Source organism: Rhinatrema bivittatum, chromosome 3 (genome assembly GCF_901001135.1).
Source record: "Rhinatrema bivittatum chromosome 3, aRhiBiv1.1, whole genome shotgun sequence".
Classification (NCBI taxonomy): Eukaryota; Metazoa; Chordata; class Amphibia; order Gymnophiona; family Rhinatrematidae; genus Rhinatrema; species Rhinatrema bivittatum.
In genome coordinates this window covers 249,327,771-249,399,859 of record NC_042617.1, presented here as the reverse complement: position 1 = coordinate 249,399,859, position 72,089 = coordinate 249,327,771, and the positions used below count along the sequence as shown (strand labels likewise).

Here is a 72,089-nt window from a genome sequence, read left to right as displayed (position 1 = left end):
TCTCCATTGGTTGGAGAGCTAGAGGCAGTTGAATGGAGGCCACCTCTGAGTACCATGCTCAACGTAACCTAAAATGGTCATTTTGTCCAGGTGCTGCAGCACAACAGCACCTCTCAGGGGCCTGACATTTTGTGGATTAATACAACCCCTGGTGGAAAGTTCCAGTGCAAAGTTTGGAACAAATTGTGAACTTGCTTCCCATATTATGGGACAGCAAATCATGTGAAAAATGTTACAAAAGAAATATAAGGCCTACTCTGACTCTTCATTGCTCCTGACCTATACATTGATTCAGGCCTTGACTGGACCAGTAGTCATGACCCATGGCATATACATTTAAGATTTGCAATGAGAGACTTTACAAGTAACTGGAAGCAAAGATATAATTACATAAAGACACGGTGTCACTTTTTTATGTACATTTTTGCCAATTTTCAGGTGCAAATAGCTCTACTGTGTAGTTTTTAAAACTTTTCTTTTTATGTCATTTGAAAGAGCATCTGTTTTTCTACAAAAGTAGCCATTTGGGACCCAATCTTGCTTTAGTCAGAATTAAGACCCCCAACAATATGCATCATTTGCATGCGTGGGCGTGCTATGTTAAAAAGAGGCATCTTTGGCGCCCTGCTGTATAACACGCAAATGAGCTAGAGATGTGAAATTCTATAGTTCGGTGAAGCTTGTTGTGCTTACCATGCTTGTAGCTTATGACATATCTTGCTTTGGACATACTTTTAGAAATGACCCCTCAAAATGGACATTTTATTTACCTCATGCAAGCCTGAACATGCAAAAGTATCACCTTCACAAGGAGCTAAGATAATGTCATGTTAGCAATGTGTTGTGGCAGAGAATTTGGAAACATGCCCTGGCCTGTGACATCTTGGTGCACTTTGGGGTAGATTTTTAAAAAAAGCGCGTTCGCGTACTTTTGTTTGCGCAGCAGGCGCAAACAAAAGTACGCTGGATTTTATAAGATACGCGCGTAGCCACGCGTATCTTCTAAAATCCTGGATCGGCGCACGCAAGGCTGCCGATTTTGGGCAGCCGGCACGCGCCAAGCCGCGCAGCCTGTCTCCGTTCCCTCTGAGGCCGCTCCGAAATCGGAGCGGCCTCGGAGGGAACTTTCTTTCGCCCTCCCCTCACCTTCCCCTCCCTTCCCCTACCTAACCCACCCCCCCCGGCCCTATCTAAACCCCCCCCTTACCTTTATCCACAGATTTACGCCTCCCGGAGGAAGATGTAAATCCACGCGTGCCAGCGGGCTGCTGGTGCGCCGAGACCCGACCCGGGGACGGTTCCGGAGGGCGCGGCCACGCCCCCGGAACGCCCCGGGCCGGCGCCACGCCCCCGGTCCCGCCCCCGAAAAGCCTCGCCCCGCCCCAAAACGTTGCGTCGTTCAACCCTGCCCCCGACATGCCCCCTTCCAAAAACCCCGGGACCTACGCGCATCCCGGGGTTCTGCGCACGCCGGCGGCCTATGGAAAATAGGCGCGCCGGTGCGCAAGGCCCTGCTTGCGTAAATCCGGGCAGATTTACGCGAGCAGGGCTTTTAAAATCCGCCCGTTTGTGGTATAATGACTGCCTTGACAGACAATTCCTGGCCCATCCTGCTGTTTTATGTATCTTGATGGCACTATTGAAATTTATTCCTTTATTGTTCATGATGCAGGCAAGGATTTCATTGGGAAAATAGACAATACGCCACCCTTTTGTTGTTTAATATTGCAACCCTGATGCCCAATGTTTCTGTATATGCATGATCAGTGACTTCTTGTGCCATAGCACAATAGCTGTGCACACATTTTTGAGAATACTCATTGAGCATTTGAAGAGCGTTTTACCTGTTTTGGAGCATATTCACTACTTTAGCGATGGCTCTGCTGCTCGACACACAAACTTTAAAAATTTCATTAATCTTTGCAATCATAGTAACGACTTTCATGTTACAGCTGAATGGAACTATTTTGGCACCAATCACGGAAAATTACCCTCTGATAGGATTGGAGGAACCACAAAATGTTTAACTGCCAGTTCCCTAAATAACCAGATTTTGACACCAAAGGATCTATTTGACTTTTGTTATAAAAGTGTCACTGGTTTCAAATTTTTCTTTGTCCCAAAGGAGAACATTGAAGCAATAGGACCTGTTCAGGATGAGAGGTTTAGCAAAGGTCATACAGTTGCTGGCACAAGGGAAAATCATCAATTCGAGCCCATTGATGCAACTAAAATTTGCATTAGGAAAATTTCAAATGACATCACCTCATTCGTTGCAAGTGTTCTAGAACATGAATGTGAATATTTTCCTGCCCTTCAAGTATCCAGCTTCCAGCCTGGTCAGTATTCAGCTTGCATCTATAATAATTCCTGGTAGATTGGCGATACATGCAAAGTCTTAATTGAGGAATGTGATGTCTTGGTCAATTTCTTGCACCCCCAAGGTCCTGCCAGGTCAATTTACTGGCCACCCGTAGAGACAGGGTTAGGTTCCATAAGAGCACATTGGGCTGGATTTTAAACGCCCTGCGCGCCGGTGCGCCTATTTTGCATAGGCCGCCGGCACGCGCAGAGCCCCGGGACGCGCGTAAGTCCCGGGGCTTCGTTAAAGGGGCATGTCGGGGGCTTGTCGGGGCGTGCCGTAAATGATGCGGCATTTTGGGGGCGTGACGCAGCGTTTCGGGGGCGGGCCCAGGGGCGTGGTGCCGGCCCAGGGACGTGGTCGAGGCCTCCGGACCAGCCCCTGGGTCGGGTGATGGCACGCCAGCAGCCCGCTGGCGCGCACAGATTTATGTCTGCTTTCAGCAGGCGTAAATCTGCCAACAAAGGAAAGGGGGGGTTTAGATAGGCCAGGGGGGGTGGGTTAGGTAGGGGAAGGGAGGGGAAGGTGGGGGGATGGCGAAGGAAAGTTCCCTCCAAGGCCGCTCCGAAATCGGAGCGGCCTCTGAGGGAACAGGCAGCGCACGCTGGGCTCGGCGCGTGCAGGTTGCACAAATGTGCACCCCCTTGCGCACGCCGACCCCGGATTTTATAAGATACGCGCGGCTACGCGCGAACAAAAGTACGCGCTCGCGCAAAATTATAAAATCTACCCCTAAGTGAATTTTTGTGAAATCTGCAGTTTAAGCAATTCTCATTCGTAGTTATAAATTTGTTTTTAGCTCGGATATTATTATTATATGTATGTGCTGTTGTAACCCACCCCGAACTTTGGAGGGCGCAGGATATAAATACTTTTAAATAAATAAATAAATATATGTAGTGTCACTGTCTTTCCTTTTCTTGTTTTGTGCTTAAATAAAAGCTTGGAAACCTGTGGCTGGTACCTTGTCTGGCAGTCTGGAGTGGTCTCTAGGCGATGTGGCTGAATTGCTAATAAACCTGGGGGAATGCTGCACGAAAAAATTTAAAATTCTGTGCACAAAAACTGAAAATTCTGCAAAATACTGCAAACTTTATATTGGTCAAACTAACACAATTTACATGACAGTCTTTAAGTAAAAAGTTATTACTTAAAGTTGCAGAATTTTAAATATTTTGAGCAGAATTTCCCTAGAAATTCACTGTAAAAGTGTCCCTTCCACATACACACACCCTCGTACAGGCTCCCTCACTCTCTCGTGCACAGACATCCTTGCATACAGGGCCCTCTCTCTTGCATACACACCCACACAAGCTCCCTTTCTCTTCCACACATACATCCTCACACAGGCTTCCTATGTCTCTCTCTCACGCAGCCATCACACAGGCTCTGTCTCACACATACACAATCCCTGCACACAGGCTAGCACCCTCACATACCCACGATCCCTTTTTCATACACACGAGCTCCCAAACTCTCACACACATACACACTCCTTCACAATCTCCTCATATAGGCTCCCTCTCTCTGAAACCCACACTCAAGCATCCCCCCCACACCCTTTCTTACCTCCCATGCTCTCTCTCACATCCTCCTGCTCTCTGTCACCCTCCCCTCATATAGGCTCCCTCTCTGAAACCCATACTCAAGCATCCCCCCACTCCCCCTCTTACCAACCAAGCTGTCTCTCACCCTCCCCCACACCCCCTCTCTTCATATAGGCTCCCTCTCTCTGAAATCCACACTCAAGCAGCCCCCTTCCCACCCTCTTACCTTCCATGCTTTCTCACACCCTCCTGCTCTCTCTCACCCTCCCCACCCCCACTCTTACCAACCATGCTCTCTGTCACCCTCCCCTCTCTCACACACACATTCTCTCTCACCGGCATCCCCCCCCCCCATGCTCTCTCTCACACCCTCCTGCTCTCTCTCACCCTCCCCTCCCCGACACACATTCTCTCTCACTGGTATGCTGCGGGACGCTCTCTGTTCGCAGCGAAGATGAAGGCCCGGCATGCCGTTCACAGCGAAAAGGGAAGGCCCCCGTGTGCTGTGAACGGTGCTCCGGGCCGTCATCTTCGCTGCGAACAGAGCGCGTCCTGCGGCACACGGGGCCTTCCCTTTTCGCCCCGAACTGCACGCCGGGTCTTCATCTTTGCCGTGAATGGAGCGTCATCCGCTCGCGCCAAAGATGAAGGCCTGGTGCGCCATTTGCAGTGAAAAAGGAAGGCCCCCGTGTGCCACGAACAGCGCGCCGGGCCTTCATCTTTGCCGCAAATGGAGTGCGGCACACGGGGGCCTTCCATTTTCACCGCGAATGGTGCGCCGGGCTCCATTCACGGCATGCCAGGGTCTCCTCTGCTATTTTCTGCGCAGAATTTGGCAATTCTGCACAGGGGAGGAATTCTGTGCAAATTCTCTGATATTGTTTCCACCATGCCTTCCTTTTCCTCCCATTCCCTGTGGCATGATGGAAATTTTACACACTAGCAGGTCAATGCAATATGGATGTGCTAAAACTGTGCGTCCAAACTGGGCACCCACTTCCCTAATGCGCACCCACCCACCTCTCCTGGGCGCATGATGCAGTAGGCAAATGAGCCACTGTGTTAAAAAAGAGGCACTAGGGGAAATTGTGTGTCCCTAGCACCTCCCTGGCATTGGGTGCCCAGGAGAGGTAGATGTACGCTGGTTAGGAAAAACGACTCTCAATTTTACGAGCATCCGTTTTACTACCTGACCGCCAGCAAGACTTTTTTTTAATTATTATTATTTTCTACCTTTCTCCCTTTTTCAGTTCCTCTGACTTAATATCGCCACAATATTAAGTCAAAGGAACTAGAGAAAAGCAGTATTTTTATTTTCTGCTTTTCTGTTAAGTCTTGAGGAGCCCTTAAAGTTAACGCCTGCTTCAGGGCAGGTGTTAATTTTTGAGAGTAAAAATGTTTGCATCAGGTGCACATTTAGGGCCAGATTTTAAAATGCCTACGCGCGTAAATCCAAAGGATTTACGAGCCTAGAAGGCTTTATGCATGCCGGGCCTATTTTAGAAAAGCCCGGCCACACGTGTCTGTCCCGGGGCTTCGAAAATGGGGCGGTCTGGGGGTGGGGCAGCCATTTGCCGCTGTGCCGGGGGATTGCGTGCCGGCAGACTGCTGGTGCGCGCAACCTGTGCCTGCCCAGAGGCAGGTGCAGAAGGTAGGACAAAAGTCCAGGGGGGGTCTAGATTAGGGCTAGGGATAGAAGGGTTAGGGGAAGGGGAAGGGAGGTTAGGTTAGGGGGTTGGGAACGGGGAAAAGCCGTGGGCGTCAGCGCACGCAAGTTGCACTAATGTGTACCCGCTTGCGTGCGCTGACTCCCCGATTTTATAACATGTGCGCGCTCATTTTATAACTAAGTGGGTAACAGCTAATAGCTCATCAACATGAATTTACATTTGATGAGCGCTATTAGCTCCGCACTAGTTTGGACGGGAGTTTTGGATGTGATAATCACCTTATTGCGCAAGGGGTTATTGGCGTGCATCCAAGCGCTAGTTATCCTGTGCACCAGGCTCAGCGCACAATATTGCATTGGCCTGTAGGAGTGCCCACTGCCCATTGCCTATGGAAAGGGGTTTGTCTTTACTGTATGTGCTTCTCTCTTCACTCCTGTCAAACACACGTCCTGTACCTGGTAGTAGTGGTACTGCTTTATTCCACAGATGAAGACACAGTTTATGGAAAAAGAGCTCACAACCACGTGCACAAAGTTTATGCTTTCCCACTACATGACACTCAGAGAAGGAAAAATTCCAGCCTGCTCCTTTCCTCTCTTTCCTAGTCAGAAATGTACACTGCAGTGCAGTTCTGTAGTTTAAACATCTCTAGTTACTGTCTACAGAGAGCTTTCACAAAGTTTTCCATCATATTTGTTACAGTTAGTTACGCTGGGTGTGCACACAGTTGTGCAAATTTACAAAGAAGACAAAAGAGTTTTGACGCACAGTAACAAAATGTGTGTCTGTGTCTGACAAAAGGAAAGCACAGCTAGAGCTCACCTTAATTTTCACTTTTTGCACTACCCTCTTTTCTTAATTTCTCTTCAGCTCTCACAAAGAGGGAAGGCAGCAGGGACCCTAGATCCAGCGGGAAGACACAGGGGTCTGCGTGAGCCGGTTGGGGAGACACTATAGAGTGCTGCAGTAGGGCAATATCGTCATCAGCAGCTGGGGTTCTTGGAGTCAGCGGTTAGCTACACACAGAGGAAGAAAGAGTGCTGGCCTCAGAGGCTTACAGATTGTTAAATGTTTATTGATACATAGAAACATGCCTTCTCAAAAGCAGTCAATGATTTGGTACTGAGTTTATCTGAGCACAATGATGTCATCAGTGCAAAACTGACCGAGCTATCTATCTTGAGAATAAAGCAATACATTATTTTTAGCAATTTTAATTTTAACTTTCTTTCACTTATCTTCAAAGGGAAAGCTTAGTTCACTTATGTTGCATGTGCCGCCCGCGGCAGACCCTCTTACCCTCTGCTGCCTAATCCAGCGTCTGGCTCCACGTCCCTCGCGGCGGTAGGCCGCCGGCTCTGTCCTCGAGCCACCCCCGGTGCTCCTGATGCTATGACGAGCTCCTGTGTTCCACGGCGGGCATGTCCACGTGGCCCGCAGAGAGATGCCGCTGTCCAGCGCTGTGTCTCTCCCTAGGTGCGTGCGCGCGCATCACTGTCTCTTTTAAAGGGCCCGTGGTGGAAACTGGCCATGGCCCCGGATGATGACATTGCTGAAGCTCCGGTATTAAAGGCCAGGCTCAACTCCTGTTAGTCGCCTTTGCAACAGGTCTCCATGCTGGTCATGTACTTCGTTGCCTCCAGGTGATTCCTTCGTGTTCCTGGTTCCTGTTCCCTTTGAGTTCCTGTTCCTGGTTTCGTCATCTCTGTTCCTGTGTTTCCTGATCCAGCTTATCCTATGGACTGATCTCCTGGACCCAACCTCTACTTTGCCTGACCACACTACTGACCTTCTCCTGGACCCGATCTCTCCTTTGCCTGACCACGCTACTGATCTTCTCCTGGACCCGACCTCTGCTTTGCCCGACCACGCTACGGATCATCTCCTAGTCCAGACCTCTGTTTTGTCCGACCACGCTACTGATTATCTCCTAGTCCAGACCTCTGCTTTGCCCCAACTATGCTACGGGTTATCTCCTAGTCCAGACCTTGGCTTCATCCTACTACGCTTCTTCTTCTCTCCTGGATTTGACCTCAGCCTTGCCTTGCCACCACTCCTTGATTGCCGCCAGCCCTGACTCCAGCTTGTTCTACGACACCTCTACTGTCTACGTCCTGGACTTGGCCTTTCAGGCTTCGGCCTTTTCTTGCTCGGGCGCCCCCTTTCAGACTTTGGTTCCTATTGGCAACCTGGTCTCCGGGACTCCACCTCATCCAGTATAGACTCTTCAGCTCTACTATTGCTGCCTCTGGGCAGAGCTCTCCATCTTCACCTCGATGACTACATATGGAGGCCCACCTAACTCCAGCCAATCCTGGTACCCAAAGGTTCAACCTGCGGGGAATGAGGGCTGGTATTGGCAAAGCTCCAGCTGGCCTCCGTCAGTCAGCCCACTCCGCCTGCCAACGGTGGGGACCCGGAAGATCCCTCCTATGGGTAGCGTCAACCCGACCTTGGCCCAAGGGTCCACCTCCTGCGCAGCAGGTTGCAAAGGCCATGGACTCGGCGGAGCCGTGTGCCCTCCATGCTATTCCTGGGCTGGCTTCAAAGGTACAAGAACATGAATGATTTCTTGAGGCATTGGTCTCCTCCATCGAGTGTCTGCGCGCCTGGTTTGATGCCCAATCTGGTAATCCAGTTTCAGCACCGGGTTCCTCCCACCAACAGCCATCTCCCTCTACCTCCAGGGCTTTGCGGGCTCTACCAACTCCGCCTCACTTCAATGGTGACTCCAAGCTCTGCAGAGTGTTTATCAACCAATGCTACATGCAGTTTGCTCTGCAGCCCTCCATCTTCCAAGTTGAACTTACGAAGATCACTTTTATCCTGTCTCGTTGGAGGGGAAGGCATTGGTCTGGGCCTTGCCCTTATGGGAGCGCTCAGATTCACTCCTGCAAGAATTATCTCGATTTGTAGCCATGTTTCATAGGACCTTCGACGACCCCGGGCAGCATGCTGTGGCAAGTGCTAATTTGCTTCACCTTCGACAAGGCTAAAGGAGCCTGTTTGACTACATGATTGAATTTTGGACCTTAGCTACCGAGCTCTCTTGGCAGGAAGACTGCCTACGAGCTATCTACCTGGATGGACTATCTCTGCAGCTGAAGGACGAATTGGCAGCTTGGGAGCTCCCTTCCTCGCTTGAGGATCTCATCGATCTGACTAGCTGAATTGACCATCGTCTCTATGAGTGCCATCGGGAGAATCGGATGCCCAGAAGTTCCACTTGGGTCCACTCCCACTCACCACCAACCACCAGTCCTGCCACCGGTAGGGTCCCTCTTGTGGCCAAAGTGGAAGAACGCATGCAGTTGGGCCTTGGGTGGCTGTCCCTGGAAGAGCACCTCCGGCGGAGACAATCAGGCCTATGTCTGTATTGTGGAGCACCTGGCCACTATCTACAGACTTGCCCAGTCCATCCGGGAAATTACCCGGCCTAAGTTCAGTAGGGGTCCTGAATTTGGGCGCTACCTCACTGGACCCTCAACTGTCCTTACCTGTTACACTGACCTGGGATTCCCGTTCCTTCCCAGTCCTTGCTCTGGGTGGATTCCGGAGCAGGAGGAAATTTTATTCTCAAGGATCTAGTTTAGTTACTGGGTATTAATACCCATCCCTTGCAAACTTCCTTGTGCATTGCATTGATTTATGGTGAGCTATTACCTGGCCGAATCTCTCTGATTACAGAGCCAGTTCGTCTCCTCACTGGCGCCCTCCATGTTGAAGAAATTGAACTTTTTGTACTGGAAAAATCGATTCACCCGTCAGTCCTGGGACTACCTTGGCTGCAATGTCATTCCCCCCAGTTTGACTGGGGGTCACTCCAGCTGGTGGAATGGAGTCCAACCAGCCACCAGACCTTCTTAAAAAAGGTGGTACCTCCTCCTACAGTTCCTCTGGCTACCACCTCTTCTGGCATCCCAGCTCCTTATGCAGACTTCGAAGATGTTTTTTGAAGCAGAAGGCAGACATCCTTCCACCTTTTCGAAGGTTTGATTGTCCCATTGAACTCTTGCCTGGAACTACACCTCCTTGAGAGCGGACTTATCCACTATCACTACCAGAGACTAAAGTTATGATGAAGTATATCCAAGAGAACCTTGCTAAGGGGTTCATTCGTCCATCCACGTCTCCTGCCGGAGCAGGATTTTTCTTCATCACGAAGAAAGATGGATCCCTAAGGCTGTGTATCGATTACCGCGGCTTGAATGCCATCACTCATAAAGACAAGTATCCATTGTCCTTGATCTCAGAACTGTTCGACCGTTTACAAGAAGCCTCTATCTTTACCAAATTCGATCTAATCGGGGCTTACAATTTGGTGCGTATCTGCCCCAAAGATATCTGGAAAACGGCCTTTAATACCAGAGACGGGCATTATGAATATCTGGTGATGCCCTTCGGCCTTTGTAGTGCTCCAGCAGTATTTCAACAGATGATTAATGAGATCTTCAGAGACCTCTTGTATGTCAAGGTTGTAGCATAGCTTGATGATATCCTTGGCTTTTCTAAGGATCTTGCTACGCACCATGCAGATGTGCGCACAGTCCTTCAACGTCTCTGTGAAAACCACCTCTTCACAAAACTGGACAAGTGCCTTTTTGAAAAGTCTAGTTTGCCCTTCCTGGGGTATATAATCTCACAGCAAGGATTCTCCATGGATCCTGACAAACTTAAAGGAATCCAAGACTGGCCTCGGCCCTTAGGCCTCAAAGCATTGCAATGATTCCTTGGATTTACAAACTATTACCACCATTTCATTTCCCTTTATTCAACCCTGGCGGCACCTCTGGCTGCATTGACTCATCAGGGCCAAGATACCTGGAACGGGACCCCGGAAGCCGTTACAGTTTTTCAGCGCCTCAAAGAGGCCTTCCTTGCTGGACCCTGCCTTCACCATCCTGACCCAAACCGCCCCTTTCTGGTCGAAGTGGACGCCTCTGCTATTGGGGCCAGGGCGGTTCTGAGCCAACATTCAACATCTGGATCTTTGGTTCCATGTTATTTCTACTCTCGCAAGTTCTCCCCTGTGGAACAAAACTAAAGTATTGGAGACCGAGAACTACTTGCTATTAAGTTAGCCCTGGAGGAATGGCGCCCTTGGTTAGAGGGCGCCCAGCATAAATTTACGATATTTACTGACCATAAGAACCTTGAACACTTGAATCATGCCCTGCATCTTAACGCCTGTCAAGCCCAATGGGCTTTGTTCTTCTCTAGGTTCAACTTTGAACTTCGCTACCGTCCTGCTTGAAAGAATCTTCGAGCAGATGCTTTGTGACGTTCCTTCGAATCCGAAGACATTCCCGAAGAACCCGATCATATCATTGACCCAGCTTGTATCTGCTTGTCTGCGACTCACCCAGTCCCAGCTGGGAAAACTGTTGTGTCCTGTCGCCTCCGTGAAAGAGTTCTCCGGTGGGCCCACGATTCCAAGTTCGCTGGCCACCCAGGGCGAGCAGGAACTCTAGCTTTACTCCAGCGATTCTTCTGGTGGCCCACTATGGTCTCTGACGCAAGAGCGTATGTCGATTCCTGCAATACCTGCGCTCAACAGAAACCCCGGTCGGTTGACCATGGGGTTTGCTCCAACCACTTCCAGCTCCTGAAGAACCGTGGACGCATCTCTCTATGGATTTCATTGTGAACTTACCACCATCCAAGGGTCACACGGTCATATTGGTTACCATCGATAGGTTTTCAAAAATGACCAATTTTGTCCCATTACTGGGCCTACCTTCTACTCCAGAATTGGCATGCCTGTTCTTCCTCCACATATTTCGGCTGCACGGCTTACCCAAGGACATCGTTTCTGACAGACGTCAATAGTTTGTCGCACATTACTGGCGTGCTCTTTGTCATAAATTTGGCATTAACATCAGCCTAACCACAGCGTACCATCCACAGGCCAACGGACAAGCTGAGTGAATAAATCGCTCTTTGAAATCTTTCCTTCGTGCCTATATAAATGACCGTCAGGACAACTGGTCTGAACTCCTTCCTTGGGCGGAGTTTTCCCACAACTCCCATATTGCCGCTGCCACAGGTACGACGCCTTTCTCCATCGTTTATGGCAAGCAACCTCGACCACCTCTACCCATACTTTTATCAGTACCTTCTCCTGCTGCGCAAGCTACTGCAGATGCCTTCAAGGCACTCTGGAATCAGATGCCGCATCCCAGGCCAAGAAGTCTGTGGATATTCATCGAAGCTCTGCTCCTGAGTTCTTCCTTGGCCAGAAAGTCTGGTTGAGTACATGGTACATTCAGCTAAAGATACCTTCCCAAAGGTTTGCTCCGAGATACATCAGGCCATTTCCTATCATCCATTGTGTTGGACCTGTTACGTACCAGCTTCGGCTGCCACCAACTTTAGGAATCCACAATACATTCCATGTGTCACTTCTGAAGCCAGTAATCCTATCCTGGCCTTTGCGCAAGGTTCTCAAACCATCCCAGCTGGTTGTGGAGTCCGACACTACTTACAAGGTCCATGAAGTCTTAGATGTTTGCCGTAGGGGCCGCCTGTGGGAATACCTCCTTTCCTGGGAGGGTTATGGCCCAGAAGAAAATTTGTGGGAACCAGCTTGTAACATCCTGGATAAAAACCTCCTCCTACAGGTTCACCTTGCCCATCCGGGCAAACCCACACCTCCAAGGGAGGTGTGTGTAAGGAGGGGTACTGTTGCATGTGCCGGATGTGGCAGGTCCACAGCCAGGCCCTATTACCCTCTGTTGCCTAATCCAGCATCTGGCTTCATGTCCCTCATGGTGGTAGGCCGCCAGCTCCGTCGTCGGGCCAACCCCGGTGCTCCTGATGCTACAACGAGCTCCTGTGTTCCATGGCGGGCCTCTTTGCATGGCCCGCGGAGAGACGTCACCATCCAGTGCCGCGCCCCTCCCTAGGCGCGCACGCATCACTGTCTCTTTTAAAGGGCCCGCAGCAGGAACTGGCCGCGGGCTCCGGTATTAAAGGCCAGGCTCAGCTCCTGTTAGTCACCTTTGCAACAGGTCTCCACACTGGTCGTATACTTCGTTGCCTCCTGGTGATTCCTTCATGTTCCTTGTTCCTTCGATTTCCTGTTCCTGGTTTCGTCTTCTCCATTCCTGTGTTTCCTGATCCAGCTTACCCTATGGATTGATCTCCTGGACTCAACCACAACGATTGGCTAGACTCTAGTAAGCAGACACTGAGGAAAGAAAGCTTTATTATACTGCTGTTGAAGAGTTGAATCTTGCCCAAGGACCGGATAGTACTGTAGTCCAGCGATAACAGAGTAAGCGCAGAAAGTCTCTGTAGTTGATGGTCTCACCCAGATGTAGCAAAGGTGCGGCAGTGTTCTGCAGCGCGAGATAAGCCGAGCACCTGAAGGGTGGAATGATGAGAGCTGGAGCGTAGTGATACTCACGGAGTAGCAGTGCCGATAACTTCCTTTGGTAGTTGAATAAAGAGAGAGACCCGAGGTCCATGATGCAGGATATCCAGAGTAAAGTAGGCCCTCGGGGAGTGAGTACATAGGAGCGTTGAGGGTTCCTGAAAGAAAGCAGACAGGACCCCCGAGGAGTGAGTGTCCTTAAGGTTAGGCAGAATTACCCTGGAGGGCGAATAGCAGCAAGAGGCCCCCAAGGAGCGGATACCCAGATACTCCAGGATATCTTGCTCCTACAGTAGCTCTGGGAATCCAAGCAAGCTCCTACAATAACTCTGGGAATCCAAGCGAGCAGCTTAGAAGCCGTTAGAGTAGCAAAACTGAAATCCTTGCTAACTCGTTCAATTGGAGCCGAGGTTTAAATATCCGGAGGTACTGACAACATGCGGTGGGGCTGCCCCCGAGGTTCCAGCCATGATATATTCAAAAACGTAGGCAGCATGCGCGCATGCCCTAGGCGGCCTCAGGAAGAAGCATGGCGGACGGGGACGCCCATGCTGGCTTGGAGACGCCAAGGGTTTCGGCAACCAGCAGCGGAGGCAGCTATTCTTCCAATGGAGGAGGAAAAGGGTAAAAGAGAGGTAAGGCAGAGCGGTCGCAGCCGTCTGTGGCCGACGGATGCAACAGCCTGACCACGCTACTGATCTTCTCCTGGACCCAACCTCTGCTTTGCCCGATCACGTTACTGATCTTCTTCTAGACCTGACCTCTGCTTTGCCCAACCATGCTATGGATCATCTCCTAGTTCAGACCTCTGCTTTGTCTGACCACGCTACTGATTATCTCCTAGTCCAGACCTCTGCTTTGCCTGACCACGCTATGGATCATCTCCTAGTCCAGACCTCTGCTTTGAACCACCACTCTACTGATCATCTCCTAGTCCAGACCTCTGCTTTGCCCAACTATGCTACGGATTATCTCCTAGTCCAGACCTCTGCTTTGCCCGACCACACTATGGATTATCTCCTAGACCAGACCTTTGCTTCATCCTACTTTGCTTCTGCTTCTCTCATGAATTTGACCTCAGCCTTGCCTTGCCACTGCTCTTTGATTGCCGCCTGCCCTGACTCCATCTTGTTCTACGACGCCTCTACTGTCTACGTGCTGGACTTGGCCTTTCAGGCTTTGGCCTATTCTTGCTCGGGTGCCCCCTGTCAGACTTTGGTTCCTATTGGCGCCCGGGTCTCCGGGACTCCACCTCGTCCAGTACAGACTCTTTAGCTCTGCTGTTGCTGCCTCTGGGCTGACCTCTCCATCTTCACCTCGATGACAACATACGGAGACCCACCTAACTCCATAGGCTCAATCCACGAGGAACGAGGGCTGATATTGGCAAAGCTTCAGCTGGTCACTGTCAGTCCGCCCACTCCGCCTGCCTATGGTGGGGATCCGTAGGATCCTTTCTACAGGTAGTGTCAACCCTACCACGGCCCAAGGGTCCACCTCCTGTGCAACAATTTACAAGTATCTACCATGAACATCAATTAACTTTACAGGAGGATTTATTATAGTTGAATGGAAATAATAGTTTATATAATCAAAGTTTTATGTCAAGTGAAATATTTGAAGTTTTACAGAGAGGATGGTGGATGCTTGGAATGCTCTTCCAAAAGAAGTGGCGAGGACGAGAACAGTAAAGGAATTTATAGGGCATGGGATAAACATTGTGGATCTCTAGACTTTGGTATTGAAGAAAAGGGGTAACCTTTGATAACTTCAGGTGTAACATTTGTTCATGGAAGAAATCTGCACAGTATAGCAGCTACCACCCTTGTCAGACTGCATAGGGGTAATCTGCATGACATGGCAGTTACTATCATTAACAGACCGCATGGGGGTAACTGGCATGGCACGGCAGTTATATAGAATGCATGGACGTAACTGGCATTACATGAATGTTACTATCAACAGAATGCATGGGGATAACTGGCATGACATGGCAGTTACTATCATTAACAGAATGCATGGGGGTAACCTGCATTATGTGACAGTTACTACCATAAGCCACTTGCTGGGCAGATTGGCATGACACAGCATTTATTATCATTAACAGAACACATGGGGATAACTGGCATGACGCGGCAGTTACCTAGCATGCATGGGGGTAACTGGTATAACATGAAAGTTACTATCATTAACAGAATGCATAGGGGTAACTGGCATGATGCAGCAGTTACTATCATTATTTATTTATTTATTTATTTATTTATTTATTTAACACTTTTCTATACCGACCTTCATGAAAAAATTTCATATCAGATCGGTTTACATGTAACAAAGGGTATAACTTAAACAAGAACAATTCACTAGAAGCGGAAGTTACATATAACAAGGGTAGTTAACTTGGAGGCTAGGCTAGTCAGAGGTATAGGACAGTGTAACTGAAGAGAACTAGAAAAGGCAATGAAACAAAAGAAACGGCGGCTTAATTATAATGTCTAAACATAGCGGGGCGTTAGCCAGTAAAGCAGAGTCCTGTCCGGTTGACAATTAATGGCTTAGAAAGTTAGGGGAAGGCCTGGAGGAAGAGCCAGGTCTTAAGTTTTTTGCGGAAAGTTCGAAGGCAAGGTTCTAGTCTGAGGTCAGTGGGCATATTGTTCCAGATAGTTGGACCTGCCGTAGAGAATGCTCGTTCTTTGGTGTATGATAGTCGCGTGGCTTTTGTTGGGGGAACTTGCAGGGTACCTTTGTACGCTTCTCTTATAGGTCTTGAGGATGAATATAATTTGAGAGGAATCTGGAGGTCTAGTTGTTGCTGATTGTATATGGTTTTATGAATTGTGGTGAGGGCCTTGTGCATTATTCTATATTTTATTGGCAGCCAGTGAAGGTTCCGTAGTATGGGAGTGATGTGCGAACCTCTGTTGGTGTTGGTTAGGATTCTGGCTGCCGAATTCTGGAGCATCTGTAATGGTTTGATGGAGGAGAAAGGGAGTCCGAGAAGGAGAGCGTTGCAGTAATCTGTTTTGGAAAAGAGCGTGGTTTGGAGGACGGTCCTAAAGTCCTGGAAATGGAGGAGAGGTTTGAGCCTTTTCATAACTTGGAGTCTATAGAAACAATCCTTGGCGGTGTTGTTGATGGATTTCTTTAGTTTCAGGTGGTTATCGAGGATGACTCCTAGGTCCCTTACTTGTGAAATTTGGGTGTTGGATGATGTCTGATGGGTTAGGGCTGAGTGGTCGGGGGAAATGAGAAGTAGTTCTGTCTTAGATGCATTGAGGACTAGGTTAAGACCGGAGAGTAGGCAGTTAATAGCTTGAAAGCAGCTTTCCCAGTATGAGAGCGTTTTAGAGAGTGATTCTGTTATGGGGATCAGAATCTGTACGTCATCTGCATAGAGGTAGTGGATTAATTTTAGTTTTGTAAGCAGCTGGCAGAGGGGGAGGAGATAGATATTGAAGAGGGTGGGGGACAGGGAGGATCCTTGCGGTACGCCTAAAGTTGATTTGACGTCTGAAGATTCTTTATTATTAATGTTTACCTTAAAACTCCTGTTGCTGAGGAAGGAGGAGAACCATTTGTGTGCGGATCCTGATAATCCGATTTCTGAAAGCCGATTTAGTAGGATGGTGTGGTTCACGGTGTCAAAGGCTGCGGAGATATCTAGAAGGATCAGGATGAATGACAGACCTTTGTCAAGGCCCATGATGATGTGGTCCGAGAGTGAGATAAGGAGGGATTCTGTACTTAATGATTTACGAAAACTATATTGGGATGGATAGAGGATATTGTGTTCTTCCAGATAATCTGAGAGTTGCGTATTTACCAGTTTCTCCGTGATTTTGGCCAGAAAAGGAAGGTTAGATATGGGGCGGAAATTGGCGGGATCTCTCGTGTCCAGGTTAGGTTTCTTTAGTAGGAGTTTGAGGGAGGCTGTTTTTAGTCTGTCGGGGTATATTCCTTGGGAGAGTGAGCAGTTTATGATATTGGTCAAAGGTCTGGAGATAGTCGTCGGGATGAGAAGCAGAAGTTTAGTTGGAATGTGATCTGATGGGTGGGGGGAATGCATGGGGGCTAACCTGCATGATGTGGTAGTTACTACCATAAGCCACTTGCTGGGCAGATTGGCATGACATGGCAGTTACTATCATTAACAGAATGCATGGGGGGTAACCTGTATGATGCGGCAGTTACTACCATAAGCCACTTGCTGGGCAGTCTGAATAGACCATTTGGTCTTTATCTGCCATCATTACTATGTTACTATGTTATTCTGCTACTTTTGTGTTTTAGGAACCAACTGGGCTCTCCAGATTTTACAAGAGATGGTATATACACTTGCAAATAAGTCACCACCACCAGACATTCCCATGATTGAATTTGGAACTCCAGATAAACTTGAGGTTGGTATAGAATAACTAAAAAGACCTGCTGCAGCTTTAGATTATCATATGTGAAAATTGTTAAAATAAATTTGGTAAGCTCATCTTGAAGAACAGATATGATATTGCTGCCATGGATGCCAGATCTGTTACTGCTGCTTAACATTAATGGCAAAGGGATCCCCAAAGAGCAGCTGAAGGAGGAAGAGCTGTTAAATCTCATCCTGCCACCATCAAAGAACAGCTCAATGACAGTGGAGGTGCTGCCATGGAGAGAGAGAGAGAGAAAGAAAGAGAATATAACATGAGTTCCTGTGGCTGCTGTTCCTCCTTCTCCTTTTCTGCCAGGTGTGGAACAAGCCCTAAATTCTGGTTCTATGCCACTAATAATATGTCCTTTTTTACTTTAATACAGTTATGTGCTGATATGGAGGGATACGGCATGGTTTGTATCTATCTCTTTAAGTAACAGTGTGTTCTGAAGGCCTCTGGGAGTGTGCCCCGAGATATATAAAACTAAGCCCTTGGGAGAGAGTGGTCCCCATTCTGCCAGGGTTCTTTGAGAGTTTCTGGTAATTCCACAGTAAGCCCTAGTGGGCTTACTGGTTTACCCGACCAACAGGCTTCTTGTCACCATAGGTGCTGGCGTGCCAATATTGGCCTCCTTGTTGTACGTAGGGTGAATTATGGATCACAGCTACTTTATGAGAGATCCTTTGGATTTTCTGTGAAATGCAACTGAGAAGATTTGTGTGAAGGGATGTGAGTACTAATGATATTGTAGATGAGACTGTCTAAGACAACAGGGATATTGAGAATGAGATTAAGATCTGAAGGCTAAAGGAAGAGGAAGTATAAAGTGTATTTATTTTGTGTTGCTGCTTAGCTCTGTTGTGCACCTTTTTTGGTGATTTTTATTATTGTGAATAGACTGCGGGTAACACAAGAAGAGTAAAGTTTAACAGTCTGAAACATAACCATTGCGTGAGTAGCTACCAAGAACAAGGTTTGTGGGTCTGAGGCGTGAGTTTTCCTGCATGGGGTGTAATCAGATGGTCACAGAGGGGAAGATAGGATGTTTGATATTTTTCCTCTTCAGCATGAGGAAATTTTACCCCTTACCACTGGGCCAGGTCCTGTCTACTAGACCAAAGAGTCATTTTTTAAACTCACAGATTGGTGCCAGGGACACAAAAACCCAGCATCAGATCACTTTTATTTTATGTGCCCCATCAGGAGATTACACATGCATTTCCAGTGTAATGAGGAAGCATGGACTGCTGGGGGAATGAAAAGCAGTTGCAGAGACCTGGAGGGTGTTAGGGATGTGCATTCATTTCATCCGTTTCATCCGTTTCCTATACAAGCATGCAATATGAAACGTATGAAACATATGAAACGAATGCACATCTAATTGACATGTAATGGGAAACGTATGAAACGAATTAAATGAATGAAACAAATGCACATCCCTAGAGGGTGTTCTTCCTTTTACGCTATTGCAGGACTGTAGCCTGGTGTGGGGACAGAGATGGGCCAGGTCAGGATCCCCTAAGGGCCCAGCTCTAGGCTTGATGATAAAAGAGAGGAGGGAACAGCTGTTGTATCACAGACCTTCCCCATTCTTGATAGATTAGTCACAACAAAATCCAAGAGAGACAACACTTTCAAATAATAGAAGGTTTTGGGGGCATTCCATGAAGTTAGCAAGTAGCACATTTAAGACTAATCGGAGAAAATTATTTTTCACTCAATGCACAATAAAGCTCGGGAATTTGTTGCCAGAAGATGTGGTTAGTGCAGTTAGTGTAGCTGGGCTCAAAAAAGATTTGGATAAGTTCTTGGAGGAGAAGTCCATTAACGGCTATTAATCAAGTTTATTTAGGGAATAGCCACTGCTATTGCATCAGTAGCATGGGGTCTTCTTGGTGTTTGGATAATTGCCAGGTTCTTGGGGCCTGGTTTGGCTTCTGTTGGAAACAGGATGCTGGGCTTGATGGACCCTTGGTCTGACCCAGCATGGCAATTTCTTATGTTCTTATAAGAAAGGAGAAAAGAGTCCAGAAAGGAGGGAGTGAGAAGGTGGCTAAGGAGTGAAAAGAAAAAAATGAGCACAGAAGAAAGACAGAATTTGAAAATAGGAAAGGAGGACAGAGACATCGCTGAAGCAATATTAAAAAAAAAAAAAAAAAAAGCTAGGGCAGACAGTGAAGAAAAGTAAAAACGCAGAGCTCTGAATCCTGCTCCATCCCATATGGAAATTGTCTTACTACTTTTGCGTGGTAGAACTGGGGGTCGTGGAAAGCTTGAAAGAGTCTGAGCAGGGGGTGTAGAGGACCTCCAAAATATTCTTGGGAGTGTGTCTCAGTCAAGGACTAATGCCAGCAATCCCGAATCAACCAAACGGAGTAAAACTTGGTTATCTTTCCTTAGCTACGAGTTTTCTCCCTTACTATTAGAAGGGGTTCATTAGAGCGCCTCAACAAATCTGGGGACAGGAGTGTGGAAACAGAATACCATTTTGGCCCATAAGGAACAGCAAGTACTTAATGTACTGAATCCTCTGCATGTTCAAATGGTTTGTATTACATCAGAACACCATATAGACTCATAAGTAAAGTGATTTGAAAACATTCAGTCGTTAATAATAGAAATTATGTCCCCCTGAAGAATTGCGAGGTCATAAAAAAATCCTATTCCACACCTCTTGGGATATACAGTTATTCCAGTGGTAACAAGTGAATGTTAGAAGATGCCATGTAACTATTCTGTATATTCTCAGACATAGACTAAAGACTATTGATCTGATTCTGAATCACTAGACTGAAAAGGTCAACCGAATCCTTTTCTGGCACATGGCACATCTCGCTACTGCATGCAAGAGACAAGCACTCATCCAGCAAGTGTGTTTAATTGTCAAATCTATTTTGTTTTCAAGCGCTTGAAACAGCAACCTTCCCCAAGGCTGTTAGTCACTCATCTGCATTACGATAACATCCCTAAGTCAGTCTTTAAGAACAAAGTAAAGGTGAGTACCTCCCTTGATTGTTTCCAGATCCCTCCCAGATATTGAACTTTCTTGCCACATCCACTGGATAAAATCTGAAATGTTATCCTAATTCAAATTCATGATTTGACTGCAAGTTCCAGATATCTTTCAATGTTAAGAACATCACCTCTTTAATTTGTCCTTGTAATAATCTACCTGGTCCTGTTGTAATCATTTTGAATGGGTTTTTTTCAGGATATTAACTTCCCAAAATTGCAGTTTTTCAGCTGTTGCTTTGAGCCATTTTTATGCTTTCCAATATAGCAATGTTGGAAAGAATTATGTAAAAGAGATTAATAATTGTCCTCTATCTGCCTGTCTATAGGCACCAAATTTAGTAAATGGAAAGAAAATGTGAATATCTCCGATGAGTTAAAACATCAGATCAGTATTTTCAGAGAACCAAGCTTCCAAAAAAAAAAAAAAATCCCATTTGCTTTCTAATGGAAACAGAATACTGACCATCCATCCATTCTAAGTGGTCCCCATCACTTCACCACCACCTCACACAGACCCTCCCAGCAGCCAAGGCAGAGAGAAACTGAGACAGGGAAAACAGCTGAAGGATAGCAAAGGATTGAAATATGCCTTTAAAGTGTAAACACACACACATACCCCATACAGATAACCACACACTGTCTCACACACAAAGACCCACACATACACTCTCTACATCCCCCACACATTGTACACCCCCCTCACACACCCACATCACACATACCCCACGCACATAATCATTCACCAACTCACACATAAAGACCCACACATAAACTTCCACACTCTCTACATCCCCCCAACACACATACATGCTCCCAGAACACACACACTCACCCCCCACAGTGACAAGGAAAAATAAATTATACAGCTTTTTAATTCAGTCTCCACGGTCTCTTGTAAACACATATACACCTCCCTACACACCCACATGCCTCAACTGCACACTTGTACACCCTTACCCGCATAAAACCCCACACTCCATAATCCCCTTATGTGCATAATCCTGCCACACATTACTTCCTACACACAAACATCCATCCCTCAACACACACCCTGACACCTCCACATATATCCATACTTACTAGACCCCCATGAATCCAAACCTCCACAAATATCCAATGTACATACAACTCACACACTCTCCCTTACTATATGTGCCAGCTGCAAACACATAGCCATGCCTCCAAAACACATCTGCAACGCCAATATAAATATAACACTTCCACAAATTCCTCCCACCCATATAACGCCTACCTACTCAACACACCCATCCATCCATCTACCCAAATACTCCCCAACACACCCACATTATACACAGCCCTATACCCTCCATATACACCCTCCCACATCCCCAAACACGCACCACCGTCACACCCACTCATTCATGTATATATACAGTTATAACCTACCCACAAACATCCCTACACCTCAGATCCCATCTATACCCCCTTCATATGCCTTCATCCTCCATTCCCCTGAAACATCCCCTACCACAAACACTGACACAGACACCGCCACACCCCAATCAGATTCGGACCCCCTTCTACATATCTCTATTAAGAAGCATTCCCAAAACCATGGCTCTGCATGCTTTCCCTCCTTGCTTGCTCATAACTTCAAAGGCATCTTGTCATTAATTTTGATGTGGTTTCTACTACATATGATATGGAAAAGAAAGAAAATAATTTGTAATTTCAACAGAAACTAAAGCATTCCTTTTTTCTCTTAATTTTCTATTTGCCAAAATTGGAAATCCTTGTCAATTACTCCCTCTCCTATTGCATTATAATCTCCCATTAATGGCCATGGTCCCCTGGAGTGCAGGTATAGAAGAATAAATGGCACAGGGAAGTAGATGATAAAGTATTAGAGGTTATGAAATTCCTTGTTTCCTGACTGCCTGAAGCATGTCAGGCAATGTTTCGGCCTTGACAATAGAGCAGCTCAGCTAACCCGGGATTACCATTTATATCCTCTTCCAAAGAGATCCCAACAGGTACCGAACTCATTTGCTGCTTCAGACCCAGGAACTGTTACTGCAGAGTGTCTGTGAGGCAGAACATGTCAGTAACTGATTCCTGCTGTGTCTGATTGTCAGTAATGCAGGAATCTGACAGAAGTGGCAGGCCAATTCTTTTAGAAAGATTCAGAAATCACTGTAGAGCGCCCAGCAGGAAAACCAGTTCCTCGGATGAGCTTTGGTTAGCAATTTTTGTTGCTGGTTCGCCTTGGGAGTAGAAAGAAGTGGGGTTCTGTTAATGGTGGTGGAAAAGAGCGCAGACGAACTTGGGGGTGTGGAAGAGTGGGATATCCTGCCTTTTAGTGGTAAAGGGTATGGAAATGCCCAGGGGCTATGGAGGATTACTCTCCACCTTTACTGCTGAATCGGAGACTTGCTTACACAAAGGCAAACATGCTCACCTGTAGCATCAGCAGCACAGGGGTGGCAGATCCTCCTCCTCCTCCTCCTCTTCTTGCCCTCCCCATAATTAATTATGTAAGGTTTCTCCCAGAGCTGGAAGAAGCTGGACGTCTGAGCCCCACTCCCTCATCCCTGCCGCACTGATTGGCTGCATCCTTTCCAGGAGGGAGAAAAACTGGAATAACGCTGTTGACTGAGGAACTGGGATGGAATCAGTGACCAGTGCCAGTCAGAGGTGAACCTCTGAATTCAGAACAAATCCCAAAAGTCAAGAATATCGTTGCCTGATTAGCACCATCTGCTTACCTGCCAACCCACAACTGAAAGTTCTTAAGAGGGAAATCTATTTGGTGAGAGACAAGGGAGATGTCCTAATCCTCCAATGAAATGCTTTGGAGCGGGGGATCTTTTAGATGGCAGATACTGGAAACGGATAATATTTTTTGGCTAAAGATGGATGGCAAATCTCTGCCTCAGTTGCAGCCAAGGGAGAGACATGCCTTAGAAGTGGAGGTAGAGAAAGCCATGAAGGAATAGGACGGAGGAGAGGACACAAACAGGCCTGGAAATATGAAGAATGTGGAAGATGTGACATGTACAGGAATTGCTGAATACTATTAGGTACAATGTGTAGAGACACAAATATACATACTACCTTACCCCGCCACAGAAAGTACATGCGGACATGTAGCAAAGCACTTGGCAATTACATGTTATAACTGCCTGCCATGAAAGCACATACAATGTAGAGATTGGGAGCCCAATATTCAGTAAACCAGATAACTTGTCCTGGATATTCAGCCGGATAAATATCCCACTGAATATACTTGCCTAAGGTTAATCCAGCTACAAGTAGACACATAACTAAAAGCTTATCCAGCTATGTTTGAATATAGCTGGTTAGGTTTTTAAGGGGTCTATATTCAGCCACTGCAGTGCCAGAGTTAGCCGGTTAGGTTCACCGGCTAACCCCGAATATCTTTTGAATATGTACCCTACGTTATCTGGCCTTGTGTGGTTGGATAGCTTGCTACTTAACCGGATATCTTCAAAAGATATCCGGGTAAGTAGCACCTTGAAATAAAAAAAAATAAGAAGGCAGTTAAAAGGCTTATGGCCCGATCTCATTGCTTCCCCTCACCAAATTTCATTGATGGCCCGATTGGGCCATGCACCACCCCCAGCCCACATCCCCTCCTAAATGTAAGGAATGCTTCAGGGTCCACAGATTGGGCCTCCTGCCCACCCCCATTCGCCTATTCTCCGCTTTAAAAAAATCACTCTGAGCCCTGCCTCCACCCATCCATTCAGTATATTAGTAGACCGGGTAACTTGCGCTTCCATCACAGTTTCTGTGCCTCACTCCTGGCAGGGCTTTTCTAAGTGACAGGGGCTGGAAAGTCTCTGGGCAGTGTGGGGGAGGGGTTGCCAGCCCAGTACTAATATGCAGAACAGGTGAATGGAGGCAGGGTTGGAAAAGAGGTTTTTTAAAACAGAGAACGGGCAAATGGGGGTGGGGAGGGGGGCCCGATCTGCAGACCCCCAGAGCATTTTTTACATTTACAAGAGGAAGGGGGGGGGGGGGGGCAGGATGCATCGCTGACATTTGGTTGCAGGAGGGATGAGATCAGGCCACAAGCCTCTTTACTTCTTATTTTAAATTTCAAAGCACTACTTACCCGGATATCTTTTGAACATATCCAGATACGCAGCAAGTTATCCAGCCACATAAGGCCAGATAACCTTAGGCCTGCACTGAAGCAATCTAATGTTATCCTGCTTAGTCTGATGGAGTTCAAAATCGACTAAGTTGGCCGGATAACTAAACCCCTCCCAGGAACATTCCGGAATACCTCATTTTATCCGGCTTAATTATAGCTGGATAATGACTTATCTGGCTTAATTTGGCCGGATAAGTAACTGAATATTGCAAAACTTGCCATTTAGACGGATTACTTGTGAGTTATCCATCTAAAATGGCCTTTGGGTAATTATTTTGATTGCAGTGGCTGCTATTCCAGAGGGCAAAACAAAGCTGAATTTACAATTTTTTAATTACAAATTATGCCAGAAAAAAAGCAAAGTCCCTTTTTTATTTTTGTTATGACATAATTTTCATTTTAAAAACTGTGACTGAGGCTGATAATACTTATGGTCCCCTGTGAAGGAAGAAAAAAAGCATCATATTTAACATGGATTTCCAACATTGTAATTCAGCAGCCCAGCCATGGCAACAACACCCAATGTTATTTTATTTCTGAAGAGATCTGTACCCCACCAGTCCTGGTAACCTGTGTGTCATTGCCTTTTAACAGAAACTGGTGATCTTTCGGAATCCAAAAGATACAGCGGTGTCTCTCTTCCATTTCTATAACAATAGTCCAATGTTTCCCACCTACAGCTCCTGGGACGAGTTCTTCCAGCACTTCATAAATGGAAAAGGTATCAGTAGAGTTATTACAGTTTATAATATCCAAATACTATCTTCTCTTTATTCATACCTCGGGAGTCAGAATGGAAGAATTAAACAGCACCAGAACCAGAGCCAGACAATTTGGCACCTGTGGCCCAGTATAAAAGTGCATCCTCGCCTATACATAACATGAGCTTAGAGATTCTCTCATGTTTTAAATTAACTCTAATGTTTATAATTTATAAATAGACATTACTCTGACCTTGATCCCAAAAATGTGACTGTTATGGCTCCGGTCCGGGCGGAGCATGGGGGAACACCACTCCCGGAGTGGCGTGGGCAGAAGGGTAAGGCTGGAACAAAGCTTGGACTGGAACAGTATGCAGGTGAGACTGGAACTGAGGCTTAGACAGGAAAAGTGTGCAGGTGAGACTGGAACTGAGGCTTAAATAGGAAAAGCGTGCAGGTGAGACTGGAAGTGATGCTTAGGCAGGAACAGCATTCAAGTAAGGCTGGAACTGAGGCTTAGGCAGGAACAGCGTGCAAGTAAGGCTGGAACTGAGGCATAGACAGTAATAGCGTGCAGGTGAGACTGGAACTGAGGCTTAGACAGGAAAAGTGTGCAGGTGAGACTGGAACTGAGGCTTAGACAGGAACAGCGTGCAAGTAAGGTTGGAAATGAGGCTTAGACAGGAACAGCATGTAGGTGAGACTGGAACTGAGGCTTAGACAGTAACAGCGTGCAGGTGAGACTGGAACTGAGGCTTGGACAGTAACAGCGTGCAAGTAAGGCTGGACATGAGGCTTAGACAGGAACAGCGTGCAAGTAAGGCTGGAACTGAGGCTTAGATAGGAACGGCGTGCAAGTAAGGCTGGAAATGAGGCTTGGACAGGAACAGCGTGCAGGTGAGTCTGGAAACTGAGGTTTAGACAAGAACAGGCTATACATGACAGGACAAGACAAGGACAAGACAGAACACAGAGCATACAGGCCCAAAGGCAGCAAAACAGGAAGGCCCCAAGGGGCAGGAAAAGGAGAAGCTTAGATAGGCCACAGAGCAAGGCTAGGCCTATACAGGCCAGAAGGCAGGGCAAGAGATAAGAAGTGTACTAAAGGGTACAAAAGAGTACCAAAGGGTAAAAGGCAAGGTAAGGACCAGAAGGCCCGAGGGCCACCAGATAAGGCAAAGCAAGGAAAAGGTTAGAAGGCCCAGAGGCCACAGGCAAGGCAAAGCACAGCTGAGATCAGAAGGCCTGGAGGCCACAAGGCTAGACAAGGATTGGCCTGGGTAGGCTGCGAGGCAAGAGTGGCTAGGGCAAGGAACCAAGGGTGACAACTAATTGCAGAAGTATCTTGGGACTGACAAGGCAGGGTTTTGCAGGGCTGGAGTCTGGGTGTGCTGCAGGCAGGAGTGAGGAGCTTGGTCAGCCTGGACGGTATGCTCTCTGAGGTCCCCTGGTGGATGGGAGGCTGCATAACAGCTGAAACTGTAACAGTGACCCTTATGTCTGTATGATATGACCCTTAACCCCTACCCAATTACTTATTTACTTACTCATTCATACAATTTGATATATCACTTCTTATAAAAAAATCTCTTAATGCATAATAATAATTATAAAACCCACAGTCTATCCTCAATTTACTCTAATACAAAAATTATTTCTTTTTTGTTAAGCTGTATGAGGCTGAAAAAGGAGTGTTTGCCTTTAAACCTTGATGTCATGCCTTTTTTCTCTTCTATTGAATTGTAGGAGTTTTTATTATTTTAAACTAATTAGGCTCTAGATTACACTGATAACAAAACAAACTGTCTTCACTATCAGGCACATTGTTATGTACCACAAAACCCTGCCAAAACACACTCAGAACGTTTATAGCAAACCTGCCAAACCATAACAGCTTTAACACTCAGGGCTCACACGACAACAACAAATTTACCTATGAAAGGTTGGCACTACAAATATTACTACAGGCCCTAGAACACCAACATACTTCCTACTGGAAAAAAATAAAACACATTATAAATTCCTACACAGATACTACATGCTAGTAGAATCCCTCACCGCAGTTGTACAAGCAGAACACAGGCCAACCTTTACCTAATACAGAATAAGAGACCACAAATTAGAAATAGAAACATGAGAGGTGAAAAAAGAAATGCAGACTCTAGTAGTGTAACATGGGAGAAAGAAAAACAGAAATAGAAATTCATTTCCACCCAAGCTGAGCAAAATACAAAGATATAAGAAATGCACATTCCCAAAGCTAACATATTCCTCTGTTTAAAAACTAAAACTAAAACTAAAATGTTTTCTTTTCTATCTTTGTTGTGTGGGCATTTTATTTGGTCGTAGTCTTTCTTTTCAGCCTTCTTCTAAGTTCTTTTCCAGGACGTCCTTTCCATTTTCTAATTTTTCTCTCTCCTCATGTCTTCTTCCCTTCATTTCCTACATCTATCTCTGACAATGTTTTTCCTTTTCCATCTTTTTTATTGCATTTCTCTCTTCTTTGCATCTCTATTCACTCATAGCTAAATTTCACCCCTCTTTTTCCCCTCTCTAATCCTCCAGCACTGATCCTTCAGGCAGTCACCTAGAGCACCAAACCTTGGGGGGATGAGCTGTGCCAGTGGGCACTGGCAGAGTCCATCCTGCAAGCAGCATAAAAAGAGAGGGGGGCTTAGGGCCATCTGCAGAGCCCATCCTGTCAGCAGCCAAAGAAAAAAGCATCCTGGAGCTGCCAGCAGAGCCCATCCTGCTGGTGGCATAAGAAGAGAGAGGGGCATGGGGCTGATGGTGGTAGAAAGAGGAGGAGACCTGGCCTTGGGAAGGGAGACATAGGGAAATGAATGCTAGGGAATGGTTGAGGGAGAGGGGGGTTCTGGGTGGGTGGGGATAGAGAGAGAGAAAGAGAAAGAGAGGGTAATTGGTGGGTGAGGGAGAGAGAGAGAGAGGGCACTGGGTAAGAGGGGAGTACAGACAGTGTGCTGAAAGGGGTGGGTTAGCGAGAGTGCATGCTAAGCAGGTGAGGATGCAGAGAGAATCTATACTGAGTGGATGGGGTGGAAAGATTGTGCAGGGCAGGTGGGGGAAAAGTAAGCAAGAAAGTGCTGAGTGGGTGGAGATGGAGAGAGAGAGAGAAGGTACTGATCAGTTGGCAGGGTAGAGAAAGCAAATGTTGCTTACCTGATGTAACAGGTGTTCTCACAGGACAGCAGGATGTTAGTCCTCACAAATGGGTGACATCGAGGATGGAGCCCTGTACGGAAAACTTTTCTGTCAAAGTTTCAACAAGCTTTGACTGACACTAGCACACTGGGTGCACTGAGCATGCCCAGCCTGCAATTATCCCTGTGAGCCACAGGTGTCTCCCTCAGTCTCGTCTTATAGCTAAAAAGCGCAAGCGAAACTAAAATAAAAGTATACAGACCCAACTCCGCGGGGTGGCGGGCGGGTTTCGTGAGGACTAACATCCTGCTGTCCTGTGAGAACACCTGTTACATCAGGTAAGCAACATTTGCTTTCTCACAGGACAAGCAGGATGGTAGTCCTCACAAATGGGTGAGTACCGAGCTGAGGATGCCCGGGAATGCACCAGATACACCGCAGATGCGCAAAGGCGTAACGACTGAGGTGGAAATGGGAACGGAGGGCATCCGCAACACCATAATGGGTTCGTGGAAGGATGTTGGGTAGTGAATTGAAAAAAGTAAGAGTAGGCGGACTGGCCAAACATGGAGCATGCCGGCTAGTCAAATGTAAGCAATAATAGGCTGCGAAGGTATGGAGAGGACTCCAGGCTGCAACCTGATAAAAAAGTACAAGCAGCAGTAACCAAAGGGAAGCTGTTAAGGCTAAGACGGACACAACAGTATGTGGATACCCACAGTGTTGTAGTGAAATGTCTGCTTGTTGGTAGGAAAGGAAATATAGACCACTTAATCAGAAGGATTAGGTCTGTGTGGCCACTGGAAGTAGCAGCTTGACCCTTGCATGAAGGAAAGAGTCAAGTGGAATTCACATGGAATGCAGTGCAATGTAGATAGAATGTAAGCGCAGCATTACTGTCCAGGAATGTGGAAAACCCAGTCTCTCCCTAGGGCGAGAGAGAGAGGTTAGGAAAAATTAATAGAGTATTTCCTGAGGAAAGGAGATACAACATCTACCTGAAAAGGATAGAAAGTTGAATGCGTAGAACTACTCAGTGGCAGAGGAACGGAGTCAGGTGAGTATGGAAAGAGTGCATAACTCACGGACCCTGCTGGCAGGAATGACATTAAGAGGGAAAGAAGTTCCCTTGCCAAACTGTGGAAGAGAGGAATGGAAAGGCTCAAACGTAGAATGTATGAGACTTATAAGGAGAATATATATGTTCATTCCGTGATTAGAGAAATAGAGGCGGCTTGATCAGTGGATAATCCATGGTAAGCCGACTCAGAGAGGATTACCGAAAACGGGAACCCAACTCCCAAAACGATACACCTCCTAAGAGAAAGGTGTATCTATGTGGAGGATGTCTGGAGAACAGAATCCGAGGGAGTAAGAAAAAATGGTGGAAAAGTAAAAGGGGTAATACCTCTTTTTTTTTTTTTTTTTAGCGTCAGGAGGTAAAGCCTGCCATATTAAACGGCAAGATTTATGTTTAGAAGGTTTTGTGACGCTACCAGAACCTAAGAACATCAGTAAGTCTATGATTTGGGACTGACTGGTGAGAGAATAAAAGGTTACTGATATGATGGATTGAAAAGTATGGGAAAGCATACTGATCTCAGTCAGGGAGTGGGGAAAAGAATACTGAACCCCATCCCAGTTCAACATTAGAAGAATGCTGGCTACGAGAGGCAGCAGAAGAGATATATTGAAGAGGCCTTTGATGGAAGAAAAGGCATCTAAGGGAACGCATAGGAAACATGTGCAGGGAGCAGAACCTGTGCATCGTATGGAATGATGCAGACGCCGAGGAAAGTTTAGTTAAACTCAGCGTTAAAAGATTTGCCCTGTACACATGTAACTGAGACCATTCGAGAGGATAGAACCTACGTGGAGAAGGTCTGATAGAGCGTTCATTAAATCTCTTAGATATGTGGCCCAAGGACGCATGAAGTGAACAAGGGCCAAGGGTAGAGCTGCGCAGCTGTCTAGCAGAGCAGCTAAGAGGTAATGCGTGCTTATGAGTTGGAAAGCACATTGTCCCTATGCTGTCTGTCTGTATGCACAAAGAATTGTTGCAAAAGCAGTATTGGAAGGCATAAGGGCATAACTCATGGGTGCAACGTCCAGGAAGTTTATGAGAAACTATGCTGGAGTGCAATAGATGCATAATGGGTTGACAGCTTTCAGGAGAAACTTTATAACCCTAAGGAATTGCGAGCATGAGTCGAAGGAGACTAGGTCCTAGTTCGAACTGGGATAAGAATCAGGGACGAAAGCAATGAAACCACTTAGGTCCATTGAGTATAGAATGTCACTGAATATAACCCATAGCAGTTTTGAATTATGAGAAAAATGCATAGTGGGAAGAAACCCCATAGCCCAACCATGAAAAGTTGAAAGGCTGAGGTTATGGAAAATATGCGCAGGAACATATAACAATGTATCAGAATGTCTGTGCGCATGCTGGACAAGAGGGTCTTAAGACTGTGGTGTCCAGAAGTGTTACAGAAGGGATTTATGGCAGTGACAGTAATCCCAGTTAGTAAATGTATAGTGAGTCCTGAAAAAAGTGAGAGCTCCTTGCATGTACTGAAAGTGGTTAGCAGTAGTCTATGCAAGGAAAGTGAATGATGTTACACTCCGCAGAGAAAACAGCATTCACCAACAGTGATGCAAGAGACAGTTCACTTACCGAAGCTGGTGCCAGCGGCAGAGCTTGGGGTTGTAATGTTGACTCACCATAAAGCACATAGAAACATTAAAATAATGTACTTACTGCAGTATGAAGTGATGGTAACCAAAGATACCATTGTACCTGTGACGTCTAAAGAAAGTTGGATTTTCTTAGGTCCAGGATGTGCGGAGAGTAACTATTTTCTGTTAAAAGAAAGAATAGTGCAATTAAAACTCCCCAACCCCCCTCCCTTCTCCCCTCTGCACTTCGTAGCGCCTGGGGGAGTGTACCGGGACTTTGGTACAAGGTGGGGTGGCCGCTCTGATATCTGACCAGATGGGAGACCAGGAGGTGTCCCAATGGAGGATATCATGTAGGCTCCTGCAGGTGTGTGAGCGGTAAGTGGTACCCGCATTTCTGTATGCTGTACAAGGAGACACTGAGACCTGTGGCCAGGCCTCAAGGTGGACTTGTACATGGGGCAATGGTTGCTGAATCTCATGTTTAGCAGATCAGCCAATGCAGCTGGACCTTGGTTGGGAGGGAACCAAGAGTCAGAGCATTGGTCGGCACAGGGACTTGTTACTGACAAGAGAAGAAGCCCTGCTGCAATCCCAAGAAGATAGAGGGGTTCTCCTGATATTGTGGCTAACATAGCTAACATAGCGTTATGTGACACTAATACAGTTCTAAAAGGCACATGACCCAGAACTTTTCGAACCACGGTCCGAATGGGAGAACACAACTCTATGGGAATGCCGCCGAAGCGGGTACTTACCATCCGACGTGGATCGCCGCAAGACGAGCCGGTGAAGATTGTTGACTCCGACAGTCTCCGGAGTCCTCGAGGGTAAGGCCGGGGACGTAAACGTCCATCTTGCTCTGAAACCCGGTATGGTGGCACAGGTACAGAGGAGACAGGCCAGGCGTGAGTGGCGTTTAGACTGCTAAGTGTAACAGATGGCCATAGTCCCACACCACTTGACGGTGGGGCACGCCAGGAACAGAGGAGCCCTAACGGAACTCATGTTCCCTTCCCTCGTCACAGCGGCTCGATGTGTCGTGACGCCAATGCAGAAGCTGTCGGACCTGGATCCGGAAGTTCTGGATCACCAAGGACTGCCAAAACTGTAGGAACAGTGCTGATGGCAGTGGTGATGTCACTCTGCCCGAGCGTTGTCCAGCCTGGAGAAGGATGGCACCGATGTGCTGGATGGCGTCAGCGGCGGACGATCACGATGTCGGCGATGATGGGTGCCACGGTGCTCGGCCCGGTCTTTCCCCAGCGCCGAGATGGAAGCCCTCGTCGTCCTGGAAGGCGATCGATGACGAACTGTCAGCACGCCTGCTCTGCTCCTGACACAATGGAGTGTCTTAAGCTAATACGGGGCTTAAAAAAGAACCCAAAGCGTGGAGCAATGTGAGGAGGCGAGGGTATTATGTGGCGGTGTTATGTCGGTATTGACGATATTGAAGGCAACCTAAGGGGCTTCGAGGATATCATCAAAATGGGTATGAAAAATCGTCGATGACTGGCCAGGAGAATGATGACAGTGACGGGCACTGACAGCAGTGGCATAGGTATCTTTGAAACGATGTGGAATCGAATAATCGAAAAACATTGCCAATGCCGTTATTGAAAAAGATACCGGCATCGACTGAGTCGAAGTCGAATCAATAGGGCGTCAAGGACACCGAAGGAAAACGGAGGTGTCGAGGGCATCGATGCATGGAGGCGGGCATTTATGCTGTTTGTGGCATGGCCACGGGCATCAACTATAGGGCCACAGACGTTGACGGTATCGATTTGGACAGACTCAGATTTCCAAGTGTACATGGCATCGGTGCCCCAGACACGTGTGTCGGTGGCATCGATATGGACACGTATGGAATCGATGGCATGGATCTCCCAGTCGATGAATTCCATCCCGGCATCAACGCCAGTCCTGGAATCAGCATGGGCATCGATGCCAGCCATAAGGCTGGCATTGGCATCAACGCCCATCCACGGAATCGAGCCGGCATGGATACCCACCGATGGGACCCACCTGGGCATCGAATTTCACCGATGGGAGCAGCCTGGCATCGACTGCCCTCGATGGATGCATTCTAACATAGATGCCCATGGATGAAACACCTGGGCATCGGTGTCCATCGATGCAAAAGGACCTGGCACCGATGCCATCGGACGGCCATCCAGCACCAATGCCATCGACGGACAAGCCATCCGGCACCGATGTCCATCGATGGGGACCATCCGGCACCGATGTCCACCGATGGGGACCATCCGGCATCGATGCCCACCGACGAATCGATGTGGCACCGATGCCCACCGATGGAAAAGGGCTGGACATCGGTGGGGAGGATGGGGCATCGATGGCATCCCCAAAAGGGGGGGTGGCATCGATGAAGTGACCCTGGGATCGTTAAAAAGTGTCTCGGGCAGCGGTGGCGGCGACCCGAGTATGCATGGCAGTGACTAACAGCGTGTGCGTCAATGGCATGCATCCGGGTAGGGACGGCACCGAGGAAGCCCAAGGAAAAAAACAGTGCGTAGGAGGAAAAAGCCTGGTAGCACTGAAAAGCAAAAAACATGGATAAAGGCATCAGGGCACCGTGGGGGGAGGGGCGCTGATGACATATAAAAGCCCAGGGCGGTTTAGGAGGGTCCCGGTGTAGCGATAGGGTATCGACTGCGTGAGGGTACCAGGGAACGAAGGACTTGAAGCTACAGAGGTCCTAAAGTTAAGGAAAAAATCCCTACCCCACTAGCATAAGCAAGCAGAGTGTCACAGAGATACTCGCAAGCTGTTTAAAGCTAACTGAAAAATGGGGGAAGGGAAGGCTTCAGTCAGTTAACAGCCTTAAGATAGTGACAGGAACCGACCGAAAAATAAGAATTAGTACTCACCGAGCGTCGTAAAAACGTACGCGGAGGGAGACCTGTGCAGGGAAAAGTGTTTTTCGAAGTGAAAAGTTAAGTGTTTCCATGAGGTAATTAGTTAAAAAAATCCTCACAGAGCTCCAACCGCTATGCTGACTGCAGAGCGGAAAAAAGAAGACTGAGGGAGACACCTGTGGCTCACAGGGATAATTGCAGGCTGGGCATGCTCAGTGCACCCAGTGTGCTAGTGTCAGTCAAAGCTTGTTGAAACTTTGACAGAAAAGTTTTCTGTACAGGGCTCCATCCTCGATGTCACCCATTTGTGAGGACTACCATCCTGCTTGTCCTGTGAGAAAGAGAGAAGATGCTGGGCAGATGAGGGTGGGGCAGATAGATTGGGGTGATACTGGTATACTAGGCAGGGAGGAGATACTGTTACCATGGGCAGTGGGCAAAGGAGGGGATGCTGGGCAGAGGGTGAAAGAAGAGATTGGGGGGTTATTGTGCCAGAGTCAATGCCACCAAAGAAGGGAGCACTGTGCAGGAGCTGCTGCCAAGAGGTAAAGTCTCAGGGGAAGGGGTGCAAGACTGAGGGTTCGACAAGGCCCCTAATACCTTTGCACTGGCCCTGTAATCCTCCAGTCCTCAGTCTCCCTTTTTTCACCTCTCAACCACCTCAAATTTTCTATCTCCCTCTCTCTTCCCTTTCTATTCCCACCCTGTATCTTTCATGCATTCCCCAGCCTCCTATTCTCCCTCTGTTTTTCACCCACTCTCGTCTCCCATTTCCACCCTCTGTACTTACACTCCCCCAACCTTCATTTACCTCTCATCCCCAGTTCCATCCTTGTCGTTCATTCCCTCCCTGCCTTCTTTCTGCTATCTCTTACCCCTACAGAGCCTCCTATTGACCCTTTTATACTTCCTTCTGAGCCCCTATCCCATTCTCTCTCACTGTCACAGCACCCAACTACCTTTCCACTGCCTCTCACACTCTCTCCAGTAAACCAGGTCGTTCACACCCTCATTCATACCTTCCCCAGCCCATCCAATACACCCCCCCCCCCACTCATTCTCACTCAATTGTCACATCCCTATCTGCCCCGAAGCCTTGCTCAGAATTCAAACCCTGCTCCCTGCAGCCCCCAAGTCCCTGCTCTGCTTTCCTCCGCTCTATCTCAGATTCCCTGCCCTCCCAAATCCCCATATCCCCAATCTCCGAATCCCTGCTCTCCCACAGACACCGATTCTACATGTTCCCGCCTAGTGCCCTGCTCTTTCACCCCCCCCCCCCAAGTCCCCATTCATCCCCCGCTCTGTCCCTGCCAGTTCCAATTCTTCATCTGCTCTACCTCACATCCACTTCTTCCTCTGCTCTCTCACCCATAGTCCTCGTTCTTCCATGGCACTCCCACCCTTTGGTCCCCATTCTTCCCCTCCTCTCCAAATCCCTGCTCCCCCATCTTCCCCTGATCTCCCCCAGTCCCTAGGTGTCAGTTCCCCCCATTCTTTCCCCGTTCTCCCGCTCCCTAGTGCCCATTCTTCCCCTGCTCTGCCTCAGCCAGTCTCCCTTCTTCATCCAATCTCCCCCCCCCCCCTCTAAAAATCCCCGTGTCCTTGCAGTCTCGCAAAGCTGCTCCTGCTCCAGGTGGTGCCCCCTTTGTGGAAAGCTTGGCTGTTTGAACCGTGGGGCTCTCTCTCTACATGTGATTCAGACAACAGCTGTCCGAAACGCACGGTCAAACCGCTGATGTTTGAACCACACGGGGATCTTTAGGGTACAGAGCCCTGCAATTCAAACAGCCGGGCTTCCAACCAGGGGGGTCAAAGAGGAAAGAAGCACCACCTGCAGCCGGAGCTGCTGGACCGGCCAGAGATGCTGAAGTTTGGGATAGAAAGGGGGGAGGAGGGAGTGTGCACTCCTGCATCCCTGGGCCCCCTGCCTTTGAGCAGGTAAAAGCACACGAGCTGCTTTACAGCGCACACACATTACTCATGGGGGTAAACTGGGCAGGTCAGGTCAGCCAAGGGAAGGGAAAGGATGCAAGGGGATTTCATTCTGAAATCTCTGCCTGTACTTTTTAGGGTGCAGGCACAAGGTGAGCGGGTACAAGAGCATCCACATTCCCTGCTAGCCAGCGTTTTCCAAGGGAAACTCGGGGGAAGCCTGCCTCCGAGCTCTTGGAGTATTTTGGAAATGACTCCCTTAAGGTGAATTTCTGTTTGGTGTCACAGAAAAATGCGCTTGCCTATATTGGACGCATGGGAATGGAAACATATAGAGGGTTGAATTAGCACAGGTTTAAAATTTGTAAGCAGTAGCGGCAATCGTCAAGGCTTCAATCCTGGTTACGCTCCACTCGTGCATATTTCATATTGTGGTGAAACAGGAGTTTTGATTGTTAGTATTATTTGTCTGTCATGTGAAACTCCTTTTAGTTTGATTGTTAGTATTATTTATCTGTCATGTGAAACTCCTTTTAGTGTGAGAGCACTTTTTTTTTCCGATGATGTTGAGCTGAACAGCAGGGGGCAGTATAACCATGCATTGTTCCTTAAGTGCCAAGGGCTGGAGCTGACAGGGGAAATCCCAGATTCCCAACAAGTTGCTGCCGACTTCTCTCTACTGCTGAGGTTCGCTAGCGAGACAGTTGGCACTGGCTGGGAGAGTACAGTTGGAAATAGCTGAGAAAGACCCATTTCAACTGGGAAGTGCAACTGTGGGTGACACGAAATGTTACTCAGAAGCCTCGGATCTGACTCAGGAAGATGCATGTTTCTCTGTATCCAAGTGTAGCAGTTAGTGTTATCATTCAATTTCCTACCCCCACCCCCTGCCATTGGTTTTTTGCAGTTTTTCAAATCTTTTTTTGAGTTCACTGTAAATCCTTTATAATAATAAACTTAATAATTTATTACCACTGTGATAAGAACACAAGAAGTGGTCATACTAGGTCAGAATGAGGCTCCATAAAACGCCCATCATCCTGTTTCCAACAGTGGCCAATCCAGTCTACAAGTAACTGGCAAGTACCCAAAACATTAAATAGATCCCATGCTACTAAAGCCAGTGGCTATTCCTTAAGTCAATTTGATTAACAGCAGTTTATGGACTGCTCCTTAAGGAAATTATCCAATCCTTTTTTAAACCCAGCTATACTAACTGCCCTAACCACATCCTCCAACAACAAATTCCAGAGCTTAATTGAGCATTGAGTGAAAAAGAATTTTCTCCAATTTGTTTTAAATGTGCTACTTGCTAACTTCATGGCAGTGCCTCTAGCCCTATTATCTGCAAGAGTAAATAACCTATTCATATTTACTCATTCTAGTCCTCTCATAAATGTATAGACCTCTATCATATCCCCCCCCCCCGCAGCCGTCTCTTCTTCAAGCTTCAAGCTTCAACCCTAACATCTTTAGCCTTTCCTCATAGGAGAATTGCTGCAACTATATCTTTTTTTAGATGCAGCAACCAGAATTGCACACAGTACTCTAGGTGCGGTCTCACCATAGAATGATACAGAGGCATTATGACATTCTCCATTTTATTCACCATTCCCTTCCTAATAATAATTCCTAACATTCTGTTTGGTTTTTTGACCACCACAATACACTGAGCTGACGATTTCAATGTATTATCCACTATGATGTCTAGATTTTTTTCCTGGGTGGTAACTCCTAATGTCTAAGCTAACATCGTTTAACTACAGCATGGTGCATCACCTTGCACTTGTCCACATTAAATTTCATCTGCAATTTGGACACCCAGTCTTCCAGTCTTGCAAGGTCCTCCTGCAATTTATCACAATCTGCATGTGATTTAACTACTCTGAATAATTTTGTGTCATCTGCAAATTTGATCACCTCACTTGTCATTTCTCTTTTCAGATCATTTACAAATGTCTCAGAACTTGGGGGAGGTAAACTTAGAGAAGCAGGAGAACCATTGTGGCCAGTGCACAGTGTGGAGCCAGGGAGCACTAAATATTCTTGTGTCCAGCTAAGTAAAGGTTTAACTTAGTTAAACTTACTAAGCCAAACAGGAGGAGGGTCTTATTAAAATCCATTGCAGATACAGAGTCCTTAGAACATCCGTGACCATGGATTAACTGTTTAACTCCCTCGCACCCTACCCCTCTGCCCACCCACCCCTAGGTTTGCTTTTCTGATATAGTCTACCTAAATATATAATTGACAACAGGATACATTAGTAAATTGATATTCCTTAGGTGTTAACCATCAAATTACCAAAATGAGGACTATCCAATGCAACTATTGTGGAGCCTTTATTCAGATGGAGATCATCTGGAAACTTAGGGCTTGCCACATTTGTTCACAGCTCGTTTCCTTGAAAAAGGAGCTGTCTGAAGTTAAAGCTCAATTAGCTTCAATGAAGAAAGGCTCATCCTCTTTATAATATTTGGGAAGTAATTCCCCATTACCACAGAAAAACCAAACATCAAGGATAAAGAGATTTACAGTGGGCTCAGGCAGGATAAGACCTGTGACCCACAGGCACCCATTCTTAACAGCTGTGCAACCCACTAGTCTAACCCCCCATTCACACAGGGCATTAAGGAACTCAATAAACAACAAGATTACAGAGGGCTCTGGTAGAATTGAACCTCTGATGCAGAGACACACACTGTATCAAGTGCAACAAGTACAAAATACTGAAGAAGCTCTTGAGAAAAAGATTGACGTGTTATCTGAAAAGAGAGAAGAAACCCAATGCATACAGGAATTGCAGATCAGTAACCAAAGGAAAAAGCTAATTGTGCTGGATGAATCTGTCATCAAAGGCACTAATCTTTCCCCTTGCACAAATGCAAAGGGAAAGGGAAAAGTGGATAACACAACTCAAGTAAAGTCACAAAAGGAGTCCAGGAATAGCAGTAACCTGGATGTGGAAAGCTGGAAAGCTATGAGTACAAATGCTCATAGTTTGGGCAATAAAATCCCAGATCTGCAAGCCTTAATGGTGGTGGTGGACTTGGACATTGTTGCTGTCACGGAGATGTGGTTCAAGGAATCTCACGATTGGGATACGGCAATACCGGGCTATAACTTGTTAAGGAAGGACAGAGCGGATAGGAAAGGGGGAGGCATGGCTCTTTATATCAGAAACAATATCCAAGCATCTGAGCTGCAAGGAAGATGGGGCAATGAAGAAGCACTATGGGCCAACCTAAAAAAAGATGGGACATCCATTTTTATTGGAGTGGTTTACAGGCCTCCAAACCAAAAGGAAGAGCTGGACAGAGATCTGGTTGAAGACATCCAAAAGATGGGAAAGAAGGGAGAAGTGGTGATTGTTGGAGACTTTAATTTGCCGGATTTAGACTGGAGAATCCCATCTGCAGAATCTAATAATAGTAGAGAAATAGTGGATGCTCTGCAAGGAGCTTTGTTCAAACAAATGGTAATGGAACCCAAAGAGAGGGAGCTATACTCGATTTAGTGCTCACTAATGCAGATAATGTCTCTGATGTGCAGGTGGGCACCCATCTCAGCACCAGTGATCAAACGGTATGGTTTAATATCACAAAAAGGATATGGAAAAGAAGCACACGAACCCGAGTTTTGCAGTTCAAAAACACGGACTTTGATGAAATGGGGAAGTACCTGGAGGAAGAACTGGTAGGCTGGGAGAATGAGAGAGATGTGGAACAACAGTGGACCAAACTAAAAGGAGCAATTACCAAGGCAAGTAATCTATATGTTAGAAAAGTAAAGAAAAGCAAAAGAAAAATGAAACCTATCTAGTTCTCCAAGGAGGAGGCTGACAAAATAAAGGCTAAAAGAACAGCGTTCAAGAAATATAAAGGATCCCAAAAGGAGGAGCACAAAGAAGAATATCTGGTAGCACTGAGGGAGACAAGGAAAGTAATCAAGACAGCAAAAAGTCAAGCGGAAGAAAGGGTTGCCAAAGAGCTTAAGAGAGGTGACAAAACATTTTTCAGATACATCAGTGAAAGGAGAAAAGTTCAAAGTGGTATAGTGAAATTGAAAGGTGAAAAGGATCAATGTGTGGAGAGAGACGAATAAATGGCAGAAATATTAAACAAATACTTCAGTTCTGTGTTCACTAAAGAAGACCCTGGAGAAGGACCGTCACTAGTTAACAAACTAGAGGGGAATGGAGTAGATGTAACTCCATTTACAGTAGAGAATGTATGGGAAGAGCTGAGGAAACTGAAAGTGGACAAAGCCATGGGACCTGATGAGGTTCATCCCAGGATACTGAGGGAGCTCAGAGATGTGCTGGTGGGTCCACTATGTGACCTGTTCAATAGATTCCTAGAAATGGGAGTGGTGCCGAGTGACTGGAGAAGAGCGGTGGTGATCCCGCTTCACAAGAGTGGAAACAGAGAAGAGGCTGGTAATTACAGACCGGTTAGCCTCACCTCGGTGGTGGGAAAAGTAATGGAGTCGCAATTAAAAGAAGGAATAGTGAGCTATCTACAGTCGGAAGAATTGCTGGACCAGAGGCAGCATGGATTCACCAGGGGAAGTTCCTGTCAGACAAATCTGATAGAATTTTTTGACTGGGTAACCAAGGAATTGGATCAAGGAAGAGCACTCGATGTCATCTACTTGGACTTCAGCAAAGCTTTTGATATGGTTCCTCACAGGAGACTGGTGAATAAAATAAGAAGCTTAGGAGTGAGTGCCGAGGTGGTGACCTGGATTGCAAACTGGTTGACGGACAGAAGACAATGTGTGATGGTAAATGGAACTTACTCTGAAGAGAGAGCGGTGTTGAGCGGAGTGCCGCAAAGGTCGGAGTTGGGACCGGTCCTGTTCAATATCTTTGTGAGCGACATTGCGGACGGGATAGAAGGTAAAGTTTGTCTTTTTGCGGATGACACTAAGATCTGCAACAGAGTGGACACGCCAGAAGGAGTGGAGAGAATGAGACAGGATTTAAGAAAACTGGAAGAGTGGTCGAAGATATGGCAGCTGAGATTCAATACCAAGAAGTGCAGAGTCATGCATATGGGGTGTGGAAATTCGGAAGAACTGTATTCGATGGGGGGAGAAGGGCTGATGTGCATGGGGCAGGAGAGAGACCTTGGGGTGATAGTGTCTAATGATCTGAAGTCGGCGAAACAATGTGACAAGGCGATAGCTAAAGCCAGAATAATGCTGGGCTGCATAGAGAGAGGAATATCGAGTAAGAAAAGGGAAGTGATTATCCTCTTGTACAGGTCCTTAGTGAGGACTCACCTAGAGTACTGTGTTCAGTTCTGGAGACCGTATCTCCGAAGGGACAGAGACAGGATGGAGGCGGTCCAGAGAAGGGCGACCAAAAAGGTGGAGGGTCTTCATCAAATGACTTATGAGGAGAGATTGAAGAATCTAAATATGTACACCCTGGAGGAAAGAAGGAGTAGGGGTGATATGATACAGACTTTCAGATACTTGAAAGGTTTTAATCATCCAAAGACAACGACAAACCTTTTCCATTGCAAAAAAACAGCAGAACCAGGGGTCACGATTTAAAACTCCAGGGAGGAAGACTCAGAACAAATGTCAGGAAGTATTTCTTCACGGAGAGGGTGATGGATACCTGGAACGCCCTTCCGGAGGAAGTGGTGAAGACCAAAACTGTGAAGGATTTCAAAGGGGCGTGGGATAAATACTGTGGATCCATAAAGTCTAGAGGATGTGAATGAAGAGAAGAGGCATGGGGGTGGCTTGAGGGAATGATGGATACTACCTGGAGATGAATATCCTTATTCAATAATGCGACTCCAACATTGCTCTATGCTTGAACGGCAAGAGGAAATGTGGAAAAAAGGATTTGCAACCACATAAAAGCAGGGGAGTAGCTTGCTTGTTACGGCAGTTACTACCCCAAACCAAAAAACTACCTGATACTTCACTTTCAATGCAAATCCAGCATAACTCTCTGCTTCAACGGCAGGGGAGGAAGTTTGACACTTCAAACATACCCAGCATAGCTCTCTGCTTCAACGGCAGGGGGAGGAAGTTTGACACTTCACACATATCCAGGATAGCTCTCAGCTTCAACAGCAGGGGAGGAAGTTTGACACTTCACACAAATCCAGCATAGCTATCTGCTTCAATGTATTAGACTAAGGAATTTTACTTCCTGCTCATTCTGTTTCATTGTAAACCGGTTTGATATGCACTTTATGCAGGAAAATCGGTATAAAAAACTTAAAATAAATACATAAAATAAATATAACGGCAGGGGAGGAAATTTTGACAATTCACGCATAACCAGTATAGTCCTCTGCTTCAACGGCAGGGGAGCAAGACTGATACTTCACTTTCAATGCATTGCCAGCATGGCTCTCTGCTTCATCGGCAGAGGGGAATGAAGAAAGTTGTATCTATATTCAGGCAACAATCAACAAGGACTGAATTACATAGTCTTTCTATTATCTGAAAGAGTAAATAACCGATTCACATCTACCCGTTCTAGACCTCTCATGATTTTAAACACCTCTATCATATCACCCCTCAGCCATCTCTTCTCCAAGCTGAAAAGTCCAAACCTCTTTAGTCTTTCCTCATAGGGGAGCTGTTCCATTCCTCTTATCATTTTGGTCACCCTTCTCTGTACCTTCTCCATCTCAATTATAACATCGCAATTATTACATCGCAATTATTACAGAGGATAGTCTTTGCTAGCTGCCTTCCAGCAGTATAGGTCAACGTTTGAGGCTCTAGGTAGGTGGTCTCTACTCGTGCAAGGGGGAAAACTCCCTGCTATATCCAAATTACCTTTTCCTCTGAGCTTCAGACACTTGCTTCATCTTTTCTAGTGGGGGATATTCTCCCCACCTTCTTTTAAAATCCTCCTTCCTTTTAATCCACCTTGCTAGGATGTGGGTTTGGTTGTCTGCTCATCCTACTCCTCAGAACTCTACCCAAGAAACCTTGGATCTAGTCTTTCTGAAAGCTTCATATTTCTCCCTGAGGTTAGATTAGAGCAGCTACTACACAGTTGGCCAGTTTACTCCTGAGGTTGTCTTGCTGCCTTTTCTCTTTTCCTCTCCAATTGGTGTACAGCCCATCACACCCCATTTAAAATGTTTGTCATTTATTTTTATAACTTTATTTTATTTTATTTAAAATATTTATTACCCACTTATCAACAATTCTAGGCAGGTTACAAAAAACAGGTATAAAATACAGTACATAAAAACAATAATAAAAAGAAAAATTAAAAAATCAGAAATAACCGTATAGCAGTAGAAACCAATCCTCTTGGAACAGAAGCCAACTTAGCCAGAGCCACTTTTAAAGAAAATTATTGATAAATGCAGCTTAATATAAAAATGAGTGATAGCCTAGAATTATATTCAACAAACCAACCTTGTTGCTGTTAGAAAAATTTCCATTATTACATTAACCTCTGTCTGACAAATCGCTGCTGTATTAACCATTCCTCATAGAAGACTTCTGAGGAGCAGCCTTTTGTTGCAATACCACTCATGGGAGGGCCCTGCGAGCAGCCTCACTCACCCAACACTACCAACACCTGATGCCAGCAGATGCCTTTCCTGCGTGGACTTGAAATGATGCCTCCCCCCCCCACCCACGCCTTCTGGGCCTGGCTGCTACTCCGTGTGGCAGGAGAGATGCTGTCGGTTATCCATGCGGTCACCGACTTCACTCCAATTCATTGTCTCCCTAGGCGCGTGTGCGCGCCCTTGCTTGAAATTTAAAGGGACCACAGTGGGAAAAGACCCATGATCCCTCCTGATGATGTCACTGCTTCGAGCTTTTAAAAGGCCACTTTTCTGGTTCCTCGTCGCCTTCGCAAGGTCCTTCAAGATCTCATGTTTCTTGTGGTCCTCCGTGTTCCTGGTCTCCTGGCTCTTGTCTTCTGAGTCTGTTCCAAGTCTTCAGTGTCTTCAGAATCCTGTCCAAGTTTTCAGAGTCCAGTCTAGTGTCTTCGCCACTGGTTCAAGTCTATGGAGTTCCTTCCTTGGTTTTAGAGTCTGAGTTCCAAGTTCCTGAGTCTTGTCCCTGGTCTCCAGAGTTCTTGTTCCAGCCTTCAGCCTGTTCCAAGTCCCGAGTCATCATAGTCTTCCAGGTCTTTAGAGCCTTCATCTTGTCATGAGTCTTTAGAGTTCTTCAGCCTTTGTATTGTCATAAGTGTCCAGAGTCCTCAGACTTCTAAAATCCAGTCGTTCATAAACAATGAGTCTGAAAGGGCTTTTGGAGTGGCTGGAGGGCTACTAAAGAGACCAGCATGGGATGCTGGTTCTCATCTGAGGACTACTACTTCCTGGTTCATCTGTTCCTGTTCCAAGTCTTTGAGTGTTCCTGTTCTAAGTCTTCAGCTCCTCTTGAGCCTTCACTCTATTCCAAGTCTCCAGTCTTCAGCTTCAGCCTAGCCTGTGCATGGATGCGCTCACCTGCCAGCAGCGTGGACCATGGCTTGCCCTAGGGTTGTGCTGGTTGAATCACAGCACAGGGGCTCATGCTCACATACATCATTCTCATCATTCACAACACCTATGATATTTGCTAGAGATGTGATTCGGCTGAACCTTTCAGTTCAGCCTTCGTTATCGGCCTGCCGCGGGAAATTTCGTTTTCCTGCGGTTCGGGCTGATTTTATTTTGGCTGCCCCCAGAAACAAAACACAAAACCCACCCCAGCCCTTCAAATTTAATCAATTACAACCCTCCCAAAACTTGCTGAGTCCCTGGTGGTCCAGCGGGGATCCCGGGAGCGATCTCCCGCTCTCAGGCTGTCGGCTGCCACTAATCAAAATGGTGCCAATGGTCCTTTGCCCTTACCATGTGACAGGCTATTGGTGCCATTGGCCAGCCTCTGTCACATGGTAGGAGCAATGGACGTATGGTGCCATCTTAAAAAATGGCGCGGGTCATCCATTGCTCCTACAATGTGACAGGGGCCGACCAATGGCACTGATAGCCCCTGTCACATGGTAAGGGCAAAGGACCATTGGCGCCATTTTGATTAGTGGCAGCCGATGGCCCGAGAGGGGGAGATCGCTCCTGGGACCCCGCTGGACCATCAGGGACTTTTGGCAAGTCTTGGGGGGTCGGGAGGGTGGGGGATTGCATTTAATTAAATTTGAAGGGTTGGGGTGGGTTTGGAGTTTTATTTTTAATGTGCCCTTTCTCCCCCCATAAACAATAAGAAAACCACACAAAATTTCATGGGTTTTCTTATCGTTTCGTTGGCCCCATGAACTGCAACGAAATAGGAAATATCATCTTTATTTCCTATTTCATTGCAAACGAATGCACATCCCTAATATTTGCTGACCTACATCCGCAAAACCTTGTATATGCAACAATATTTTTAAAGTTTTTTCTAAATTTCCTCAGACATGGATCAGCACTTAAAGTGAGTGCCACTTTGTTCCAACAAAAATCTTTCTCTGGTTTCACAGAGATAAAGCATGAAAATTGAATGAAACTCCAAAAACGTCTTCACTGATGATATTATAGTACGGGTTGGAAAATAGATTTTTAACATTGAAGCAATACAGTGCAGACTGTTGTCATTAAATGCTCTATATATCAGCATAAGAATTTCATACTTTATACACCAGATAATGAGAAACCAATGTAGTGATGCCAGAACAAGTGTAATACAGTAATGATGGTGGAAAAAGGCCCAAGTGATCCACCAGTTTGCCCAACAAGTTTATTAGTATTTTATCTATTTATTTATTTATTTATTTATTTATTTATGTAAGGGTAGTAACTGCCGCTTTGTGCAGATTACCCTCATGCCATTCAGGTTATATCTTACCTTCTTTTCTATCATTTAGCCTCTAAGGATCCTCTGTGTTTATCCCAAACCCTTTTGAATTCCATTGCCGTTCTTGTCATAAGAACATAAGAACATAAGTTATGCCATACTGGTCAGACCAAGGGTCCATCAAGTCCAGTATCCTGTTTCCAACAGTGGCCAATCCAAGCCACAAGTACCTGGCAAGTACCCAAACATTAAATAAATCTTAAGCTACTATTGCTTATTAATTAATAGCAATTTATGGATTTTTCCTCTAGGAACTTATCCAAACGTTTTTTAAACCCAGTTACACTAACTGCTGCAACCACATCCTCCAGCAATAAATTCCAGAGCTTAACTATGTGCTGAGTGAAAAAGAATTTTCTTTGATTTGTTTTAAATGAGCTACTTACTAACTTCATGGAGTGCCCCCTGGTCCTTCTATTATCTGAGATGGTAAATAACCAATTTACATTAACTTGTCAAGTCCTTTCATCATTTTGTAGACTTCTACCATATCCCCCCTCATTCGGCTCTTCTCCAACTAAACAGCCCTAACTTCTTTATCCTTTCCTCACAGGGCAGCTGTTCCATGCCCCTTATCATTTTGGTCGCTCTTCTCTGTACTTTCTACAGTGCAGCTATATCCTTTTTGAGATGCGGTGACCAGAACTGCACACAGTATTCAAGGTGCAGTCTCACTATGGAGCAATACAGAGACATCATGACATCCTCTGTTTTATTTGCCATTCCCTTCCTAATAATTCCTAACATTCTGTTTGCTTTTTTGATTGCCACAACACGCTGAGCGAATGATTTCAATGTATTATCCACTATGATGCTTAGATCTCTTTCTTGGGTGAGAACTCTTAAGATAGAACCTAACATTGTGTAACTAACTACTACAAGGGTTATTTTCCCCTATATGTATCACTTTACACTTAGGCATGTTAAATTTCATCTGCCATTTCTATGCCCAATCTTCCAGTCTTGTAAGGTCCTTCTGCAATTCATCACAATCTGCTTGAAATTTAACTATTCTGCATAATTTTGTGTCATCTGCAAATTTGATCATCTCACTCATTGTACCCGTTTCCAGACCATTAGCCCCATAGCCAATTTACCTCTGATTGCCAAACTAATGGAAAAAATAGTTAACCAACCAACTTTCGGAATACCTTGAAGAAAACAACATACTCGCCCCATCTCAGTACGGATTCCGCAAATCACTAAACACTGAATCCCTGCTGTTATCACTCACTGACACCATTCTCTTAAACCTGGAAAAAAGACAATCCTACCTTCTCGTGCTTTTAGACCTGTCCGCAGTTTTCGACACAGTTAAGCACACAATACTTTTAGAACGTCTAGCAAACATAGGTATCAAAGGATCTGCACTAAGCTGGTTTAAGTCCTTCTTATGCAACAGGTTCTTCAAAGTCAGTATAAACAATAAAGATTCTCTACCCATCCACTCTGACCAGGGAGTCCCCCAAGGATCCTCCCTCTCACCCACCCTCTTCAACATTTACCTTCTCCCGCTTTGCCAGTTACTATCAAATCTAAAGCTAACTCACTACCTATATGCGGATGATGGACAAATTCTCATCCCGATTACAGATTCCCTTCATAAAACCATGACCCACTGGAATGATTGCCTTCACTCAATTAAACTCCTACTCTCCAGTCTAAACCTAGTTCTCAATGCCAACAAAACGGAGTTGCTCATCATCTCTCAAGACGACAATTACGCCCTGCCCAACCCATCAAGCTCCTTTCATACTACATCTCTAAACCTTAACCTATCTTCATCTGTCAGGGATCTTGGAGCCTGGCTGGACAACCAATTAAACCTAAAAAAATTTATAAATAACACCACAAAGGAGTGCTTTTACAAATTGCAAGTCCTCAAAAAGCTAAAACCACTCCTTCACTTCAATGACTTCCTCCTGATACTACAATCCATCTTACTATCGAAGATAGACTATTGCAACTCCCTCCTGTTTGGACTCCCCGCCAACTCCATAAAACCCTTACAGATGGTACAGAATGCTGCCGCCAGAATTCTCACCAACTCCAATAAAAGAGATCACATGACCCCCATCCTCCGTACCCTGCACTGGCTGCCCATCAAATACAGGATCCTTTTTAAAGTTCTCACAATTATACACAAAGCGACGCACAACCTCTCTCCTCTCATTCTAAGTTCCCAATTGAGACCATTCACCTCATCCAGACCCATAAGAAGTGCATACAAAGGCATGCTGTATGCTCCTCCAGCGAAAACATCACTGAGGAAGCGGGCCCTATCTACAGCAGGCCCCCATCAATGGAATGCTCTCCCGCCGGACCTAAGACTTGAACCATGCCCCTCGGCTTTCAAAAAAAAGTTAAAGACTTGGCTTTTTATCCAAGTTTTCCCTGAAATGTAACCGTTCGGCCTGGGTTTAATAACAGCCTGGTCCTGTTCACAACGTTCTCTCTCTTAACTATTAGCCTTGGTTTAATAATACTCTCTCCCATCTCCCAATGTACTCCCACTCAGTGTATACCCAATCTTTAAGCGCTCCTATCAAGTTCACTTTGGCGATTTCATGGACCAATTCATATTTTAGAATTTTTCTTTCACTTTCATTGAACCATTCCTGTATCCACTTGCTCTCCTATACCAGATGTATTAGTTGTTCTAGCAGTACCAGTTGTACCAGTAGCACCAGTTGTCCCAGTTATACCTGTTGTCCCAGTTGCACCAGTTGTACCAGTTGTACCAGTGGCTCCAGTTGTACCATTCATACCCTCTGTTTTCTCTTATAACAGTGGTATTATTTCAGGACATCCTTCTGGTATTCACTTGTTCTATGTATTACCGACTTGTATTCACTTGTTCTTTGTATTGCCTTTGAGCAAAGTTGCTGTTCACTGTAAACCAGGATGTTCTGTATCCCATATAGGAATCTCGGTATATAAAAATTATAAATAAATAAATAAATAATATTAAAAAGCACTGGTACAAGTACAGATCCCTGAGGCACTCCACTGTTTACCTTTTTCCACTGTGAAAACTGACTATTTAATCCTACTGTTGTGTTTGTGGCTTTGTGTGGACCCTTGGTCGTTGTGGAGATGACTCCTCCCATGGGGAGGGGCCCCGTGGGGAACCACAGCGATAGTCTAAACTCAGATAGCAGACATGTAGTAGATGGAAGGCTTTATTGTACTGCTGTAGATAGATGGTATGAAGCAGGAAGGTAAGGCACTGCAGTCTGCGAGGTGCCAATACGTTCAACAGTCTCTGATGTTGAAATCTCACACAGATGTTCAGATAGGTGGGAGCCCACAGTGCAGGTAACACCGAGCCTGGTGGGTGGAGTTGGAGCACTGGATCATAGAGGTACTCACAGGAGCGTAGTGTAGGCGTCTTCCTAGTAATGAAGATGGTGGGACTGAAGGTCCAAGGTGCAGGATACACAGACTGATAGGCCCTCGAGGAGCGAGTACTTGATAGTCCAGAGATCCTGAAATAGAAAGAGAGAGAGAGAGACCCCTGAGGAGCGGTTGTCTAGTTAGTAGAGGCCCCGAAGGGAGTTGGAAGTGAGAGACCCCAGAGAGCGGGTGCCTAGAACTTCATAAGGAGCGAGGCCCAGAGTGTAGAGAGGCGTCTAAGCGTGCAGCTTATCAGGGTTACATTGACCTTGTTCCAATCTTCAGGTCCTGGGTTGCATACCATCCGGTCCAGGTGATTTACTGCTCTTCAGTTTGTCAATCAGGCCTACCACATCTTCCAGGCTCACTGTGATTTGGTTCAGTTGATCTGAATCATCACCCATGAAAACCTTCTCCGGAATGGGTATCTCTCCAACATCCTCTTCAGTGAACACCGAAGCAAAGAATTTGTTTAATCTTTCTGCGATGGCCTTATCTTCTCTAAGTGCCCCTTTAACCCCTTGATCATCCAACAGTCCAACCGACTCCCTCGCAGGCTTTCTGCTTTGGATATATTTTTTAAAGTTTTTATTGTAAGGTTTTGCCTCTATGGCCAACTTCTATTCAAATTTCCTCTTAGCATGTCTTATCAATGTCTTACATTTAACTTGCCAATGCTTATGCTTAATCCTATTTTCTTCTGATGAATTTTTCTTCCAATTTTTGAATGAACATCTTTTGGCTAAAACAGCCTTTTTAACTTCACCTTTTAACCATGCCAGTAATCATTTTGCCTTCCTTCCACCTTTCTTAATGCATGGAATACATCTGGACAGTGCTTCTAGGATGGTATTTTTTTTTAACAATGTCCATGCTTATTGCACACTTTTTACCTTTGTAGCTGAACCTTTCAGTAAGTGAGGAGGCCTAGTCGTACATACACTAGAGATGAACTTCGTTTTTTCGTATCGGGACGTATTTCGGTTTGGGCACTTCATCGAAAATTTCATTTTTCGGCGGATCATTCTTTGTCAGCACAGATCGGGAAAACGAGTCAGAAAATGAATTGGAAAAAAAAATGAATTGGGAAAAAAAAACAAATCGGAAAAAAACCATCCTAACCCTTCAATTTTACTTTCTTACAACACCTCCACTATCCTGATCCCTCTCCAAGACTTACTAAAAGCCATGGTGGTCCAGCAGGGTCCTGCGAGCGATCTCTCCCTCCGGGCCATTGGGCTGTCAGGCCTGGTATGAATCAAAATGGTGCCAATGGCCCTTTGCCCTTACGATGTCACAGGGGCTACCGGTGCCATTGGTCAGCCCCTGTCACATGGTAGGAGCAATGAACGGCCAGCGCCAACTTGTGCTCCTACCATGTGACAGGGGCCGACCAATGGCACCAGTAGCCCCTGTGACATAGTAAGGGGAAAGGCTATTGGCGCCATTTTGAATACTGGCAGCCGACGGCCCGAGTGCAGGAGATCACTCCAGGACCCTCGCTGGACCACCAGAGACTTTTGGCAAGTCTTGGGGGAGACTCCTGACACCCCCAAGACTTGCCAAAAGTCCCTGGTGGTCCAGCGGGGATCCTGGAGCCATATCCTGCAATCAGGCCATTGGCTGCCAGTATTCAAAATGGCAGTGATAGCCTTTGCCCTCACTATGTCACAGGAGCTACCGGTGCCATTGGTCGGCCCCTGTCACATGGTAGGAGCACAAGTTGGCGCTGGCCGTCCATTGCTCCTACCATGTGACAGGGGCCGAACAATGGCACCAGTAGCCCCTGTGACATCGTAAGGGCAAAGGGCCATCGGCACCATTTTGATTCATAGTAGCCTGACAGCCCGATGGCCCAGAGGGAGAGATTGCTCGTGGGACCCCGCTGGACCACCAGGGCTTTTAGTAAGTCTTGGGGAGAAATCGGGCTGGTGGGGGGATTGTAATACAGTAAATTTGAAGGGTTGGGGTGGGTTGTTTGTTTTTTGTTTTTTTTTAAATAAATGTGCCCCTCCCCCCGCACTAATCCGAAAAACGAATTTTCCCCGAAGTTTGGGGAAAATCCGTTTCGTGGTTCAGGTCCCCTGAACCACTACGAATTAGGCAATCTTGTTGAAATTGCTTAATTCGTGATAAACGAATGCACATCTCTAACATACACATGATCTCTCTCACATATACAGGTTCTCAGTGATGCACTTACATTCATGCCATCTCTCTCATACACAAAGGATCTCAACCACACACAGGCTCTCAATCACACACACATGCTCTCTTTCACACAAACAGGTTTTCAATCACACACTTACACATACAGGCTCTCTGTCACTCACTTACATACATGCTGTCTCTCTCTCACACACACACACAATCTCAAACACATATGCTTGCTCACTCACTCTCTCTCTCTCTCCCCCCCTCCCACCGAACTAGTGGCTGCAGCAGCCTCCTCCACTTTCAGTCCTTGCAGACTTGAGAAACGACTGCAATTCGCCGCGGGGGCTGACGTTGCTCCTCTTTTGCTATGCACTGTGCTGCTCTTCTTCAGGCCGTGCCTCTCTTCTTCAGGCCAATCCTGCTTGCACTAGCATGATCTCTTCTTCCCGCGTGCATGGCTGCTGCATACCACTTCCCATTCTGGGCTGTGGAGGGCAGGAAGAAGAGACCCTGCTGGTGCCGCTGACTCCAGCTCTCCTGTCGCGTTCCACCTGGGCTATCAGCATTTTTAAGCCCAGGTGGAGGATGAGTTCCTATTTCGCTGGGGCAGGGGGAGCAGCTGGGTCAGCGGGGGACCAGGAAGTTTGGCAACACAGTGGTGTGTCGTGACACACCGGCTGAGAACCGCTAATCTACAGCTCAGTCATCACTTTATATAGTTAAACTGAAAGAAACACAGATGTCCACCAAGTACAACCTTTTCAATATTACTGGTTGTTTCTACATGCTAATCCATGCAAAAGCATTCCTTCCCCCCCCCCCCCAAAAAAAAAGCCCCAAAACAGTGTATCTACATTATAGCCAATTTTGAAGCATTGTAAAAAAAAAAAAAATCTTTCCTAATCCCCAATATGGCAATTGGCTGAAGTCCCTGGATTAGTGCTGTCCTTTGCAGTCTAACTACATCATCAGTTTTGTGATTGATTCAGTCTTTTCAGGATATAAACTCCAATATGTGGTTTTACATGGGCTGCATAAAAGATGTGTACCAGCCCCACGGTGCAAGATCTGAACACCTGAAGCTCAGCATTTCAACGCAGGCATATTGAAATTTCTGTACGAAGAAAATGTGTTATAAATCATTCTTTTACATAGCTTTTCTTCTAATAATACAAATATAATGAGAATGATCATGAAAAATAAAATTTTGGCAAAGAAAAGCTCCAAGACCAGTAAAAATGACATTATTCTACCACTTTGTTATTTCAGTTTCTTAATCCTCTTGTTGATTTCAGTCTGCTGGGGCTCCTATTTTGAATCTTTGCTTGCCTGGAGCAAACACCTGGATGATGCGGATGTAATGATCATAACATATGAAGATCTGAAAGAGGTGAGGGCTAGGAATGTTTCATTCTGCTGTTTTGTTTAGTTTTCCTTTTCGCCTAGCAGATTTCAGGTTGAAAAGGAAAAGAAAATATGACTAACCAAAAACTGAACAGATGATGAATAATTCAGCGGCCTAAAATGTGTTTGTGAGAGAGAGAGAGAGAGTGAGAAACAAAGATTCTCTGACTGGATAGTTTATGCAGGGTGACAGGACCCGCCATCACATGACTGGCTGGTTGAAATCCGTCACAATGTTCAATAAGTCATTGAAATCTCAAAGCTTTCTCTGAAATGATTTGGTGGTGTTAGACCCTTTTCCAATGGATAGGTGACCCAAAAATAAAAAAAAATGTCATAGTCTTGCACTGACTGAGAATCTCAGCAGAGAGACAGAGGACTGCACAAACCCAAATTAGCTTCTCACTTTTGGATGTGGTCCTTCCAAAGCAGGGCTGAAGCACATTGGCGGGACAAAGTGTGGGAAGCTTGTATGGCCATGGCCTGTGCTGTTGTCCATAGATAAATGGACGATTTCTTAGTGCTGTCAGTTCACTACCTCTCAAGAAGAATACATTTACTAGAAATGCCTTTAATTATGAAAAACAACAACAAACGTGGGAATAAAGACCTAAATAGCCTCATTCATAAAAAACTGAAAAAAAATGTTGCTCCAGATGAAAAATTGTGCCACATTTCAACCAGTGTGCTTTCCATTAACACTACTGGGATATTTCCATTGCTAAATCTGGAACAATTTTGCATTGCCCCTTTATAAATAGGAATGCCTGTCTGTCAGTGCAGTCATATGACATCATAGTGGCAGAGCTGCACGAGCTTCCATCTAAGGAGTGGGGGAGTATCGTTAGCCATGAAGAAATGTGACCTCAACAGAGTTTAGAAACATGAGAGTATGGTGGCAGGTAAGGACCATTAGGGTCCATGCAAGCTGCCCAGTTTCATTCCTGCCGCAATGAGATAGGGCCTCAGTTGAGCTTTGGCTTTTCTGCCACCTCCTCACAACTAGGCATCTTTTGTGCTTAGCCCTTGCTCTCTTCAATTCTGTCACTGTTTCTCTCTCTACCACATCCTCTGGATGGCCATTCTATGCATCCACCACCCCTTCTGAGAAGAGATATATCCTGAGTCTAATCACTTGGGCCTCCTACTGTGACCTCTTGTTCTAGGGCATTCCTTCCTCTGAAAAAGGTTTACTTTGAATGCATGATTGATATTGAATGTCTCTAATCCTATTCCCCCTATCTCTTCTTTCCGCTAAGGCATGCATATTTAGGCCCTTAGTCTAATTCCCTAGGACCTTTGGTGTAGACCCTGCACCATTTTGAGGCCTTTAACACTACTGTAGAGAACATTATCACCTCTGATTATGCTTCTCCCTACACACCCTAGCATCCCTCTTGGTCTGATCTCCTACTTATCACATTACCTTGCTTCCCTGAGATAACTGATTATGATCCTCTTGAGGGCTCCCACATCAGTATCTCACTTTGAATTTCTGCTCCTCAAATGCATGAGTTTGCTCTTTCCTTGCATTGAAGCTTACCTGTCAAGCACTTGCTCATTCCTCAGATTTCCTTAGATTACACTTCATTGTCTGTTACCTCCATAGGGTCTAATCTCATGCAGATCTCAATGTTATTTGCAAAGATAAACCTTTCCTTCTAACTCTTCTGCAGTATTGCTCACAAAGGATTTCAATGGTCCTGGCACCAGGACTAGTCTCTGAGGCACTCCACTAATCACCTCTCTTTCCTCAAAGTGACTTCCATTTACCACCTCCCTCTGTCTATCGTTTAACCAATTTCTAATGTAGTCTACCCACTCCCAAGCCTTATTGATTATAACAAATTTCTTAACAAATGAAATTCCCAAAGCCTCTTCTGCTCTTGATCTTTGTCTTGATTAGAGTGTAAGCTCCACGGAGCGGGGACTGTCTCTTATGTATTTTTGTACAGCACTGCCTAGGTCAGTTAGCACTATAGAAGTGATAAATAGTAGTGGTTGTAATTTATGAGCCTCCTGTACAGGACAGTATCAAAAGAGTTTGCTGAAATCCAATTACACCATGTCCAGCACACACGCCCTGATCTAATTTTCTGGTCACCTAATCAAAGAAATTGATCAGATCAGTCTGGCATGATTTCCCTAGGGTAAAACCATGCTGCCTCACATCCTGCTGGATTCAAGATACAGTCACCATTCTTTCCTTGAGTAGTCTCCATTAATTTATCCATCACTGAAGTGAGGGTTAACTGGCATATAATTTTCCACCTCCTCCCTAGTGACACTTTTAAGAAGAGGAACAACAACCCCCTTTTTCCAGTTCCACGGAATCATTCCCGCCTCCAAATATTGATTGAATCGATCCTTCAGAACTCCTCAGATTTGCCTTAATACCTTAGAGCAGTGTTCTTCACTGAAAGCCAGTAGTAACTCCCATGGACCCTAAACATGGCTCCCTGACTCTTCCCCCAAAATGCACACTTCCCCCAAGTTCTCCAGATGCTTAGTGCTGGTTCTGCTTCTTTTTTTTTTTCTGGCACTGGGCAGTTCTCAGTGAATATGAACCATGTGGTGCCCAAACTCCCATACCGATCTCATAAGTCTGTGAGAACAGCCTGGGAATTTGGACACTGCGTACCTCAAACTCACTAAGAGCTGTGCTGTGCCAGAGGAAAATAAAACAGCTCTTCCAGAGATGGTGCCAGCAGCAAGCCTCTAGAGAAGGTATTGGGAGAGTGTGAGACAGCCTGGAGGGGCTAGAGACTGACGGGCGGGAGAAGCCAGCATCAGCTGAGTCTGGCTGGTATGGGACTGTAAAAGAGTGTGCACGGTGGAAGACAGTCTGTGGGGGAGATAGAGTGCGAGCAAACAGGCTTTGTTTTGGTTACACCAGTTTTTCTGAGTGCACCTGAACAGTCAGGCCAGCTACAGTATCAGAGGGACACCCCCCACCCCTACCTCTGATTGGCTGAATCATTGAAGGGGGAATCCCTGCTTGCCCACCTGCTGGCCGATTTGTCCTACAACCGTCCTGGCTCTCTCATCGACTTTCTTTTTGGCCAAAGTGCCCCTACTTGAAAAATGGTGAAGATCATTGTCCTAGGGTTTTGGCTATTTTTGGTTTTGCTAGTTCCATGCAAATACTCTGCTCCGTAAATGTGCAGCATTTATATCACTACTATAAGTACCCCTTCCTACTATCTGAACTCCTTCTCTAATGCCTTCTTCAGTGAACCTGAGCAAAATGTTTTGCCTCGCATTTCTGCTTTTTCCTTGCCTTCCACACATTCCTCCTTTTCTCCTCTCATTCTTACAATCCCTCCTTTCCCTGCCACACCTGTAAAAAGCCTTGATCACCTCGCTGCACAGGTTTAGCTGGCTCTTCTTCTGCCCACATCTTTGCCATACTGCTTTTCCTCTCGGTTTTTCCAGAAGGACTTCCCTGTCTTCTTTTCCGCAATCCCTTTTGCTTTGACAGTGCTAATCTTTTCCCCCTTCTTTTTTCAGCCATACCAGTCTCCCCACTATTGCTTCTTTAACTTTAGCACACTGCTATACTACTGCAAAAGGATTTCCTCACCTGGCCAGAGCCTTCCTTCACGTACGCTTCCATTTTAACAAAATCAGCTTCAACTGTAGCCTTTGTGTTCTCAGAACCTGGTGGCTGGAGTGAAACAGATTGCCGAGTTCTTTGGGTTTCTTCTGACTCCAGATCAGATCCAGGAGATTGCAAACAGAGGCTCTTTTCAAAATATGAAGGCAAAATCCCGGGAGACCCATGGCCAATTTGGTCAGGTTCTTTTCCGAAAAGGTAAAATTTCAGACTGCAATCATGAATTTCAACCTTTTTTTTGATCTTCCTCTTCCTGGCACCATTCCCCCCTCCCCCCCCCCCCCCTACACACACAACCAGTTGTTCAGCCAGATGATGTCCCAATTCAAAAATACTAAAAAAAAGTCCCATTGACACTGGCATCCACCAGTCTGATAATTCCAAATGTTTGGAACTGAATGGCACCAACTGTAAAACGTTTCACCATCCCTGGTATAGAGAGATGCCAGAAGAGGACATTTACTAGCAATTTGCATCCATAATAATGTGACAAAAGGAAACCTTTAAGTGTCTTTATTCATTGTTTAGTATTTTATGCTAGAGGAGCTATCTAGCACTGAAACCTTTACTTTTCCTTTTGGGCTGGCAGCGATTGCTCCTGCAGAAGCAGTCGTCCTTCTGGGGCCCCAGGCCTGTAATACACCTTGTATCTGATGGCTGCAAACGGTCGGGAGGCTCAATCTCCTGCACACTGCTACTAAGCCAAGAGGTCACCCCCAGCATCGAACGTTCCAAGGTGCAGAAACGTCTGCGGATTGATTAAGCACAGAACCACCCATCTTTCTTATTCTTCTTTACTTCCTCCTCGCAGGTGACATTGGAGACTGGAAGAATCTCTTCTCTCCAGCTCAGAATCAGGAAATGGATGCAAAATTTAAAGAATACTTAGGAGGAACCAAACTGGGAGCAAAGCTGAAGTATGAGACTTACTGCAAGGCCTAAGTGTGCCAACATCATCGCGGAAGCAACGGCCATGGCGTACAATACACCCCGTTTCACCGCATGAATTTGTATTGAACTTGTTTTTTGTGTGCATTCATGTCATGTTCAAGCTTCCAGTTTTATGTTTGCAATATATACACATACTTTATGTGTGTATCTAGTTCAGTTCCTATTTCTGTATTGATCACATACTTGCAACACATTTGGATCAACTTTTGATTTTTCAATGTAAAGAAATAAAATAATTGAAAAGCTTTATTAGGCCATCCTTACCATCAAATTGGCTTGTATTTTTTCTTATTGTTATTAAGATGTTCTTATCAAAATAGCTACACGTACACTATTTTCATGTACATATTTAATGCAGTAGCAAATGTGAATTCACTCTAGACTCACTTCTTGTGTTTATACTAGAAGGAGACCAAAGGGGTTCCACATTAATACAGTAATGAAAGACTGCAAAGAGAGCAACAAATCCTGGGGTATGACAAGCAGGGCTGGGTTTTCCATTAGGCAAACTAGGCAGTCATCTTTAATGCCAAAATGGAGGGGGTAATAAAAATGCTGCACTGGAGCTGCACCAGTGGCCCACAGAACTGAACAATGCTGCTGATCCACCCTCCTAGCCTGCCAGACGATGCTCCCCCACCCCTCCCCCCCCCAGCGCACTGCCCCAAAACTGCCTTTGGATCCCACTGTGAACAGCTGATCAGTCTTGTGGGGCAGTTCCAGCTTACTGCCTCAGGCCCAATCTCACAAAAGCTTCTGCAGCAGGCCCAGAAAAGACATCACCGGTGTTGGGGGTGGAACCCAGGAGAGAGCAAAGAGCCGGGCTGAATTTGCAGAGACAGATGCTGATGATTGTGTGGAAGGCAGAGCCTGGAGGCCCCAGTAGGAAGTAGGGAGGGGGAACAAATAGATGAGGCTGGGGCTAGAGGAAAGATAGAAGGAAGCTGTTGGGGGCAGGTGAGAGGAAGAGAGAGAGCTGCTGAAGCTGAGATACAAAAGGGAGGGGGCTGCTGGGTGGAGTTGCTGGAGCTGAGGAAGCAAGAGAGGACAACAGGTGGGGTGGTGGCTGGGGGAGAGGGAAGGGGGTGCTGGGAGAAAGAGAAAGGGTGCTGAGGCTGAGGAGAAGAGAGAGAGAGAGAGAAAGAGGGCTCCTGGAACTAAGGGGGAAGGGAGAAGGAGCTGCAAGGGACAAGGGATGGGAAAAGTGTGGCTGGGGAGAAGGAGGTGAAAAACAGGGGCTAGAAATAGGAAAAAGGAGGTGCTGGTGGAGGGAGGGGTGATGGGAGGCTGGGAGAAAAAGAGGGAGATTCTGTGGTTCAGGGATGGAGAGGGGGATTCTGTACTAGAGCCACCATTGATGCATAGCTGTGTAGTGGGGGAGTAGGGCACAAGTGCTTGCACTGACTCTGAAGAAATGTCAACAAGGGGAACAGGAAAAAGACACCAATCTGGTTCTCTAAGGAGTTAGCAAAAGCAAAAAGACAGGATAAGGAAGACAGACAGAATTAGCAAGAAAAAACAAAGAGATAGGAAACGCACCTTGAATACTGTGTACAATTCTGGTTGCCGCATCTCAAAAAAGAAAGATATAGTTAGAAGAGCACATTTCCTAGCAAAGGAATACATTGCCCATTCAATAAAAGAAGATTCAACCTTTTCTAGATATGTAGCGCCTCTAGGATGTACTGAGAAAGCAGGGGTCACACTCAGTCCTGGGGCTAAGTCTTTACACAGTCTCAACATCCTTGCCGTTAGATTATCCAATTGCGGGGGAGGTAGACGCCCAAGGAGCATTCGGACAACTTTATAGATGGTGATTTCTCTATAGGTGTAGGCTGTGTGTGGGTGTAAGTACCAAGGGCCGCTGCTAGCATTTTTACTGCTCTGTACGAATAATTACTTTGCTGCCCCCCTCCTCGTTTTTTTAACACAGAATACCCCACCTCAATGAAACATGCAGAAGACAGACTTACTCTCACCAAATTCAGAGACTATAAATTATAAACAGAAAATGAACCGGAAAACACAAACCACAAGAAGCCAGACTCTGTATGCAATACCGCAATGGAGAAACAGAAACATCAGCAGTGCTCATAAATCATTCATCAAACAATAAAATCAAGGAATATAAAATCATATTAGTAAAACCATATTTATAAAAATAATATTTCCAATGATCTAAGGAACAGAATAGTATCCAATAATTAAGAGCTCATACAAAATTTAAAACATTTCCCAAATAATAAATTATTTCTAAATGGCAGACACAGACATCCAATAATTAAAACTAATAAGGATGGAAAATTCACCACTCTCCATACCTGAAACGTTTTATTTCCAGTCATCCTGAGTAAGGCATGGATTAGTGAGGCAGCACAAATTTTCTTCACACACACAAACAATCCCAGACAGGTTCCCATTCACACACATACATATGCCCCAGACAGGTTCCCATTCATTTACACACATACACACACAAGATAGGTTCCCATACAGATACACACACCAGACAGGTTTCTATATATTCACACACACTCCCGACAGGTTCCCATTCACACACACTCACACACACACACACACACAGACCCAGACATATTCCTACCCCACGCCCCCCCCCCTCACACACACATACTAGTCAGGTTCCATGCACACAGAAATACATACATACACACACACATACCCCAGACAGGTTCCTAATCACATATACAACCTTCCAGTCAGGCTCCCATTCACATATCACCACCCCCCACCCACCAGTTAGGCTCCCATTCACATACCCCCCTCCTCCATTCAGGCTCCCATTCACAACCCCCCCCCCCCCCCCCCCACCACCACCACCACCACCAGTCAGGCTCTCATGTCTGAGGCAGACAGAGAGGTATATAGATAAGACCTCCAGGGACATAGTAGCCAACTCCAGACTGGCAGCCCTGGTGCTGCCTTGGAGGAAGAAGGTCTCGTGATCTGAGAGCATCAAACTGGTGCAGCAGGAAATGATCCAGTAGCAAGGACCTGCTTTCTAGGTGATGCATTGTCCTCTCGCAAGGAAGGAAGGGTTAGGTTGGTGGTCATAGTTGGTGATTCGATTATTAGGAATGTAGACAACTGGGTGGCTGGTGGGTGTGAGGATCGCCTGTTAACATGCCTACCTGGAGCGAAGGTGGCAGACTTCACGCGTCACCTAGATGGATTTTAGACAATGCTGGGGAGAAACCTACTGTCGTGGAACATGTAGGCACCAACGTCATAGAAAAATGTGGGAAGGAGGTTCTGGAAGCCAAATTTAGGCTCTTAGGTAGAAAGCTGAAATCCAGAACCTCCAAGGTAGCATTCTCTGAAATGCTCCCTGTTCCACACGCAGGTCCCCAGAGACAGGCAGAACTCTGGAGTCTCAATGCATGGTGCAAGGAAGAGGGATTCAGTTTTGTAAGGAACTGGGGAACCTTTTGGAGAAGAGGGAGTCTTTTCCGAAGGGATGGGCTCCACCTTAACCAGGGTGGAACCAGACTGCTGGAGCTAACCTTCAAAAAGGAGATAGAGCAGCTTTTAAACTAGAACAAAGGGGAAAGCTGAAACATTAGAGTTAGGGCATCCCTACAGAGATTTTCCAATAATAAGAAAAGTAGGCCAAATGCCTATAATAAAAACTCACCTGAGCTAAAAGATTCCAATTTATCCCTGTCAACTAAAAAGCAGAATGTAAATACAAACAAAAAACACACTTTGAAATGTTTATATGCTAATGCCAGAAGTCTAAGAAGTAAGATGAGAGAATTACAGTGTATAGCAGTGAATGATGACATAGACTTAATTGGCATCTCAGAGATGGTGGAACAGTGGTGGGACAGTGCTATACTGGCACACAAATTATATCGCAATGACAGAAAGGAGCATCTTGGTGGCAGGGTGCTTCTTTATGTCCAGGATGGTATAGAGTCCAACAGGATAAAGATCCTGCATGAGACTAAATGCAAGATGGCCAAGATGGTGAGATGGATAGTGAAATGCTAAGATAAATTAGGGAAGCTAACCAAATTGGTAGTGCAGTAATAATGAGAGATTTCAATTACCCAAATATTAACTGGGTAAGTGAAACATCAGGGCATGCTAGAGAGATAAAGCTCCTGGATAGAATAAATGACAGTTTTTATGGAGCAATTGGTTCAGAAACTGAAGAGAGAAAGCAATTTTAGATCTAATTCTTAGTGGAGCACAGGATTTGGTGAGACAGGTAATGATGGTGGGGCCGCTTGGCAATAGTGATCATAATATGGTCAAATTTGAATTAATGACTTGAAGGGGGTCAGTAAGTAAATCCACGGATCTAGGGCTAAACTTTCAAAAGGGAAATTTTGATAAAATGAGAAAAATAGTTTTAAAAATCCCTGAAAGGTGCAGTTACAAAGGTAAAAATTGTGTAACAGGTATGAACATTGTTAAAAAATACCATCCTAGAAGCACAGTCCAGATGTATTCCATGCATTAAGAAAGGAAGAAGGAAGGCAAAACGACTACTGGCATGGTTAAAAGGTGAGGTGAAAGGTGATTTTAGCCAAAAGATCTTCATTCAAACATTGGAAGAAGGATCCATCAGAAGAAAATAGGATAAAGCATAAGCATTGACAAGTTAAATATAAGACATTGATAAGACAAGCTATGAGAGAATTTGAAATAAAAGTTGGCCGTAGAGGCAAAAACTCACAATAAACACTTTTTAAAATATATCCAAAGAAGAAAGCCTACAAGGGAGATGGTTGGACCATTAGATGATCGAGGGGTTAAAGGTGCATATAGAGAAGATAAGGCCATTGCAGAAAGATTAAACGATTTCTTGCTTTGGTGTTTACTGAAGAGGATGTTGGAGAGATACCCATTACAGAGATGGTTTTCATGGGTAATGATTCAGATGAACTGAACCAAATTACGGTGAACCTAGAAGATGTGGTAGGCCTGATTGACATACTGAAGAGTAGTAAATCACCTGGACCGGATGGTATACAACCCAGGGTTCTGAAAGAACTAAAAAATGAAATTTCAGACCTATTTCAATTAATTTGTAACCTATCATTAAATCATCAATTGCACCTGAAGGTTGGAACATGGCCAATGTAACCCTGATATTTAAAAAGGGATCCAGGGGTGATCTACGAAACTATAGACCAGTCAGCCTGACTTCAGTGCTGGGAAAAATTGTGGAAACTGTTATAAAGAATAACATCACAAAACATTTAGATAGGCATGGTTTGATGGGACTAAGCCAACATGGATTTATTCAAGGGAAGTCTTGTCTCACAAATCTCCTACATTTTTTTGAAGGGGTGAATAATGCATAAAGGTGAACTGGAAGATGTGGTGTATTTGGATTTGCAGAAGGTGTTCAAGAAAGACTTGTATGAAAGACTTTTAAGAAAACTAAAATGTCATGAGATAGATGGTGATGTCCTTTTGTGGATTGCAAGCTGGTTAAAAGACAGGAAACAGAGAGTAGGATTAAATGGTCTGTTTTCACAATGGAAAAAGGTAAACAGTGGAGTGCCTCAGGGATCTGTACTTGGACCGGTGCTTTTTAATTTATTTATAAATGATCTGGAAAGGAGTACAATGAGTGAGGTGATCAAATTTGCTGATGATACAAAATTATGCAGAGCAGTTAAATCTCAAGCAGAATGTGATGAATTGCAAGAGGACCTTGCGAGACTGGAAGATTGGGTTTCTAAATGGCAGACGAAATGTAAAGTGGACAAGTGGAAAGCGATGCACAAAGGGAAAAATAACCCTTGCTGTAGTTACACAATGTTAGGTTCTATCTTTGGAATTAATGCCCAGGAAAGAGATCTAGGCGTCACAGTGGATAAAACATTGAAATTGTCGGCTCAGTGTGCTGTGATGATCAAAAAAGCTAATAAAATGGGATGGAGTTCACTGGTGGCCTCATAGACATTCTGTACCTGGGTCGCCAGTGGGATGCGATCTACTGGCGGTTTCCACGGGCCTCTTCCTCTTCTCAGCCGCTGGTGGGTTAGGTCCGCCAATAAGACAGGTTCACCGGCGGCCTCAAAGGCTGCTTTTTCTGCCACCCCTCTGGGTGTGCCACCCTGTGCAAATGCACGGAATGCACACCCGGTAGCGCCAGGCCTGTAAGTACCAAATAATTAGACTGGAAAAAATAACCCATGCTATAATTACACAATGTTGGGTTCCATATTAGGTGCTACAACCCAAGAAAGAGATCTAGGTGTCATAGTGGATAACACATTGAAATCGTCGGTACAGTGTGCTGCGGCAGTCAAAAAAGCAAACAGAATGTTGGGAATTATTAGAAAGGGAATGGTGAATAAAACGGAAAATGTCATAATGCCTCTGTATCGCTCCATGGTGAGACCACACCTTAAATACTGTGTACAATTCTGGTCGCCGCATCTCAAAAAAGATATAATTGCAATGGAGAAGGTACGGAGAAGGGCTACCAAAATGATAAGGGGAATGGAAGAACTCCCCTATGAGGAAAGACTAAAGAGGTTAGGACTTTTCAGCTTGGAGAAGAGACGACTGAGGGGGGATATGATAGAGGTGTTTAAAATCATGAGAGGTCTAGAACGGGTAGATGTGAATCGGTTATTTACTCTTTCGGATAGTAGAAAGACTAGGGGACACTCCATGAAGTTAGCATGGGGCACATTTAAAACTAATCAGAGAAAGTTCTTTCTTACTCAACGCACAATTAAACTCTGGAATTTGTTGCCAGAGGATGTGGTTTGTGCAGTTAGTATAGCTGTGTTTAAAAAAGGATTGGGTAAGTTCTTGGAGGAGAAGTCCATTACCTGCTATTAAGTTCACTTAGAGAATAGCCACTGCCATTAGCAATGGTAACATGGAATAGACTTAGTTTTTGGGTACTTGCCAGGTTCTTATGGCCTGGATTGGCCACTGTTGGAAACAGGATGCTGGGCTTGATGGACCCTTGGTCTGACCCAGTATGGCATTTTCTTATGTTCTTATGGATATTCAGGGTGGGTGTTCCAAACAAAATAATGTACTGGGTTATATCTTCAGTGGTGACAAACTGGCACCAAACACAAATTCTTTCTTTTGCATTCATGTCCATGGAATAAAATCCATATGTGACTAAGTTCATGTAAATGTTTCTCAGTGTTTCAAGCTATGAGAAGTCCTTTCTTTCAAGGATGTAGAATTAAGGTTCCTAGTGTAGAATGGGGTCACTTTACTTAAAATGTGTCTCCCTTACAAAAGTAGAAAACTACCCAAGGTTACAGATGTGTTTCCAAAATCCAATTCTTCTCCAAGGGCAGAGACTCCTGTGTGGCTCTCCCTATGAAACCCTTTACTCCTCCAACTCTGTTCTCCCGTGCAAGATGGATCTTTTGGCTGAAAATCTCAGTGTTCAGCACAGCATGTATGGTGGGTCCTCCGGATGGGGCCTGTGTCACAGAAGCTTCCTCATAAAGAATTCTGGATGGGAAGACCGCAGACTATCTGGCTCTTCTATTGCTGCATGGGAGACAATTAACCATTCATGGGCAATGCAGAGAGCTGTGCTGGCATTAGTGCAGGATTTTTTAAGCAGGTTTTTTAGTGCCTGGGTTAGGGCAGGTATTACGTGTAAGCGAGCGCCTGTCTAGAGATAGAAAAATTAAGCGGCAGAAGCCAGAAGAGAGGTTGGAGAGGGAACAGGCACTTGTCAGAAATGCTGAATGCTTGTGTAGCCCCTTCCAAATCTCTGCTACATTTACCCTGCACACTGGCATCTGCCATTATAGCTCCCTTGTGGATGCTGACAGATCAGATCATGAAAGGGTTAGAGATTGCTCTACCCACCTTCAGCCCCACTCCTGGACCACGAACTCACTACTGTCTTATGAAAGGGGAAGGCTTTTAAATGAGAATCAATCATGGGCCACCACATTAATGCAGGTTTATACGCAGTTTATTGCATAGGGATTTCAATACGCATTGTAGCATGCATGTCTGCGCAGATATTAGCTTTGCATGGATTTTCTGCACTTATCTTATTTGCATGCCGCCCCCTTATTACATCCTATGGAGATGCCTGCTTTTGCCATGAATGCTAATTAAAGTATGCGCTGAATGATAGTGTCGATTTCACTGCTGAGTCTAATGCTAACAGCTGCTCAGAAGAAACTTCATTTTCATGGCTGAAAAAGAGCACAAATGTACTATGGACAAAAAATGCCACAAGAAAAACTGTCTGCACTGAGCCTTAGGTGCAGAGAAATGGGATAAACTTTATAGCTTAGCATTTGACTACATCATCAATCACTTTGCTCTCCAAAAATCATGAAAGTGTTTTAAATTTAATGCCATGTGCAGAACACACATGTTGTATTGCTTCTTCCAATTAGTAAGTCCAAAACTGCTCTTGTGTTGCTGTGCAATAAAAGGAAGAAATCGGAAGGTATTTACATTTCAAGGTATCTCATACACAAATAGGCTTACTGCAAGATAAATGTTTTAGTTAGCTTTACAGGGCCCGATACTGAAAGGACGTTCTACGCTTTCAATATTGGATAAGTAGAACATATCCGGCTACTAGAGGTTTGCCGAATATCAGCAGCTGCTAGATAGTGATAAGTAGTGATATTTAGACTTAGCCAGATAAATTATGCAGGTTTAACTTAGTCAGATATAACTTATCTGGCTATGTAGCGGCTTGCACGGGGATATTCAACGGCATAACCATGTTGCTGAATATCGCTTGTAACTTAGCAGGGAAAGTCATATCAAGCTAAGGGAGTCATTTTCCAAAGGTATCGCATGCAAAAAGTCCCTAAATCAGGGCGGAGTCCGCACCAGAAGGGAAGGAGTCGGGGCAGCCTCGGGGCGGACTCTGCGATGACTTCGCTGACGGCGAAAGGTAAGAATCCTTATCGCTGCCAGTATCGCGTCCAATAGCGCCACCTTTCACGGTGGCACTATTGGGTGTGAAAGCCTGCAGCAATCGCACCGCGGAGGTGCGATCACTGCCGGCTCTCACAGGCCCGCCCCCCGCTCCCCCGTTACTGCCGGATTTTCTAAGGTCTGCGACCTTAGAAAATCCAGGCCTAACTTACTTAAATGGACATCTTTCAATTTTGGGCCATTATTCCTAGTTTCATTATACTTTCTGATAGAATAATGTACATATTTTGTAATGCTTTGGAGCCTCTCCATGTATTTAAATGACCCTGCTAATGTAATGGAGCATAGAGCAAGATGTTTCAGGGAAGCTCACAATAATATAGAATACATATCTGTATTTGCATTTAAAGCTGCCAGTGGTACTTTCCCAGCACATGTGAGATCACTACTGAGCTTCCATGGCCTTGAGTGCATCTCTAGCATCAGCACATGACAGGGAGCAGCCAATGGTGAAATTACAAAGCACGGTGACATCACTGCTGAGCTGCTGCCCCTTGCTGGTGTCCAGAGCTGCTGTCCCATTTTGTGTCTCTACTCTTAGAGGGGGAGCTGCTTTAGGAATGGAGGTAAGCACATTTTAGATCTGAGGGTCAGTGGCTTGTCCTGACCCCCCAAAAAAAATTTCTCACCTTCCTTAGCCACATCCGTTCCAGTAACTGCAGCCAGCTATGCTTGTTGGAGGCAGCAACTTGGATTGTGGGCCCCTTCTCCAGCAGGAGGCAGCCATGGCCAGGCCTTCCTTTTTATACTCAGAAGACAGGAAGCCTGCTGCTTGTTCCTGTGGCCCGCAGAGAAGGACACCAGAGAGGAGTAAGACAGACAAGGAGCCTGGGTCAGCTCCACAGATTAGTGATGCTGGTGCAGCTTCTGGTCTGTCCACCCCTCCTCCAGCATAGGATAGGCAGGGCTTCCATTTCTGCTGCCACAGACTGCAGCGATCAGAGGAGCATGAAGAGGAGCAAAGAAGGCAAATCTGCAGACGGAAACTTCTGCATGACTGCAGATAAGAGGAGTAAGGTAGGGACTTATGGGGGTAGCCTGGGGATTAGGTATGGAGGACTCTGGCCAGAGTTACTGCCAGTGTAAGTGGCACCTCAAGCATTCAGCGGGGTGGGAGTTCCCCATCAATGCTGGCTCTGGGCGATGTGTATGATAGGAAGTGGGAGGGGCTCTGTGGAATGTATATGGGAGAGGGGCAGCTCTGGGGATATACATGTGGGGGATGGGGATGTGTATGATAGGAGATGGGAGGGGGCTCTGTGGAATGTATATGGGAGAGGGGCAGCTCTGGGGATATACATGTGGGGGATGGGGATGCGTATGATAGGAGATGGGAGGGGGCTCTGTGGAATGTATATGGGAGAGGGGCAGCTCTGGGGATATACATGTGGGGATGTATATGATAGGAGGTGGGAGGGCGCTCTGTGGAATGTATATGGGAGAGGGGCAGTTCTGGGAATATACATGTGGGGGATTTGTATGGGAAGGAAGACCATGGGGAATGTGCACAGGGAGGTCTGCAGGCTTGGATTACTGCAGACTCTCTTAGGAAGCAAAAATCTAAGGATGATCTACTGGGACAAACATTTGCCACCTCCTGTTGCTCAAGAAGGCCCTATAGGACCTGAAGAATGCAGTCGACTGTGCCACCCCCACTCTCAATGTGGGAGGGATTTTCTCCCTCAGAGTCAGCAACCCTAGCCTGGGCTGGTGCTGGTGGCAGAAGATTCCAGCAGCCCAGTGAATCTAATCCTGCTCCTCCTCCTGCCATGCGGTTCTCACAGATCAGAGCCGAAGGACCTAAAGATGTCTACTCCTGAGGAAAGGAGAAGTGAAGGGCCTGAGAGATATTAAATACCTGAAAGATATTAATAATGCACAAGAAGCAAACCTTTTTCTATAGAAATGAAGTTATAGAACTAGGGGTTATGATATGAACCTCCAAAGGAGTAGACTCAGGAGCATCGGGAAATAATCTTTGTACAAAGGGTGATGAATGTTTGAAATGGCTTCCCGGACAAGACAGAAACGGTACTGGAATTTAAACCTTTAAATCCATTCTTATGTATATTCTGCTTTTCTATATTGGATAAAGTGGCTCACAACTGTAAAAAATATTCAGTGCAGAGCGTGGGGTAAATGCAGAATCCCAGGCGAGAAGAGGATGGTAAAGAAGCACTGGAATAACCTGCACAGAGCGCCGATTACAACCTCAAGCAGCAGTGGTGCAGTGGTGGCATGGGGGCTTCCTAGAAGACTGGGGTGAGCTGCATGCAGGGAGCAGGGTTACACCCAAACTGCAGTGAGGATTCGTGGAGAGGGATGGAGGAGGAAGGGGGTTCATTTTACAACAGCCTCACTAAACTTGGTGGCTATGGGGAATATTACAGAACATTATTGTAAAATACTTTATTCCAGGCTGTGCCATCTTCAGCTTGATCCTTCAAAAACAATACTGAAGCCAACACCCAGGTCCCTTCTCTGTCTTATTATAAAGACACCCAGGCCCCCTTCTCTGCCTTATTATAAAGACACCCAGGCCCCCTTCTCTGTCTTATTATAAAGACACCCAGATCCCCTTCTCTGTCTTATTATAAAGATTCCCAGGCCTCCTTCTCTGTCTTATTATAAAGACACCCAGGCCCCCTTCTCTGTCTTATTATAAAGACACCCAGGCCCCCTTCTCTGTCTTATTATAAAGATACCCAGGCCTCCTTCTCTGTCTTATTATAAAGACACCCAGGCCTCCTTCTCTGTCTTATTATAAAGACACCCAGGCCCCCTTCTCTGTCTTATTATAAAGATACCCAGGCCTCCTTCTCTGTCTTATTATAAAGATACCCAGGCCTCCTTCTCTGTCTTATTATAAAGACACCCAGGCCCTCTTCTCTGTCTTATTATAAAGACACCCAGGCCTCCTTCTCTGTCTTATTATAAAGACACCCAGGCCTCCTTCTCTGTCTTATTATAAAGATAGATAAGGAGGCTTAGGTGTTGGCCTCGGTATTGTTTTGTAGGAAGCAAGTGGAAGATGGGAAGGCCTGAAATGACTCACTAGAGTAAAAGATAGAGGCAGATTTTGGGCATACTTGTGCCAGGTGTGGAGGGCAGTGGTGGTGAAAGGCTTGCGAGGACAGGTGAAAGGCATGAGGGTGTGGAAGCTGGTGTTGGGCTGCATATGGGAATATTTCCTACCTAGGACCATTTGACCTCTGCTCACCCTGATATTAGAGGAGATTAGCAGGAAGGAGAGTGCAACGTGTGAGCATCTGAACTTTCTCTCCCAGACTTTCCTTCTTCCGCCGCCCTCCTACAGTTTTATGCTTTATAATTAGAGATGTGAATCGTGTGCCAGATCGTCTTAACGATCAGATTCGGCTGGGGGAGGGGGGGAATCTGATCGTTAAGATATGTGAATTGGAATCGTTTCCAATTCCAATTCACATCGCTAGGGAGGCCCGCGCCGCTAAAAAAACCCAAAAAAACACCCGACCCTTTAAATCGACCCCCCCCTCCCGACCCCCCCAAAACCTTTTACTCATCAGCCCCCTATTATTATAATAATAGGGAGCTGATGAGTAAAGTGGCCGGCGCCATCTTTAAAGATGGCGCCAGCCATCCAGTGCTCCTACCATGTGACAGGGGCCGGCCAATGGCACGGATACCCTGTCACATGGTAAGGGCAAAGGGGCATCGGCGCCATTTTTTTTTTTTTTTAGAACAGCTGATGCCGCGAAATCTCTCCCCGAGGCCCCCCTGGATCTCTCCTCTCCCCGAGGCCCCCCCTGGATCTCTCCCCGAGGCCCCCCTGGACCACCAGGTAATCTTAAAAGGTTTTGGGGGGGTCGGGGGGGGGTCGATTTAAAGGGTCGGGTGTTTTTTTTGTTTTTTTTTTAGCGGCGCGGGCCTCCCTAGCGATGTGAATTGGATCGGGAGGGTGGGGGGCCGATTTAAAGGGTCGGGCCTCCCTAGCGATGTGAATTGGATCCGGAGGGTGGGGGGGTCGATTTAAAGGGTCAGGTGGGTTTTTTTTTTATCGGGCCATCGGCGCCATTTTAATTAGTGGCAGCCAAAATGGCGCCGATGGCCCGAGAGCAGGAGATCGCGCCGGGACCCCTCCCACTGGACCACCAGGTAATTTAACATTTTGGGGGGGTTCGGGAGGGTGGGGAGGATAAGGAATTGGTTTTAAAGGGTCGGGGTGGGTTTAGGGGTTGTTTTGGTGTGCCAGTTTTCCCGCCCTCCCCCAAATAATTCCCGTGCCCTATTTAACGATACAATACAAATGCCCCTGACGATAAATCGGGGGCATTTGTATTGTATCGTGCACTCTAACGATTTTGGACGATTTTAAAATTATCTGACGATAATTTTAATCGATCAAAAACGATTCACATCCCTATTTATAATGATTGTTTGTCTTTAGGAATTTGTTAATACAATATTTATATTTCTGTACATAGATAGGTAAACTGTTGATTTTTTATGCTTTCTTTGCATTTGTTTCTTGTTTGCTAATAATATGCAGTTATTTTTACATATTTATTTTATTTCACTTTATTTCATTTTAGATTTTTTAATGTTTCCATTCTGAGTTTTTGACCAGCTTGGTGTATTTTTCTATTTTGTATACACCACTCTCTGCTTTACACAGACCTTTACCCAGTTGTACTTTTTCTTCAAATTGTCCTTTCCCTGGCAGTTCTTGCTGATTATTGGTTTCTTCTGGTATTTAGCCTTTGATGGATTATACCACAGCAAAGGGGAAGGCCAACACCAAGCTGTAACCCATCTGCCCCTTCCCCAAATGACTCCATATGAAAACTACATCAGGCCTCCTCCAGAGATTTCCTCTGGCTTATCCCTGTGTCCAGGGATAAAGTTCACCATCTTCTGGCTTCTAGATGGTTTGATTTTTGTTTTACTCCTCATCTGAGGTCAGATTTGAACATCAAGACCACTACAGGCCTCCCTCAGAGATTTCCTCTGGCTTCTCCCTGTGTTCGCAGATGTATCATAACATCTGGACTCCACCAGGACTCGCTCTATCAGCCACGTTTCTAAACATTTACACGGCTCCTCTTTGTAAATATCTGGCCGGGGTCTGTGTGGGTTACTGTCTCTATTTGGATGATATCCACTTTTTCATTCCTGTCTCTTCACCCTGGCCCTCAACTTTTCATTTAGAGACCACATGCATCTCTACCTTCAGCAGATGGCTAGGGCATAATGGTCTAACTTTAAACCTGAACAAAACTAAAGTAATGATTTTGCGGACCAAAACTTTTCTTGGTAAAATTATTCTGTTCCACTATGAGTTTCCCATGCTCAGCATTAAAAAGATAGCTTAACTCAGTCCTTACTCACAGAGGAGGCCAGTTCAGCTCCAACTTTATTAAGATGAAAACAAAGAACTGTGCATAAACTGAAGACAAGAGCTGCCAGCAAAGTCTGGGCCACTGAAATAAGGATAGGTAAAATTAAAATAATTATGCAGGGTTGGCCAAGTTTGCTGCTGATTCATATAGGCCTAACCAGTACTGAGCAGAGATGAGAAAGCCACAAGGAAAGAAATCTCCCAGGCACCTCTGCTTCAGTTACAGTTAACCCTTTAAAACCATCTAAACAGATTATAACAGAAGCTGTGAAAGTGCAGCCTGACCACCAGTTGGCAGTATAATAGTAAACACAGAAACTATGCAAAGTAAAGCATGCAATACAGCATCAGTAACAGAAACAGACAAGCTACTGTGAAAGCAGGACACTGTGAAAACAGGACAAGAGTGAAAAACTAGGAAAGTACCTGTCGAGAGAGAACACTCCCTGCCTGAAATTATAAAATGTCATTATTAACTTTCCTTTAATTTATTTATAGTAATTTTTACTGCACCCAGTTACCAGACGTATTCTGGGTGG

The 72,089-nt window shown here is 45.8% G+C and overlaps 1 protein-coding gene across 1 annotated transcript; it reads left to right on the top strand.

Annotated features, from left to right (window-relative positions):
- Positions 1-17,245: 17,245 nt before the first annotated feature.
- Positions 17,246-57,471, top strand: LOC115088734 (sulfotransferase 6B1-like). The gene is made up of 6 exons (XM_029596972.1): positions 17,246-17,351; positions 20,269-20,358; positions 25,114-25,240; positions 52,561-52,655; positions 56,327-56,483; positions 57,097-57,471. Exons 1-6 carry the CDS (start codon positions 17,274-17,276, stop codon positions 57,225-57,227), a joined length of 678 nt encoding a protein of 225 aa, XP_029452832.1. The 5' UTR covers positions 17,246-17,273; the 3' UTR covers positions 57,228-57,471.
- Positions 57,472-72,089: the final 14,618 nt, after the last annotated feature.

Coding starts and splice junctions, on each gene's coding strand:
- LOC115088734 (XM_029596972.1), top strand. CDS start 17,274: ATGGTATATACACTTGCAAATAAGTCACCACCACCAGACATTCCCATG. Junction 20,359..25,113: donor TCTTTAAGAACAAAGTAAAG/GTGAGTACCTCC, acceptor GCCTTTTAACAG/AAACTGGTGATCTTTCGGAA. Junction 25,241..52,560: donor GCACTTCATAAATGGAAAAG/GTATCAGTAGAG, acceptor TGTTGATTTCAG/TCTGCTGGGGCTCCTATTTT.